The sequence below is a fragment of the Psammomys obesus genome, unplaced genomic scaffold (genome assembly GCF_907164565.1).
Source record: "Psammomys obesus unplaced genomic scaffold, mPsaObe1.curated_primary_1811, whole genome shotgun sequence".
NCBI lineage: Eukaryota > Metazoa > Chordata > Mammalia > Rodentia > Muridae > Psammomys > Psammomys obesus.
Genome location: NW_026596091.1, coordinates 12,299,720 through 12,370,732, shown reverse-complemented (window position 1 = coordinate 12,370,732; position 71,013 = coordinate 12,299,720). Strand labels below are relative to the sequence as shown.

Here is a 71,013-nt window from a genome sequence, read left to right as displayed (position 1 = left end):
TTACTGTGGCTTTCCAGACATTTTTTTTTTTTCTTGTAGCAAAATTTTCTTTGTGAACTACTGATAACTATTTTTTCGAAGCTCTTAGGAGTGATCAGCAAGGAGTGGTCTGGGTTTTTATACGTTAAATGCGAATGAGGAGTTGACATGTATTATGTTCATGGTTTCCTAGCTCCCGGGTCGCCCATGTGCGACCCCTTTTCGTGCTGGTTCTTCTGAGGCTTCTCTAGACCACCACCAGGGGGCTCTGCTTGCATTAGGAACCATCGTGATGTTGTTCCTGTGCTTATAGTGCATACATTTGCATATGTGGGGGATGGGGAGGTGGCTTGGCAGGTAAGAACTCTGGGGAGCTCAAGCATGAGGCCTGATCTCCAGCACCTAAGAAAAAGCCAGGTGTGGGCTTGTGCCTGTGACCCTGTGCTGAGAAGGGGGAGGGCGGAGACAGGAGCTCACCAGCCCCCAAATGGGAAGAAGCTTCAGGTTCACAGAGAGACCCTGTCTCAGAAGAATGAGATGGAGGCTATTCAGTAATGGGAGGGGAACATCCATGTAGTCCTCTGACCTCTACATGCACGCATGTACACACACAAACACATACTTACCAAGTTTTTGTTGTTGTGTTGACACAGGGGGTCTTGCGTTTTGGCTAGAATGGTCTCAAGCACGGAATCTTCTTGCCTCGACCTGTTAGTATTGGGATTACATGTGTGCTCACTCAGCTTGTATTTGTTTGTTTGTTTGTGTATTAATGTTTTGCCTGTATATATGTATGTGTGTGCCTGGTAGCCCCAGAGGCTGGAAAACGGCATTGGATCCCCTGGGACTGAATGGTTGTGAGCCGCTGTGCAGGTGCTGGTCCTCTGCAGGTGAAATAAGCACTTTAACTGGACATACTACCCCTCCAGCACTGTAGCTTTTTTTTTTTTTTTTGAATAAAAATAAGAACACCAAAAAACTCTGATAAGTTCCCGGCTGAGAGATATGTGCCAGAGGTTCCAGCACTCAGGAGGCAGTGGCAGGTGGCTAGATCCACGTGAGTTTAAGGCTAGCTTGGTCTACATTGACAGCTCCAGGCCAGCCAGGGATACATAGTGAGAGCTTGTCTTTAAAAAACAAAACAAAACAAAACAAAACATTGAGTGGCTAAAGAGAAGGCTCAGCAGTTAGAAGTTCATCCTGCTTTTGCAGAAGACCTGTGATAGACGGCTTATAACCAACCTTCTTTGTTTTCCTCTGAGGGCACCTGAACACAGGTCATATATGCACATACAAACCACACACATAAACAGAAATAGGAATAAAAAGATATATTATTTATTTATATATTATGTATACAGTGTTCTGCCTGCATGTACACCTGCATACCAGAAGAGGGCACCAGATCTCATTACAGATGGTTTTGAGCCACCATGTGGTTGCTGGGAATTGAACTCAGGACCTTTGGAAGAGCAGCCAGTGCTCTTAACCTCTGAGTCATCTCTCCAGCCCCCACAATATATATGTATCTATATTTAAAGAAAACCCATTAATGAATAATATGCTAACAAAAAGTTTTCAGCTCTTCAGCCCATTTTGGTGAGTTTTGATAGCTGGGTATACCTTCAAAACCATCAGCTCAGAACAAGATATGTTCCAGCAGCTCAGAAACTTCCGTTCTTCCTCTGTCTCATCGTTTATCCCCAGCCCTTCCCATCCAGCTACCACTTTTTGGCTTTTGTCACCCAAAGTTAGATATATCTATTTGTAGATTTCATGCCAATGAAGTCAAATTGAATGTACTAAGTCATTTGCCATCATCTTCTGAAGATTACTTTGTCCGGATCTGGAAGGGGGTCTTTGCCCAAAATTGCTGGGTAGAAATTTATATGACTTATGGCAACTTGGTTTATTCTCCCACTGCTGAACATTTGGGTTGGTTGTAGTAGGGGCTTTTTCAAGGTTCCTGTGACCATTCATGTTCAAGTCTTTTGTGGGCATCAACTTTCCTTTGTTTTGGGTAGATGAAAAGTGAGTGAAAGGTGCCAGGCCCTGCATCTTTCACCAGCTAGAGATGCGCTGTTCTGAAAACTCAAACTACTGCACGGCTCTCCTGACTTCTCTGGTTTCCCAGCATGCTTGTCTCTCCTTTAAACTCAGAACTTCAGCTCCAGCTGCGTGTTCCCTGCCTCTTCCTTCCCTCGTTCCTGTCAGCCACATCCCATCCTTCAGTTCCAGCCACCAGCACCCCGTTGATGTTCATATTCATGGCTGTGATCTCAGAGAGGCAGGGCTCTCTGCTGACATCCATGATGGTTTGTTTGTTTGTTTGTTTGTTTGTTTTGAGACAAGGTTTCTCTGTGTAGACTTGGCTGTCCTGGACTCGCTTTGTAGACCAGCTGGCCTCAAACTCACAGCAATCTGCCTGCCTCTGCTTCCTAGAGTGCTGGGATGAAAGGTGTGCACCACCATGCCTGGCTTAAAAATTATTTCTGAAATAATTTTTAATAAATAATAATATAATCTATAATAATTTAATAATAATTTTTAATAAATAAAGGCATAGTGGCATATGCCTTTAGTCATAGCACTTGGGAGCAGAGGCAGCTCTTTGTGAGTCTGAGGCCAATCTAGTCTACAAAGTGATTCGAAAACAGCCAAGGCTACATAGAGAAACTGTCTCGAAAAACGAAAAACCAAACCAAAACAAAATTTGTTTTTTTTTTTTAAGGTTATAATAAAATTATACCACCTCCCCATTCTCTTTCTTCCTTCCAAATTGTCTCCTATACCCTTCCTTACTCCCTTTCAAACTCATGGCCTTTAAAAAAACAAAACAAAACAAAACAAAACTAATGATTGGTGTGTATGTATGTATGTGTGTTCTCAAATACATAAATACAACTTGCTTAGTCGGTATAATATTACTTGTGTATGTATGTTTTCAGGGCTGACCATCAGGTATTGGATTTTTTTTAGATTTATTTTATCGATGGGTGTGTGTGTGAATGTTTGCCATATGAGTACTTATCTGTAGAGGCCAGCAGAGGGTGTCAAATCCCCTGGAGCTGAAGCTGCTGCTGGCTCAATGGTTAAAGTGTTTGCCATGCAGGCACAAGGAACTGAGTTCCAACCCTAGTGTCCGCATAAAAGCTGAGCATCACGGCACATGCCTATACCTCCAGTGCTAAGGCAGAGCCCCCTGGCTTGCTGGCCAGGCAGAGTGCTTGAATCATTGAGCTCCATGTTCAGGGAGAGAACTTGTTTCAAAAAACAAAGTGGAAAGAAGATATCATATGTTGACCTCTGGCCTCTACATGTATACACATGGGCATGGGCACGGAAGGGCAAGCAAAACCAACATGCATATTACATACATCACACCCAGCTGGTTTGCTGGGGCACTTTAGAGAGGTAGAAGGCCGACTAATGTACACGACGTACACAGTAGGACTTCAGATGAATGACCCTCCTGCATCTCACACATCATCGCAGGTTCTCCTCTTTGCGCCAGTCAAATCTCTTTTAGTCATCCGGGAAGGAATGTTTGTGTGCCCTCATGGTTCTCCCCACAGGTTAGATGTAGTCATGGGGGAAAGACCAGACAATCAGTTATACTTTGTGGGAATAAAAAAAAAAAGTTACAGCTTTGTGGGAGGAGAAAATCTCAATCTTAACACGTGTTGTCTGAGTCTGACCACTGTGTAAAGAAAATTCCTGCTGAACCAGCTCCTGATCCAAACATGACAGCAAGCCAATGCAGTCAGCAAATCCTCCGCCTTGAACTAGGCCAAGGAACTGTTTGTCTTCTTTGAGAACCGTGTACTGATAACGCTGTCAAGATTGACAAGCTGGGTTTCTTGGAAAATGCAAATTTTTTTCTGAGAATTGTTCCAGAAAAACAAACAAACAAAAAAACAAAGAAACAAAAACGAAAGCAGAAGAGAAAATACTATGCAATAAGGGACTGGGTAGATGGTTCTGTGGGTAAGAAAGCATGAGGATCTGAGTTCAAACCCCCACCACCCACATTAAAAAGTTGGGCATGGCCTTGCAGGTGTCTGTAAATTCAGTGCTATTGGCAACAGAGCAGGGATTGGGGTGGGAGGATTGCAGGGACTTGCCGGCTGCCCATACATAGTTCCAGGTAAAAGGTCCTGTTTCAAAGTAGTAGGCAGCTTGGGATAGAGCAGGACGTCTGATATGCCCTGGCCTTCACTGCCATGAAATGTGCAGACATTATGCATTTATATTACACACACACACACACACTCACACACACTCGGATGCACCATACAAAGGGGGGAGAAAAGCAGGGGGACACTTCACAATAAAATTTACTTCCATATTGAACAGCATCACCATGAGGTCTTTCACCATTTGACTGACCAGAGTGGGCCAGGATCTTGTTCTAACAAACAGGGCTGTTCAGAGATGTTTCAGTTATGTTCTCCCTCCCCAAATCCAAGCACAAACAGTAATGAAGATGATTGGTCTGGGGGCTGGAGATGGCTCAGTTGTTAAGAGGTTCCAGAGGACCCGCGTGAGATTCCCAGAATCTAAGTGGTGGCTCACAACCGTCTGGACCTCCACTCTGACAGGATCCAACGCTGCCTCTGGCCTCTGTGGGCACCAGGCACACATATACAAACAGGCAAAATACCCATACGCATAAGATAAACTAAGACATTTAAAAGATGATTAATCTAATGTTACTTTCACATAGCCCTGGTTTTCTCCCAGACAGTCTGCCTACCAGCTTGATCTTCTATCAAGCGCCCAAAGATATGGACATTCCTGCTTCTTTAGCTGAGAATGTGATTCCGATGAGAACGACAGTTGAGAAAGGACTGCGATGTTAAAGGAACCAACATTAATCTTTATCACTCCTCAAGTGCTTTGCCTTACTTCGGAAAATGGGGCTGTGTTTAAAATTCAGCAACTGCTTATAAAAAGAATAGAAGGTTCCTAGGTCTTATTCAGGGACGATACTAGGAAAGCATGTCAAAACTGATGATACACAGTAGAAAATCTGCCAAAGTATTTTTAAGGTCTTCAGACAGATTAGTACAGATAATGTGTGGAATGAGAATGGTCCCCATAGGCTCATAGGTTTGAATACTTAATTCCCAGTTAACGGAACTCTTGGGGAAGGATTAGGAGGCAAAGCTGCCTTCGTTGGAAGAGGTGTGTCTCAAGGGGAAAGGGATGAACTTTGAGGATTCAAAGCCTGCTGCCAATTCTCACTGTGCTCTCTGCCACCTCAGGGCAGTTTGAGATGTGAGATCTCAGTGGTTCCAACACTTTCACTCAGCCACTGTGGACTCTAACCTCCTGGATTCGCAATCCAAACTAAACTCTTCTTCTAGAAGTTACCTCAGAGTACTTTGTTAGAGCAACAGAAAGGTAACTAATACAGATAGCAATTCTATTCTTACACGTTTATTCTAAAGAATGAATAATAAATATAGACAAGGGTCTATAGTAGTCAGTCCTTGCTTATCACAGGGTGATATGTTCCAAGACCCCCAGTGTCACCTGAAACTACAGATAGTACCAAACCCTTATCCATCTATACCTACTATAGTTTGATTTATAAATGAGGCAAAATAAGATATTAACTACACTAACTAGAAATGCACAGAAATTATTGTCAGACACTGTAATAAAAGGTATTTCAAGCTTACAAATTATTTACTTCTAGAATTTCTCATTTAATATTTTTGGACTATGACAGGGAACCAAACACACAGAATTCAAACCATAGATAAGGGGATAACAGCAGCTTATCCAAACACCATCATTTCTACATTATTTACACAAAAGAGAAACTGGAAATAGATTTGATGTTTAACAAAATGAGAATGACACAATATATTCTGGGTACAGTTTACCATAAAATATTGTATTAAATTCAATGGTGGTAAAGATGATGTAACAATACAGAAAATATTCTAGTGAAAAACATACCAAACGCTATGGCACATGGCTGTAATCCCAGCCCTTGGGAGGCAGAAGCAGGAGGGTCTCTGTGAGTTCGAGGCCAGTCTGGTCTTCAAAATGAGTCCAGGAGAGCCAGGGCTACACAAAGAGAAACCCCGTCTCAGAAAACAAAAAGGGGGGGGGGAGCCGAGATTGTAGATAAGTATTTACTCAATAAATATATGAATGTATACACTTTATAATAAATGATTATTTAAAATGAGCAGGAGAGATTAGATGTGCCATCTCCCCTGCTGCAGGCTCTGCTTCTCTCTGAACACCTCAAAGAGCCAGGTGTCTACCCCGTAATGAGTTCTGTGATTGAAAACCTTCAGGGGGCCCATTGAGAGCCACTTTGCAGGAAGATGGAAATGGAAAGGAGTATTGTAGGAGTGCAGATATTCGATCTGGGGATCATCTGTGTTGACAAGACCATGAAACACTTTAATTCAATCAACAGAAAAAAAAAAAAATCCCAACAAATGTGCTTTCTCTCCTATTCATGAAAATCTGAAAACAGGCTGCGTTTCCTCAGCCAGAGTTGCCAGATGATTATCATTTGGGAGACATTTTCCCAGGACTACAGTGTATCTTCTTGGCAATGCAAAGGGAGTGACCACATCCAGACCCAGCTGGTTGAAACACTGTCTCCCTGCTGCAGCCTGCCCAGACCTGAACCAACATTTCAGTGCATACACGTCTCTTTTTCCTGTAAGGATGGACAGATTTCCACAGACAAGCAGGCTGGAAAGGGATGGGTTCTACCCCAACCCTAGCAGCTCTGTTACCTGAGCCTTGCACACTCTATCCCTAAGACCTACCCTTGTGCCCTCATTTTTCCTGGGGCATTGGCTGTGGCCACCATAAGAAAGCTCCAGATGGCTGGAAATCCTGGTATTTGAGGACCACAGGTTGAAAAACTTCTCCCAGTTCCAGATTAAAATATATATATATATATATATATATATATATATATATATATATATATATATAGCCAGAGCAATAAGAGTTAACATTTTAAAAAGGATCCTAAGTGGAGTGACACTTCTGGAAAGGCATTCTACAGAGGGGAAGGAGATAAAGACAACCACAGGAAACCCGGAAGTTGACCTTGAGTGTAGTTCATCACAGATACACTCTTTTTTGTTTTTGTTTTAGTTTTCTTGAGACAGGGTTTCTCAGTGTAACCCTGGCTGTCCTGGACTCACTCTGTAGACCAAGCTGGCCTCGAATTCACAGAGATCCACCTGCCTCTGTCTTACAGAGTGCTGGGATTAAAGGCGTGCACCCCAGCAACTGGCTTCAAAGAGGCGTCTGTTAATAATAGCTGTTGAGCGTTTGGGGGAGTGTTTTTTTATTTTTTAAAAATTTTTTTTTTTTTTTCTGAGAGGTTGGCTTCTTTTAAAGATTATAAACATTTCCGTCTTTCACTGTTTTGATTCGGGAGAACATTTCTACCTCATTAGCCTCAATTCAAAGACTCACTTGGGGCACCTGCTGCTTAAGCCTGGTTTCCTATTTTTAAGACCGAAATCTCAGGCATTCTTGAAAGGCATCTGCCTGCACATTCAGTTAGAAAGTAGCTCCTGGCCAATCTGTACTGCAGTGTCTGATTTAAATAGGAGATGCAATGGAACTATAGAAGCCTGCCCGGAGTGTGTGTGTGTGTCTATTTTTGTTTCTATTCCTCTGTCTCCCGCTCTCTCTGTCTCTTTCTTTCTCTCTCTCTCCCTCCCCTTATGTGTATATGTGTGTATGTGTGTCTGTTCCTCTCTCTGCCACCCTGTGTGTATGTGTTTCTGTTTCTCTGTCTCCCTGTGTGTGTTTGTGTAAAGACAGCAGGTTGAAAGCCATACTCTGAATCAAGAACTATACTTATCAAGTAGAATCTGGGGCTTATCTATAAATAGAATGTTAAACAGGTAGATCAGGATGGAACTGTGTGTGGAACTCCCAATATTGTGAAGGTTGGAGAAAGTGCTTGTCATTTTTGGAAACTCTCTTTAAGAAAATGACTGGGACTCAAGTGGGCTCGCAGAGATCAGGGCGCCTGTGTGGGTCTGACCTAGGTCCTCTGCACATATGTTACGGTTATATAGCTCAGTGTTATTATGGGATTCCTAACAGTGGGAGCGGGGTAGGGGGGCTGTCTCTGACTCTTTTGCCTACTTTTTCCTCCTACTGGTTGCCTTGATGTGAGAAAGTGTGCCTGGTCTTATTGTGGCTTGTTACGCCTTTGGTTGGTTGATGTCCCTGGAAGGCCTGCTCTTTTCTGATGGGAGGTGAAAGGGGGGGTGGGTCCCGGGAGAAAGGGAGGGTGCTGGGAGAGACTGAGGGGAGGGAAGGGGGTGGAACTGCAGTCGGGATGTGGTATATGAGAGAAGAATAAATAGGAAAAAAAAATAACCCAAAATGATTCATTCAGTTTTTGGATGTGGAACAAAAGCAAGAAGCCATGGAATGATTAATGAACAGAGTCTACACTAAATCAACTGCATAGTCTCAAGCAAACTTCCCCTTTGCTGGATCCCCAAATGTCAGGGGCCACCCCAAAGTCTTCTACCAATCAATACACCTGCCGAAACGCTACCTTTCCTCCTTTGAGAACTACTTTAGTTCTTAGTGTAGCTATAGCTCTTGCCGTTGCCTTTAGCATATTAGAAGCCATTTTGCCTACAACTCTCCATTTGATTTTAAGGTGAAATAGAGTTCAGGTTCTCAGGTCCTACATGCCTGAGGCCAAGATACAATTCAATAGTTCAATACTTGCCGCTTAGAATAAAACAACAGATGGTAAAGGGAGTTCTGCTTGAATTAAAAATAAATGTTCTATTAGAGTTAAGACTGCAACATCCTGCTGTCTTCCTTTCTCCCAGACCAGTAGGGAACTGGAAAGGTCCCAAGCCTATATCCTAACCATCAGCTTGAAAGGCTTTGTCTAGATATCTAGATACAATATACTTGGAACAGAATCGATTATGTTTAGCTGGTCAAAGTGATGTGAGGCTGCCCATCCCGCTCCTGCACCTGGTTACCTGGTTGTAACCTGGTTATGGTTTTTGTATAAAAAGTCTGCCGTAGAAGTGGACTGCCATCACAGACTGCCATCACAGTCTGCTTCCCAAGCCCAGGTTACGTCTCTGACCATCAGTCTTTGTTCAGCAGTCAAGAAAAATTCCATCAATCTGAGTCTGGTGTTCGAGTGGTCAATGTGAGGCTCTTCCTGAACCATAGCACACACTTTACACGAACACACAGAAACAGTCAAGGCATTTAAGTACACAGTGAGCAGTGCCTATGGGAGAGTTAGGACGGAGAAAGGGATTAAAGAAAGACATCACTTAGAGTGTCAGCTCCTCCTCACAAACACCTGAGGTGATCAGTTCATAAGAAGTAATTTCACTTTGCCTGGTAGTTTTGACTTAAAAGAAGTTTTCACATGTATTTATTTACTTAAGTGTGTTTGCGCATGTGAGTGCGTGTGTATGTGTGCACACGTGTCATAGTATACATACGGAGGTCAGAGAACAACTTTCAGGAGTTGGTTTTCTTCCTTCGCCACATGGGTCCTGGGACTCTGGACCCATGGCTCTGCGCTTCAGCCTTGGAAGCAAACACTTAGACTAGCAGCATCATCTCTCCAGCCCCAGCTCACAGTTTTGAAGGCTCGGTCCCTGCCATCATGGCCCCATTACACTGGGCCCAAGGTGAACCACATAAGAACACATAGTGGAACAAGACTGTGTAGGCCTTGGCCAGGCAGCCAGAGAGAAGGGAGGAAGCTTAGGCCCCGTACGACCTTCAAGGGCACGTCCCTAAGATCTATAAGACTGTCAGCTAGACAGTATGTAGGAGGTTGTCCTTCCCTCCTTCCTTCCTTCCTTCCTTCCTTCCTTCCTTCCTTCCTTCCTTCCTTCCTTCCCTCCTTCCTTCCCTCTTTCCTTCCTTCCTTCCTTCCTTCCTTCCTTCCTTCCTTCCTTCCTTCCTTCCTTCCTTCCTTCCTTCCTTCCTCTTTTAGACAGGGTTTTTCTGTATGGCCTTGGCTATCCTGAACTCGCTTTGTAGACCAGTCTGGCCTCACAGAGATCTGCCTGCCTGAATATTGGTAGTAAGTCGTGCACTGTCCAGCTTAGAATCATTTTTGGGACAAATCTCTAGGCATGTTTGTGAGGGATCATATAGACAAGTTTAGCTGAATGTGTTACATATATACATATGTATGTACATGTGTATGTATACACATATATACATGGCTATACACATATATACATAATGTATATGTGTATATGTATATATCAATATATTATATATGTATGTATACATTATATACATGTATACAACAAAATTCAAAATTCAAAGTGCAGTTTCTATTGAATGTTTGCACTATCATAAAAATTAAAAAAATTTTTTTTTGATACAGGGTTTCTCTGCACAGCCTTGGCTGTCCTGGACTCAGGCCATTGTAAGTTATGAACTCTGTGTAATAATAATGAAAAATTAAAAACTAAATGGGGGTGGCATTATTCCATTGGCTGGTGTCTTGCATTAGATGGAGGACGCTGGCTGACCACCAGGATTAATGGTTCTCTGCTTGCTGGCTGTGGACCAAGCATGACTAGCTGGCTCAGCCTCCTGCTTCCATGACTTGCCGCCACGGTGGGCACTATCCTCAAACTCTGAAGCCAAGACAAGCTCTTCTCTTAAGCTATTTCTTGTTGCTTTTGTGACAGTGTTGTGCCCAGATCTTAAGTTCCCCAAAGACCACCAGGAGCCAGACCACATATTCAAGAGCAAAGAGCTTTATTTGAGCTTAAGCTTGGTCTCTCCACCATCGTCAATGCGGTGGCTCAGAGAGGAGAGCCCCAAGCAGCTACAAGACAGGGTTTTTATTGGGGTTTGAGCAAGAACCAGGAATTTCCAGCTTAGCAGTTACACAACCGGATGACATTCAGCAAGGGCAAGCTTGTTACAAAGTGATTGGCTAACTAATATAACATTGAGTGATATGTCTACAGACCTCAGGAATGTTAAGTATTTTCTGTGCCATGAAATGTTCTACTATAAGGTTGGTGGGCTGCCCGGCACAGTTGTCCCACCCTGAGATAAGAGACCTTCCCATTCTTGTGATTATCCTCAGGCTGTTCCTGGGGTACGGGATTCTATGACTTTGTTTCTAGAATTGTTGACCCATGGCCTAGTTCCTGGTGACCTTGGGGTGGGGTCACTAGTTCCTGCTGACCTTTGGGAGTGTCAGGCCTGGTTCTCTCGACAGCAACAAGACAGGTAAATAATAACACCCACCTGATGACTTAAAAGACCTCCCACCAGGTCCTGTCTCTTAAAGGTTTCCCTCTTCCCAATGGTGCCACAGGCTGGGTGCCATGATCTAACATGGGGACTTGGGTAGACATGCAAGGTCCAATGACAACACTTTCTCACTCCATAATAAAACTCTATAGTAACAACCTAAAGAAAGCACCCCAAGAGCAATGAATAGACGTGTGTGTGTGTGTGTGTGTGTGTGTGTGTGTGTGTGTGTGTGTAATGGGAAAGCTCAGTAATGAGTTGTGTAGGAGCAGCTTGAAGTAGTAGTTCATTGTAGCTGCTTCCAATTTTTCATCATTATACATAGACTTCCTAATTTACAAGAGTTTGGCTGAAAAATTTAACTTTATGGTGGTACAAGTGCTATCGTTAACTAGAAACTGCACTTTGAATTTTGTTGTATATCATGCATGGAACTCATCCTGTATATTATGGGCTTGCCATTCCCAACTGTTGAACCAGTTCTTTAAAATAAATCTACTCTCCCTCCCTCCCTCCCTCCCTCCCTCCCTCCCTCTCTCTCTACACACACACACACACACACACACACACACACACACACAAACAAACACATCTCACTACACATATATCATATTGGTTTGCTGTCTCTGGAAAATTAATTTTTCATTGAGTTGAAGTGCTAAGTGTTAATTGGCTATATGATCTCTATCTCTCTCTTCTCTCTCTCTCTACACACACACACACACACACACACACACACACCTTTTGCCCCTCTGTCCTTTTGCCATCTGCACAATCTAGAGAGCTCCCAAAAGTCTCTGGCATATACTCCTTACTTTTCTGAGAGTAAGGAGTCTCTCTAATTATGGCCTTTAGCAGATTAAAGATGTTAAAGGCATAAAGCCGAGTTTTGGAAATATGCTTAATAGACCCGCTTCTTCTCTGTTATCAGTTAACAGCTGAATGCAGGATTTCCTCTTTCTTTTTCTTCCCTTTTCTATCTCCAAGAAATGGCAGAAGCTGTTCTGGGTGGCTGTGCTGCAATGGGGGTCCCGTGATAACACTGGGGTCACAAAAGCAGGCAAGGAAATGTGCTATCAGTGCTCATTACTGGATATTATGGTGCAAACCAAGTCTGAACTTTTTTGGAAAGTGGGTCTTGAGTGAAACTAGAGCAGTGTCCTTAATGTATTACCCCGTGAAACCCCATCCTCTATATGCTGGGAAGACGATGGCGTCAAGGTTCTCATGACCTGGGGAATGGAAAAGACAGTTTTACTTTGTGGACACATTTGTGAGTCATCTGCTCAAGTAGTAACTATCTTCATGCTAGATAGCCTGGCCAGTTTTCTTCTTCTTTTTTTTAAGAAATTATTTTTTTTTAAGATTTATTTATTATTTATACAACATTCTGCCTGCACACCAGATCTTACTATAGATGAATATGAGCCACCATGGGGGTCCCGGGGATTGAACTCAGGATCTTTGGAAGGACAGCCAGTGCTCTTAACCTCTGAACCATCTCTCCAGCCCATTTTTTTTCTTTTTCTTGTTTTTTTTTTAAAGAAATTATTTTTTTTAAGATTTATTTATTATTTATACAACCCTGGCCAGTTTTGAAGTCATCAAGATCTAACCAGAGGCAGCTTTGAAGCTCTCTGTTGGGATCCGTAAGCAGGCATCTCTACGGTCAGCCCCAAGGGACCTGACAAACTGGCTATCAGGCATCTGTGAAGCCATCTATGGACCACCTGAAACCACCTGCACATGCTCTGGGTCGCCTTATAAGAAAACTTGCAGCCCCCTAATATGTCTCTATCCTGCCCTTCCCAGAGACGGTCTCTGTGACCACTTCCCCCACCCTTAATAAGCCTCCCATGAGGAACCAGTCATGTGGCGTGATTTATGAACCCACCGCATAACTTTACTGCACAATCCATTTTCCATAACTCTCTCATGCCGTCCGCATCCCTTCACAGTGGAAACTGGAAGCATTAGCTTTCTTTGCCTGTCATAAGCGATCCTCACAAACTGGTTAACTTAGAAACATAGAAACTTACTCTCTTGCAGTTCTGAAGACCAAGAGTCTAGAAGGAGCCAGAAAGAGATCCATTCTCAGGTTCTGAGGGAGAACAATTGCCTGCCTCTCTCAGAGCATCTTCTGGTGGCTGCTGTAAGATTTGTGATCCAGGACTAAAGAACTTTCTCTTGGGGGTCAATAGACATAAAAACTAAGACTAAAGTATAAACTCTTAGGCAACATTTTATTTGGAAGGAAAGCGGGGATGAAGAAAAGGCCACGGAGGTTGTGGGACCGTTAAGCTGTCTGCAGGGAGAGAAGAGGCGATCTGGTTTCTGGAGCAGTGTGAGGGTTTGTTAGTCATGATGATGTTTTCCTTATGGTGTAAGGGGTTTTCCTGTGCTAGATACAGATCCTTGTTCAGTTTGTCCCTAAAGACCTCCTGGCACTATCTTGAATCTCCTGTGATAAGATAGAGGACCAAGAGGAAGCATGTTTCATACGTTGTTGACCAGGAGGAGCGGAACTCTTGGTGGGCAACAGGTTTCCTGGTTGACAGGCGTGAGAACCTATGTCTGTCTTTCCACAGAAGTCCCAATTTCGGTCTCCCTTCGCTGCAACATTCCATCTCCATCATCTCCGTGTCTTGTCTTCGTGTCCTCTTCTCTCCTTTCTTCTCCCCCACTTTCCCTGTCTTTTGACACTGTCATTGGGCTTAGGGATCAACCTAAGCCAGGGTGCTCTCATCTTAGCATAACCCTTAACTAATGGATGATGTCTTCCACGGTTCTTTTTCCAAATTACGTCACATTCACAGGTTCCAGGGACTGGAACATGGCCATATCTTTTAAGATATGCCATATCTTTTGAGATATGTCCATGAGATATGACTCAACCCACTACGTAAGACTTCATGATCATAGTTCTCTATAGTTCCCGGAGAGAAAAGTGAGGTGGATTTTTCCAGTGATGGCACATTGACTCCTTACAAGTTACTCTACTGATGGTTGCTGTGGGGAGAACTGTAAGCCTCCCATCCCCCCCTTTTTTGAAGATTTTACGTCTTTACAGAGGTGATTAGATTAAATGAAGTCATTGGGGTGGTTCCCTAACGAAATTTAACTGGTATCTTTATGAGAAGAGGAAATGAGGTCACAGGAAAAGATGGCTATCTGGAAGCCAAAGAGAAGTCTCAGGAGTAATCATCCTTGCTGGGAACCTGACCTCAGACTTCCAGCCTCCAAGACCATGACAACACAAATTGCTCTAGCTTTAGTCATTCAGTCTGTAGCGCTTTGTCATGACAGTCCTTCACATGAACACAAGTGCTACAAGCCCACTGTCTGCCACAATCCCATAACACAGAGGCACGTCTTGCCAGGCATCTGGAGATAGCTACCGTGTTAGAAGAGAAGGGCCCGAGTAAGACATCCTGTCTCTTCCTATGTAATGTATCAAGGAAAGAGTCCATTATTCTTTTTGGGGGGAGGGGTGTATTTTGAGACAGGGTCTCACCATGTAGCCTGGACTGACCTGTAATTCACTGTGTATGTAGGTCAGGTTGACCTCAAACTCATAGAGATCCTCCTGCTTCAGCCTCCCTAGAGTGGGATTAATGGCATGTCCACCATACCTGGTTTCATCTACTTTTTTTTTTTTTTATTAGCAGTATTGTTTCTTGGTGATCATAACATCATAGTGCTTCTTTTCATCAGAGGATTCTTAGGCATAATGAAATAAATGGCTTTCAATGTCCTAGAAGAGGATTGATTGCTTTAATGTAGGTGTTGGTCCCTGAGTTAATCTTTGATCCAAGAGCTGGGGTCATGTGATTATCACTATAGGAATGCACACTCATCCCTGTAGCCAGCAAATTAGGGTGTCACAACTGGAAATCCTGTTTGAACTACACGGAATAAGGAGGGCTAGTTGCTGCTGCAAACAGGAGCAATATTAAAGAGCACTCCTGCCAAAACCTGAAAGAGGTTTCAGGGAGGACAGCAGCGGATTCAGTTTAGACATGCTAAGTGTGAGGTGGATGGTAAGGTACTGTTTTGAGACCTCTTTCAATGGAGAGAATTAAACAAAAGCCTCCTTTTTGTTATAGAGTAACAATGACAAATCAAAGTACAATTTCATTGAAGTCCAACTTGGGAAACCAGAGAGTTTACTAGGTTTACTTATCAAGCACGGGTAGAGAGTTTCGGGAGCACTGGCAACCCCAAACCATCTGCAGCCCTAGACAGTCTCATGCCGGCATGGTTGGTGACTTCCTCATTGCTGTATGAATGGAGTCCCCCAAGCCTGTATACTCTGTTACACCCCCCCACACACACACACACCTTAAACCATGAAGCCAAGTGAGATTGCTTAACATTCCATCAAATGGCTAGGATCAGGTGAGGGTCCGATGACGGTTTCCTAATCCCCTCCTTCCATGAAGGACCATCAGTAGTCGACAAGCCTCTAGTGAGCAGCCATGGCTGTTCTGATGAAAATGACAGAGGTTATGCTCAGAGACTAGTGGCCTACCGCAGACAACTAACCAAGCTATGATATCTCCTGTCTGTGGAGTTTGGCAGGAGGCCTGTTTTTTTTTTTTTTTTTTTTTAAACATCTCTTCACTGCTGTGTCTGCATGTGTCTATGTGCCCATGTGTGTAGGTCAGAGGACAGCTTGTACTGTTGGTATTCTCCTTCTGGCCAGGAACAGAACTCAGGCTGTCAGGTTGATGACAAGCTCCTTACCCTCTGAGCCACTGCACCAGCCCTCAGCTTGTCACCTTTAACCTCAGCGAAAATGTTTGAGGTGGAGTGTGGAGTTGGAAGTCAACAGAGAGGAGATGAGGAATGAGTAGAAGTGAGGAACATTGTGGGAAAGGCAGTGATGCTCTTTCAGACTTCACAGCCCCTAAAGCAGGTATCTCAAACGATGGCAACCTGGCTCGGCAGCCACAGCACTGGAAATTTAGGAGACAAAAAACAAACAAACAAACAAAAACACAACAAAACATCTTGGGGGTGTGCTGGCTACTTTGTGTCAACTTGACACAGGCTAGAAACATCTGAAATGGAGACAATGTCTCCATAATGTTGGGCTATAGGCAAGTTTGCAGGGCATTTTCTGAATTAGTGATTGCTGGGGGAGGGCCTAGACCATTGTGGGCGGGGCAACCCCTAGAAAGCAGGGGAGCAAGCCAGTAAGCAGCACCCCTCCATCAACTCCTACTTCCAGGTTCCTGCTCTGTTTAAGTTCTTCTCCTGACTTCCTTCAATTACAGACTAGGATGTCTGTAAGCTAAATAAACCCTTTCTTTCCCAACTAGCTTTTGACCATAGTGTTTTATCACAGCAATAGTAATACTAATTAAGACAGGGGGCCTACCTAGTGTCCACTGAAACAAAAACTCTATAGTGGGGCCTTGCACTGGGTGTGTCTGTAGTGTGTGTGTGTGTGTGTGTGTGTGTGTGTGTGTGTGTGTTTGTATGTGTATGCAGGTGCATATCTGTTTGTGCACATATATGAAGAGGTCAAAAGTTGACATTAGGTGTCTTTTTTCTTCTCTCTCTCTCTCTCTCTCTCTCTTTTGAGACAGGATTTCTCTGTGTAGCTTTGGCTATCCTAGAACTTACTCTATAGACCAGGCTGGCCTCGAACTCACAGAGATTCGCCTGCCTCTGCCTCTCAATTGCGGGAGTTAAAGGCATGCATCACCACCACCCAACAGACAGTGGCGTGTTTCTTAATTCCTACCTTATTTTTTAAGACAGTGTCTCCCATTAAACCTGACGCTTATCAATTCTGCTAGACTTGGTGGCCATTAAACCCCAGGTATCTTCCTGCCTCTACCTCCCAGCTCTGCTCTTACAAGTATGTGCCACTCTACCTGGCTGTTTTTTGTTTTGTTTTGTTTCTACATGGGTACTGAGAACTGAACCCAGGTCGGCACACGTGTGTGGCAAACACTTTACTTACCAAGACACCTCCCCAGCCCCTGTCATCTTTATTTTAACAAGCCCTTTAGATGATTCAGATGCAGGCTGACATTTGAGAACCATGAGAGAGAGAAGCGATCTGGGCTGGGATACCGTCTGCCCCAGGGAGGCCTATGTGCATGCTGTTAACACGTTTCCTCCAGCTGAACCTGAGGGAAGGAAGCGGTCAGTCTGGGGTTGACAGGAGGGGCCAAAGGCATACATGTCTGCAAAGCAAGCCAAGGAGAAGAAGAAATTTGCTTCAGGGCAGCTTCTGCTGCCTGAGTGTCAGCCATTTGATGTCTTTCCACAACTCTGAACAACACAGAAGAGCACGTGTCTCTCAAAAGATGAACCTGCCCGCCCCCAAAACTGTCCCAAAGGGGCACTTCCCGTGGTATTTGCGGAGCCCCTGGGAAATGTTAACCAGAAATTGGGTTTTGCTTCTTGACTTGTGTTTTAACAGTTGAAAACCTTCTAAAATGGACCTGTCCCTTCACCGCTCACAGAGGAGGGGTAATCCTAAGGGGAGAGATCTCGGAAAGATTTATCATCATTATGAGTCACTCCAACCCAAATTCTGATTGGATGTCTTGAGAGACCAAGACTGGGAGGCGTGGAGTCCTCATCGACTCCTGGGATTTGCGTCACGATCACGGAGGGGCACATTTGTAGCGGACACGGGGGCAGCTGCAGGAAGCGTGGCGCGTTGCAGAAAGCACGGAGACGCAGCTGCTTAAACTGCCGTCGTGTCCCTAAAACCTGGAATGGTACCAGCGCGTGCTAAATGAGTGGGTGTGGGAGGGGGAGATCAGGTCATTCCAACAGCCTTGGCTTCTCCAGGAGCCTACGGCTCTCGGGTTCCTGTTCTGAGCATTAATTCTCTCCGTCAGGAACCACAAACATAGCTAGTGTGGGCGGCACTGATGACATGATTGGGAAAGGCAGAGCAAAATGAAAACGCAGGGTTCCCCGTGCAAAGGTTACACTGAGATGGTGAGAGGGGAGCACTGAAGCTGAGAGGCCTTGTGAGCTTGGAGACTAAAGCTTCTGGAGGAGTCTGACCTGTGAAGGCGGCTCAGCGCATAGCAGCGGGGACGAACTGTTTCTGATCCTGACACCTGCCAATAAACAGCTTTATTTTTTTTCTCAGAAACCCTAAGAATAATCTTTTTATATACTTATCTTCTTTCCCATCTGCACTACTCGGATGTCGTTGTTATAATGAAATACTTGAGACAGAGGCCTTACACAGAAAAAGAGGATTATTTAGCACCTGGTTTTAGAGGTTCAAGGGCGGGGCTCTGTACAATCTGGGTTCTGGTGAGGGTCCTTTTGCTGTGTCACAAGACTGCAGAGAGCAAAGGTGTGTAGCACTGCAAACAAGGAGTTGGGGGAGAGAGAGAGAGAGAGAGAGAGAGAGAGACTCTACTCTGGTTTTTTCTTTCTTTTCTTTACCTTTTTTTTTTTTCTTCCCGAGACAGGATTTCTCTGTGTAGCCCTGGCTGTCCTGGCACTCACTCTGTGGATCAGGCTAGCCTCCAACACACAGAAAATCGCCTGCCTCTACATCCCGCGTGCTTGGATTAAAGGTGTAAGCCACTACCTCCTAACCCGATCAGGTTTTTAAAACAACCTTCCCCAGATAATTCACCATGTTCTTGGAAGAAATACTTCAATTCCTTCCAAGTGCACACTTGCAACAGACCAAAGGCTCTCCCGCTAAACAGCACCTCTCCAAGGTCCTACCACCCAGTGCTGGCTGATCAAGTTTCCAATACACGGACCCCTGGAGGACAAACCAGTTCCTAACTATAATACTACGAAAGAGAAGACAGCATAAAGAGACAGGCATCTGTGCTATGATTAGCCCAGTCTCTTTCTCCTTAAACATGACTGGTCTGGGGCATGGTCCCCTGTGATGCATGGTCCTCTGTGATGCCTCCTTCTGGAGTTACTGGAGTGCGTTCCCCCATCCATGAGTGCTGGACAAGCTAGTAAGTCTCAGTAGAGGCGTGGTTGCACAGGCCTGTAATCCCAGCCCTCGGGAGGCAGAGGCAGGCAGATCTCTATGAGTCTGAGGCCAGCCTGGTCTACAAAGCAAGTTCTAGGACAGCTAGAGCTGCACAGAGAAACCTGTTTCAAAAAACCGAACACCAAAACCAAACCAAACAAAACAAAAAAGAAAACCAACCATACAAAAGACTTAAGCGAATAGCAGTGGACTTGACAGAGTCCTAATTCAGCCCATGCTGTTGGCCTGAGCTCTTGTGCTTCTGTTTCTTATGGTGAGAATGTCCTGCATTGCTGCAGGGTTAAGGAAAAACTGGAGAAATATGTGTAGACTGCACCTCAAGGAGGGCCCAGAACAGAGCTCTCCCAGCTGACCTGCATATCTCCGAGGGCAGAATGTGATGTCTTTGGTGAGTCACTGAGCTATTTCTTACACAGTGTGCTCAAAACAGAAAGCCAATGGAGAAGGCGTCCTTCGGGTGGCTCCTGGCTAGATGCTGAGAAATGAGAAGAGCCACTAGAAAAAGGCTAAATTAATGCTAAATGCTGATGGACAGTCCTGCTGCTCAAATCAAGACATCAGTTATTAAACAAACTCAGCACGAAAATTCTTAATCAGAATTCAAAATTGAAGCTGCCATGTCTTAAAGTTCTGCCCCTAATAAGCAGACACCATTGGAGCCTGTAAGCTATGACTGTTATATGCTAGCCTCTGGGTAAAACACTGTTTATGTTTTCTTTCAAACAGTCCTCTCCATAGCTTTATGTATTTACTTGCTAATAGTATTCCCATTTTCAGTCACAGAAAACTCAGAGAGGGTAATTCTCAGAAGCAGTGGAGGCAGGGTGATAATCCAGGTTCACATCTCATCCTTTGGTCCAGTTGGTAAAATGTTTGCCACACAAGCCTGAGGACCTGAATTTGGATGCCCACCACCCTCATAAAAGCCAGGTGTGGTGATGTGCCTGAAATCCTATCACCAAGGAGGCAGAGACAGAAGGGTGGAACATTCCAGCCAACCCCTCTTCCCCAAACAGGGTTCCAAACCCAGGGAGAGGTGCTGTCTTAAAAAACAAGTTGAAGGGCTGGTGAGATGGCTCAGAGGTTAAGAGCACTGGCTGTTCCTCCAAAGGTCCTGAGTTCAATTCCCAGCAACCACATGCTGGCTCACACCATCTGGTCTGATATGGCGCCCTCTTCTGGCGTGTAGGCACACATGTAGTCTGAATGCTGTATAAATAATAAATAAATCTTTTTTAAAAAACCAAGTTGATGGGGCTGGAGAGATGGCTCAGTGGTTAAGAGCACTGTCTGCTCTTCAAAGGACACGGGTTCAATTCCCAGCACCCACATGGCAGCTCACAACTGTCTGTTAATGCTGATTCCAAGCGCTCTGACTCCTTCACACTAATGCATAGAAAATAAAACCAAATAAATCATTAAAAAAACCAAGTTGAATAGTAACAAAGGAACATGTCTCGTATTGACTTCTGATCTCATAGGCACACACGTAAGTGTACACATATGAGCATGTGCACACATGGAAAAAAGCTGAGTAGAGGGAGAGGAAGAAGGAAAGAAAAAAAAAGAAGGGCTTCCTAAGGAAAGTGGGAGCTGCATAGTTTACCTCTGAACTTGACTTCTGTTCTTAATAATCAGCTTAAAAATACCCATTTTGGCCAGATGGGCTGGCTTAGCAGTAAAGGTTTTACTGAGTGCTTAGTCTGACAACCTTGATCTTCGGGAGCCTCGTGGTAGAAAGAGAGGACCAACTCCTGCATGTTCTCCTTTGGCTTCTGCGTACTCGTAATTGCGCATGCATGACCTCATCCCACACAGACACAACCAACCAAATTACCATTTCATTGTTTCTGCCGCCATTTCTTCCTTGAATTTGCTGCCCAACTGGATAGAGCTTCTAACTTCCAAGTCCCAAATTTCACTTTCCCTTGTGATGATTTGAATGAGAATGTCCCCCCACCCCAACAGGCTCATATATGTGAATGCTTGGTCCCAGTTGATGGAACTGTTTGGGAAGGACTAGGAGGTGTGGCCTTGCTGGAGAAGGTGTGTCACTGGGTATAGGGTTTTTTTTGTTTGTTTGTTTGTTTTTAACCTTAGGCTTGTAGACCAGATGTAAGCTCTCAGCTACTGCTCCAGCTCCATCCCTGCCTGCTGCTGTGCTCCCTAACATGATGGTCACGGCCCCTAACCCTCCGGAACTGTAAGCCCACAGATTAAATGCTGTCTTTTATAAATTGGTTATGATGTCTCTTCACACCAATAGAAGTAACTAAGACACCCTTCATAGAATGAGATGTGTGTGAGTGAGGAAAGACCCTACTATTTGTGTAGCCCAGAGATGTAGTTTCTGGGATGAAACTGTCACCCCAGCCCAAGAACTGAATCCACAGAAATCGTGAGTTAGATCCATGCTTCAAGGACATGGGAAGAGTTTGCCAATGAGCAATGCGGATTGTTACAGAATGCCGAGTAGGGGGTGCCTCTACCTTTCCAGAGTTGCCTGAATGCCTTGAAAATCCCTCAAACTCGGTAACTCTGTATATCCCCAAGGCCCTTACCACAGTGTAAATATATTAAAGTCAGTCATTTGTCATCTCCCATTATGTCTAGGTCAATACAGATAAGCAGGTCTCTCACAATGCCACATTTTGTCAAGAAAACAGCAGCTGTATAAAGAGTTTGAAGAGGATGTATTTAAACATGATTTTTCCTTTTTTATTTCTGGTACATACTCATTAAGTTGTAGTGTTAGATTTTATTTTATTTTATTTATTTATTTTTTTTAAGATTTCTTTAAATCTTTTCTAGAGCTGAGGACTGAACCCGGAGCCTTGCACTTGCTAGTCAAGTGCTCTAAGCTTGGCTAGCCACTGAGCTAAATCCCCAACTGGTGTTAGATTCTATAAAGACAATTTCCTTCAAATATAACAACAGTCATGCCTTTCATTCCTCCCCTTAGCTGCTCCTCCCCTCCTTTTCCCCTTCCCTGCTAGTCTCCTGTTTCCCCCATCTCCTTTCTGCTTCCATGTCATATATATATATATATATGTATGTATATATATGTATATATATGTATATGTATACATATGTATATGTATATATATATGTACATATATATATGTACATATATATACATACATATATATATATGTACGTGTGTGTGTGCTTTATATATCTGCAAAAAATAATCTAGGACCCACAAATACGAGCAAGTTTTGTTTTGTTTATTTTTTGAAAAGCTTTGTCATTTTTACAGAATATGTAAACTTTTGGCCAGATTGTAGTTTGTTTGCTGTTCACAAGGCTGCCAAGAGAAGGCTTCTTTTTGGGGGGGGGGCACTGCTAAAGATATTTTCTTTTATTTTTATTGTAATTTTTCTTTATTCTTGAGAATTTTATACATGTATACAATAAAATTTGATTGTAGCCAACCCCAGGAGACCTTATTTAGACTTTCCTTGGAGAAACAGCAGAGAAAGCCTGTACTTTAGTAAAGCTCATCTCATGTTTGGACGATGGGGGCACAGCAGCTGCCAGCAGGAAGGACAGTAACAAGCATTTACAACTGGAACTGAGGTGCTCTGAGCTGATGAGGAGAGGCCTTGTCCCTGTCCCTGCTCCTGCCTTAGCAGCTTGATTCCTGGAAATGGAACTCATCCTCATAAACTCTAGTCAAAATTATAAGTTCAACCTTTGGATCAAGGTTATTGAGTTACCTGCTAAAAAAGAAGAAAAGAAAAGAAAGAAAGGAAGGGAAAGGAAAGAAAGAAAGAAAAAAAGAATCTCAGATAGCTCAGGCTAGTCTCTGACAAGATATAGAGCCAAGGACAACCTTGGCCTGGTTATCCTCCTGCCTTTACCTCTCAAGTTCTGAGATTACAGACATCTACCACTGTACTCTCTGAGTTGATGTTCTGACCTAGAAATGATGTAAGAGTGGGAAAGGGAACCTCCCTGTGGGAAGCAGAGTAAAGGCCCCCAGATGACCCACGGAGATCTTTTCCCAATTACTGGAACCTATTTGAGAGTCACATAGCACAGGAGCAGAGATGCCGATTAACTTATCTTTTTTGTTATCTTTAACAAAATACATTTATTAGAAATGCATTTTTAAATGTACAAGGTAAAGAAAGATATTAAAAATCATTCACAAATACTTAGAAAAATCACAATACTTAGAAAGACCTTGTATTAATGTTTTGATGCATATTTTTCTGGTCATTTTTACTACTTCATATTATTTTTCCTAAAATAAATGAGTCATATTGTACACTTTATTTTGTAGCTTGCTTTCTAATATTTTTTCATGCTTGTAAACATAGATCCACACCCTCACTTGTACTAGCTACAAAATACTCTGTTATATATATATATATATATATATATATATAATTTAATTTACCGACTTAATCTTTTTAAAATTAATTTATTTTTTATTAAATACAGTTTATTCACTTGGTATTCCAGCTGTAGCCCCCTCCTAACTGATCTTAAAGTGAGAAGAGTGCCGGGCAGTGGTGGCACATGCCTTTAATCCCAGCTGTCAGTAAACAGGCAGATCTCTGACTTCAAGGCCTTTGTGGTCTATAGAGCAAGTTCCAGGACGTCCAGGGCTACACAGAGAAACCTTATCTTGAAACAAACAAACAAACAAACAAACACCTAAAACAAAATGAAATTTACAAAAAAACACTCAACAAACTAACAAAATGGGAAAAGTGTCCTGGACATCCAGGAGGCACAGCAGAGTCCCACGAATCTTTCAGAGTGGAAGGAAAGGGAAGGAATCAGCAGAGACAAGTGAATAAGAAAAGGCTAAGCCAGGATGTTGTCAGATTTGAAGGGAGGCTCCATAGCCAAGAAATATGGGAAGCTTCTAAAAGCTAAAGAGGGCAAGAAGAGACACTTCACACTAGGCTTCTAGAAGGCGCACAGCCCTGTTGACACCTTTATTTTAGCCTACTGAAGCCCAGTTTGGACTTGTGAGTTCCAGAAATGTAAGATTCTAAATCTGTGTTGTTTTGAGCCACTGATTTAATGGACATTTAACTGAAAACTGTAATACCCCCTAACAGAAAACCAGGATGTTCTTTCCAGAAAGAAAGAGGTACCAGATGGGGAAATAGTCTAGAGCCTTGCATTCTGTAGACCAGTCTCTGATCATTTTGTTAGGTATTTCCTGCAGAGAGAAGAAATCTGCTTTCAGTCATACCTGTAACCCATGTGCATTTGTGACCTCAATGCTCACAACACCCATCAGCAAGAGCGGAAAAGCCTGCGGGCCCTGCACAGCCTGGGCCCCCACTTCCTTCCTCCACTGTTGGTCTCCATGAACGAGTTACGAAATCTCTGCAGGCTTCAGTAAGATGATGATAATCATTTTACTGGACTTCTATGAAGATTAGAGAAGAACTCAGCCTTGCTGCTGGCACACAGAAAGGCTGCTAGCAATTTTTGTGGCCTTGGTAGTATAGTATAATTTCGGCCTTGGAGCCAGACTGCCTAGGTGTGAAACTCACCTTTGCCACTCGGAATGTATGTTGGGGGCAAGTGATTATCCATCTCTTAGCCCAGCTTTATTCTTATGCAAAATGCAAATGTTACGGGTATTAGTTCACAGAGTTGCAATGAGGAGCAGGGATAATCCACTTAAAGCACACCGGCTAGTGTTTTATTCATACATACATACATATATGTGTGTGTGTGTATATATATATAATACATGCTCTCTTTCACCATCATCCACCCCTCCCTCCCAGGGTCACCCTCACTCTGCATGGTTAGTAACTAAACAAGGAAAAGTCTGGTAGCATCTCCACGATCACCAAGACCTTTTCCAGGGGGAAGAGTCCTGGTTGCCACACTGTGGAGGAGCTATATTTACTTTCTTCCAGTCAAGAAGCAAGGCACAAGCTGCATACTTAGTACATGAGAAACAAGGATGGTAGGAAATTCATTATCCAAAACACACACCTCTGTGGGACCGGGATGCAGAGAGAGAGAGCTTAACTTCTTTTTTTTTTCCTACCCTATGGGAGTGTATGGCTGACCTGTTTTCATGCTCCGGAACCTGGTGAGAGCATGAGGTTAAGGAGCGGTGTGCTTCTCCTGTTGAGAACAATCCTTTCAACAACACTGAGAACTCTCACTTGATAGACAGCGACAGGAAATCAGACAGCCCATTTGTAAACAAGTGATTGATGACAACAGCTGATCTCATCAAAACATTGTGCCTGTCTCCCCCATGTGAACCCACGCAAAAGATGAACCAATCCAGAGGTGAAAAAATATTTGTTTAACTTCGCCACATTTTATTTACTCATAGGGACTGTTTAACTTGATTGGACAGAGCAGTTGGAAAGAGGGAAAATACCCCAGGCCTTCTATGTCTCTGACTACTAGCAGGAATGCCACAGTGGCCTGGCGGCATTTCCTTCTCAGCCTGTCCCTTACAGTTTCTCAAGTCCCTTGCTCTCATCCTCTGAGTCAGACATTTGGCCTGTTTCTGCACCAGGCTTTGGGGACAGCTGGACAGCTGATTTTAAAAAAATATAATACTCATTCTATAAAGTCTATTGAGAGATGTGTCTGTGCAGGGCATTCTCTGGGTAAGCTGCTGTCTGTAATGGGCTAGGTGTCACAGGAAAATGATGGTAAATTCGACACAGGTTAAATCCTAGGAAATTCCCAGTGTCATTAAGACCCACACCAGGGGTCTGGAGAGATGGCTCAGAGGTTAAGAACACTCAACGCTCTTCTACACGTCCTGAGTTCAATTCCCAGCAGCCACATAGTGGCTGGCAACCATCTAAATGAGACCTGATGTCCTCTTCTGGCCTGCAGGCAGAACACTGTATATAATAAACCAATAAATCTAAAAAAGACCCACACCAGACGCACAGATCCTCCTGGGGAGCAGAACATCCAGTGAGTCCATAAAGGAGCTCTTTTTGGAAGCTTTTGGACAAACCCCTATACTGAGGGCTGTCTCTCAGGGGAAAGTTTAAAGTCTGTGAGTGAAGCAGAAGAGAAAAATGAGGGCTGGCGGCGAGATGGCTCAGTGGGTAAAAGCGCTTCCGCCAGTACTGATGATCTGAGCTGGATCCCCAAACCCCACATGGTGGAAGGAGAGAAGCAGCTCCCTCAAGCTGTCCCCTGACCTCCACATGGGCAGTGTGGCACATGCATGCACAGCCCATGGCCCCTACAGAAATGAAGCCAACGTAAGAGCTCTTACTGTTTAAGGAGAGAACAGAGGAGAAGCTGAGCGAGAAGGTGGCGGCAGCTGCAGCTGATCTTTTCCGAGTTGGGGAGCATAAAAATATACCCAGTCCTCAGGCCCACAGCTGCTGACTCAAGCAGCCAAAGCTTGAAAGTACTCAAAACCAGAACCGCACCTGTACAGAACACGTTACACAAATGACACACTTTTAAAACAATTGTTTGTTAAAGTGCCTTGACAAGTATGTGTTGACTATAGGTGACACTGGTGTCATGATATTTTCATACATAAAGATGTATTTCAGTCATTTTCATCCTCCTGTTACCCCTCTTGTCAGCCCCCCCTTTCCCACAAATCCTGTCCTGCTTTCAATGCCTTTTTCCTCTTATGTGACCCAATGAGTTTCACTGGCGTTATTTAGAGGAGCCATTTACACGACCCTGTGTACCTCCCCAGGGTCTACACCACTGTAGAAAATGTTTCTCCCTCTCTCATCAACTCTTTTTGGTTTTTCGAGACAGGGTGTCTCTGTGTAACAGCCGTGGCTATCCTGGACTCACTTTTTAGACTAGGTTGGCCTCGAACTCACAGAGATCCGCCTGCCTCTGCCTCTAAGAGTGCTGGGATTAAAGGCATGTGCCACCATGCCTGGCCCTCATCAACTCTTCTGTGCGTGTAAATCCTCCTATGATGGGCTGCTGACAGGTCCAGTCTTGTAGAGAGCCTGTGCTGATAATATAATTGCTGTGAGTCCAACAGTGCCTCAGCCAAGTCCTGCCCACGAGCCCATGTTCCACACTGCTTCGCCATTTCCTCTGCTTCTTACAGTCTTCCTATCTCTTCCGTGATATCCCTTGGACCTTGGAAGGGGGCATAGATGTCCCACTCACGGTTGGACAGTCACTGCTAGCCTTTCTCATCACTCTGACCAGGTATGAGTCTCAAGGTGACTGCAAAGAGAAGCTTCTCTTCAGCTGGTGAAACAGCAGCTAAGTCTGATAACTGAGTTCCATCCCTGGGAGCCAGGTGAAGGTGGAAGGAAAAAATTGACTATTCAAAGTGTTTTTTTGTGACCTCTACTCATGTACGGTGGTTCCTAGACACACACACACACACACACACACACACACACACACACACACAGAGAGAGAGAGAGAGAGAGAGAGACAGAGAGACAGAGACAGAGACAGAGACAGAGAGAGAGAGAAAGTTCTGGTCCCTGGTCCCTAGGGAGGGAAAGGAGCTACACGCTGCATTCAATATTCAATGACTACTATAGTTTGGAATCTTAAATATGCCCCCCCCCAGCCATATGTTGACTTGATCCCAAGACTGTAGTATAAGCAGGTTGTAGAGCCTTTAAGAAGTGGGGCTTGCTGGAAGGAGATCCACACGCCAGCAGCTCCCCTTTCCCTTCTTTATTGACTTTCTGGTTGTCATCAGGTGAACAGTTTTCCTCTGTTCTGCAGTTGCCACAGCTCACAGCCATAGGGAACAAGTGACCATAGGCTGAAGGCTCTGAAAACGTGATGATTAAATCCATAATTTCTAGTATTTTGCTACAAGAACAGAGAGCTAACACAATGGCCAATGATCGATCAGTCATGTCTTTTAATAAATCTGCCACCAGCACCTCAGCAGGGTTTGAAGAGGCGAAGTGAAGGACACAGTCACCCTTCAGGAGGATAGCTCATCCCAAACCCGTAGAGCAGTGGTCCTCCATCTTCTTGATGCTGCGACCCTTTAATACAGCTCCTCATGTGTGGTGACCCCCCCAACCACTGCCATAGGGGCTCCTCACCTGGACTCCTTCCTCGTGTCCCCTCAGTTGGCTATTCACTTGCATATTGCACAATGAACTGCACAGTGTTAAGTAAAAATTGCAGGTCGTTGTGGACCAGGCTCCTGAGATACACTAACGTTCACTAGCCCAAAACTAAACTGGTGTCTGACTTCCCAAGAAATCAGGAGGAAGATAAGAGCTGGATTTCCCCACAGGCAGCTTCAGCTGCTGGGATAATGGTGCCCTTTTTGCTTTGAGCCTTATCCAAGATAGGTAATCTGAAGTGACCCAAATATTAATCATATTTGGGTCTTTCTAGTCTTGCATCTCTCAGCTTGATGCCTTGCCCGGAGAGCAGTCTGATACAAGAAATTTACTTTTGTTCTTTATTTTACCTATTTCAGATCTTTTAGCCTATAGGACAGTGGTTCTCAACCTGTGGGTCACCACACCTGGGGGCAAATGACTTGTACACATGGGTTAAAATGACCCTTTCAGAGGGTTGCCTAAAACCATCAGAAAACACAGATATTTACATTATGGCTTATAACAGTAGCAAAATTACAGTTATGAAGCAGCAACAAAAGTAGTTTTATGATTGGAGTCACCACAACATGAGGAACTGTATTAAAGGGTCGCAGCGTCAGGAAGGTTGAGAACTGCTGTTACATGATCGAGCCCCGCTGCTGAGCCTTATTAAAACACTTCTTCGGAATGAAGTGTTGCCTGATCCTAGGACTGAAAATTAACCTGCTGGGGCTGTAGCTCAGTCAGCAATTGTCTGGGATTCACAGAGCACTGGTTTTGACTCCTAGCACTTCAGAAAATCAGGCGTGGCTGTGTGCACTTGTGATTCCATTGTGTAGAGGTGGAGGTAGGAGACTGGAAGGTCAGGTTTATCCTGGCGAGGTGATTGATAGGCCCAATCTACAATTTTTGTCTCATTGAATGGCAATGTCAAACTGCATTCTAAATATTTCTGTTTATACCCATACATCCTTTCTTCCCTTAAGCTGCTTTTGGTTAGAGTTTTATCAAAGCAACAGAAAGGAAACAAGAATAGTGCATTGTTGAAGGAAAAGGAGACAGAGAAAGGGGAGCAGGAGTGAGGAGGGAATGAGGGAGGAGGAGGAGGAGGAGGAGGAGGAGGAGGAGAAATGAAGTTGGGGGGACACTGTAATGCACATTATATTGGGAATTTATCGTGTACTGTCTGAGCTCACTGAGAACCCAGCTCTGCACATGGGCCTATGCTCCCTGGCTGATTTCTGCTGGATGTTATGTGTGTCCAGGTAGAGGATGTTTTGCTAATTTTCTATATCATCTCTTCATGTATGTATGCATAAATCACTTAGATATCCATCCATATCTATCTATGTATCTATCAATCATCTATCTATCTATCTATCTATCTATCTATCTATCTATCTATCTATCTATAATTTACCTATTACTTACTCTTCATTCTTTTACTTAAAAAATAAGTTCACTCATTCAAAATCCCAAATATGATGATCATAGATCATTGTCTGGATCATTTGAAGAATTTCTTTTGTTTTGTTTTGTTTTTGCCTTTTGAGTTTTAGGGGTATTGGAGAAGGGAGAATAGGAGACAGATATAGTAAAAATGTATGAAATTCTCAAGGAATAGCGTGGGTTTTTTTTTATTTTTTAATGAAAGCACCTCTCTCAGCTAGGTGGTTGTGTATACCTTTAATCCCAGCACTTGGGAGGAAGGGGCAAGTAGATCTCTGTAAATTTAAGGTCAGCCTGTTCTACATAGTCAGTTTCAGGACAGCTGGAGCAACACAATGAGACCCTGTCTAGAAAAACAACAACAACAACAAAACAAAACCAAAAAAACTAATCAACTAAACCAAACTGAAAACCTAACACATTTTTTAAAAAGAAGAAAAGAAAAAGAAAAAAGAAAATGCCTCACTCACAAAGTTTTTGTCTCAGCTTGAGGCAAAAAATAAAAAAATAAAATACCCCCCCTCCTTTTTCAGAGATCACTTTTGTTTGGATGATTTTTAAAAAGAGGATGTGAAATTGGGGTCTAGAGGAAAGGGAGGGGGTGGAGGAGGTAGTGGGCGGATGCCATCCAAGGACATTGTATACATGCATAAAACTTTCAAATAATAAATAAAACAGTCCCAGCACTAATCATGCTGATTACCTGGCACGAGAGCCTTCAGAATCCAGGGCCCCAAAGCCCGTGATAAGTCTTTAGGTTCTAGGAAGGCTGGATATTTGTATAGAATTGCAATTGTACTAAGGGGCATGATGTAATGGGAATAGTGACGGAGGGGTGGGAATCCAGCCAGGCCTGTCTGTTCAGCTTCTTCTTGGCTTCTCTGTGTGACTTCCCTTTCTCCAGTGCACGGAACAGCATCTTCCTAAAAGAAAGGGTAGAACCTTGTGATCTACTACCACACAAGGTAGGCCAGAGAATTTCTTGGTGGCCAAGTCACTGAAGGTGAAGAACTTTGAATGACATGGGAGTCATGGGTGGCTTTGGGAGGAAAGGTTCTAGTTTCTGGAATTCATCTTGAAAAAGAAAGATATTTTCTTTATCTTGCCTTGGAGAAAAGGCATGGGGTAGGGGGCAAGAAAAATGAGGGAAGGAGGGCAGAGAGAGACTTGGTCTCAGATCTTTCCGTGTAACTTAGTTCAAAGTACCCAGCTTGCCAAAGTGTCATACTTAGGGGTTATTGTTTTCTCTAAAAATGGAGGCAGTTGTTCTTTCCCTGTGTGCTTGCGTGTGACCCAAAGGATGCCTGCATGGAGTGTATGTGTGTGTGTGTGTATGTGTGTCTGTAAGGATCAGCATTAGAAATGATGATTTTTTTTCCGTTATTATAGCTACCTTTGTTCAAGCTATTATATCCAATGCCTTTATCTATCTGGTAGTCCCTTCTCCTAAACTCTCTTCAACTCCAGTTGGAGAAGAAACTAGAGAAGTGTACAGGAAGGAGGCTAGTGGGCAGATAACAAGGTCAAAGCCAGTTACAGACAAAAGGCAAACCAGAAGCTACGGAAGGATGCCTTCATAGGCCCTAACACATTTAAAAGTCAGACCTTCCAAAATGGGTGCTGGAAAGAGAACGATAGTGACAGAAGTGAGCGGGTATGGACCACTGAACCCCATATTTTCCTGTAAACTGAGCCCCAGACTATAAAAGACATACAAACGTCTCTATGGCAGTGGTTTCTTAATCTATGGGTCAAGATCTAGTTGGGGGAGGGGTTGCCTAAGACCATCTGAAGACACAGATATTTACATTACAATTCGTAACACAATTACAGTTATGAAGTAGAAACAAAAGTAGCTTTGGGGGGGGGTCACCACAACATGAAGAGCTGTATTAAAGGGTCACAGCATCAGGAAGGTTGAGAAGCCCTGCTCCAGGGGATAGGAAGCTCCAGGTATTAGCAGAGAAGATGTGGCGGAGAAAATGGCACCCTGTTCTGTCCTTTCTGGACTGACTGGTAGGATGCCACTTTCCCTTCAGCATCTAGACCAGGGTGTAAGGTCCAAAAGCACAAGGCCACAGGACAGCTGGCTACAAAGGGCTGCCTGGTTTTCAAGAGGCTGTATACAACTATGTACAACGCAAGGTTACTTGGTTTCCGCTCCTTCAGGGCCATCTATTCTGTCCAATACAGAAATGTTCACTGCTCTCCCATTCTGTGTCAGGAGGGCCCTGAGGGAGAACAGGCCTGAGTTCTTGGTCCTCACTGGGGGTTTTCCCTGGCATTTAAAGATGCTGAGACCAGCCAGGTTGTGGTGGTGCACACCTTTAATCCCAGCTCTTCCAAGACAGAAGCAGGTGGGTCTCTGTGAGTTTAAGGCCATCCTGGTCTACAGAGTGAATTCCAGGACTGTCAAGGCTACACAGAGAAACCATGTTTAAAAACAAAAAACAAAAAAAACCCAACCGACCAAACAAACACAAAAGATGTTGATACCTGGGTCCCTCCCCAGGGGCGCTGGCTGAATTAATTCAAGATACATTCTAGGCATCAGGGCTTAAGGCATTCCACTCTGGGATCTGAGGTTAGAACTAGTGCTGCCTTGCTCACTCATGTTCTCTGAGGACCCTTTGCTAGGTGGCAGATGTATAGGGATGATTGCTCTCAGGAGCATTTCATCTCTTGATATTTGATTCCATTGTGATCCCCCAAATTGTGAACTGTAAATGTTGTTTCTTTGGTTTGGTTGAGCCTTATCGCACACCTTTAATCCAAGAGCTTTCTGTTTATCGTGAACAGGTGATTATGGTATGGTTCACTTAGCCCTAGCACACACCTTTAATCCAAAAGCTCTCTGTACACTGGGTCTAATAAATTAACCCTAGGTCAAGAGGTGGAGCTGGAAACCAGTTGACAGAGATTAAAGAATAGGAGGGACTTAGGTTGAGGGGTATTTTAGACAGTGTGGAGAAGAAAGGATGGTTAGCTCATGCTCTGGCTTTAGCTTAGGCTTCTGCTCCTCAGCTCCCTGGCTTTTTGGGCTTTGAGCTAGCAAGCCTTAGGCCTTGGTTTTTTTGGCCTTTTGTTCCTGGGGTGGCAGCTGAGCTAGTGAGCCTTTTGGGTTTTTTCCATCCAGATCTGAGCTGAGAAGGAAGGTCAGCTGGTTGCTTTCTCTGCCTCTCTGAGCCAGCAGGTTTTCACCCCGGCATCTGGCTCCTGAGATTTTCCTCATTGTTTATAACAACAGGGAGGGGTGGTTACTATAGAGTAAGGACAGAATCATGTCCTTCTCTCAGGTCAGCCTGAGAAGACTAATGGAGGGACTCTAGGTGCTGCTGCCTGGATGGAAACTAGCTACTGTATAGAACTGGTACCCTCCTGTTCACAGCGCTCAAACAGGAGCTCTGAGAGTGTTTCAACTCCGTATCTCCAGTCCTAAGCCTGATGTGGACTCAAGTTCATGAACATTTGCTTTCCCTGCCCTCTCTTCTCTGCCAAGCTGAGTTGCTATTCCAGGTACAACCTCCGATCAATTCTGCAAATATTATGGGAAATCTATTCTCTGATAAGCACCATACTAGGAACCTGGAGGCATGTGATAATTGTTCTGTTTATCAACATCATTCTTGGAATGTTAACACTGAACAAGTTATTGTTTCTCCAAAGTTCAGGCGCTCGGTTTGCAAAATGTGATCTTAACAAGGCCTGTGTGGAAAGACTGAAATGCCAGTGAGTCAAAACTGTTAGAATAGAGGTTCTCAACCTGTGGATCACAACCCCTTTGGGAGTTGAACAACCCTTTCACAGGGGTCTGCATATCAGATATTTACATTACGATTCATAACAGTAGCAAACTCACTGTTATGAAGTAGAAACAACAATAACTTTAAGGTTGGGGGTCAGCACAACATGAACTTTATTAGAGAGGTTGAGAACCACTGACTTAGAAGGATGCCGGGCCTGGTTAGGTGCTTAATAAATAATAGCCAAGATTGTTTTTAAAATTATTATTCACCCCAGTCTGAACATTTGTGTTCTCTTGCAGTTCACGACTCCCCAACAGAGGGACTTGGAGGTGATTAAGGTGAGATATTCATCTCCTCGTAGAGCAGTCCAAGGGAGCCTGTTTGCCCTTACTGTTGTGTGATGTCACAACTAGGAGGTGCTACCTCTGAAGTAGAGTGAGCCCTCAGCAGACGAGGAGTCTCACAGACACATTCATTCATCTTGTTTCCCCAGTGGCAGACTGTGAGCGATACATTTCTGTAGTTTCTAGACTACTCAGTGTAGAAGACTTTCTTTTCCAGCCCGAAAGGACTAAGGCATGATTATAATTCCTGCCACCACAGTAAACAAAACACCTGCAGCCTTCATGCTGATACTCTGATGGACAGAGGGACTGGGAAAACAAGCAGTTTGCATGGCATGGTACATATTAATCTATGTGGACCTGGATGCTGAGGCACCGTGGAAATATTTGGCTGTGGGGGCTGGCCAGGACTGGGAAGTGTGATAGTATGAGTGAGCATGGCCTCTGTAGGCTCACGTATTTGAATGCTTGGTTCCCAGTTGGTGGACTGTTGGGAAAGGTCAGAAGGTGTGGCTTGTTGGAGGAGGTGTGTCACGAGGGGTGGGCTTCGAGGTTTCAAAATCCCACACTAGGCCTAGTCTCTTCGTGAGTCTACTGCCTGTGGATCAGCACCATGCCTACCTGCCTGCCACCATGCTACCCACCATGATGATAAGGGACTAGTCCTCTAAAGCTGTAACCAAGCCCCCAGTTCAATGGTCTCCTCTATAAGTTGCCTTGATCATGATGTCTCTTCACAGCAACAGAACAGCAACTAAGACAAAGAAATAATGGCTTAGATGAGACCAAGAAATGTCTAATGCAATTATCAGATATGGGAGGAATTTGGAAGAGAGGCACAAACACTGTTTAGTTTAGGTGACAAAGGACCAGCCCTGGAGAGCAGAAAGGTGAAAAGGACAGAAAGACACAGGGCTGGGGTCATGGAAGCCATGAAACCGATTGTGGATTATTCTCTGACCCAGTGATACTATGCCTAATTCATAGGCAAGAATAATGGACATGTAAGTCCACAAAAAGACTTTTATATGAATACTCATACCTTTTTTTCATAATGGCTAACTACTAAAAACAAATATATGTTAACTAATAGAACCCATAAACAAATTATATGACATCCCAACCATCAAATTAAACCGTAAGCTATTCTAAAAAACACTATGCTAAATATAAACTATATAAAATGAATAAAAGACTGCATACTATACTATTCCATTTAAATAACATTTTGTAAGACAGATTAGACTTTCCTGGGAAATGGAGTATGTATGTGTATCACTGGGTCAGAGAATAAGTGTATCTTTATTGTGATAAGAAACTGCCAGGTGTTTTGTTTTTAGAAAGTTATGTAGAGTAGGTTGTTGCATAAAATAAAAAGGTCTAACAGATCTTATTATTAAATAGTCTATAATTATCATGGCGGTTTTACCTAACCCGCTATCATAATCAATAAAAGGCACAGACACCTGTTGTATTTTAGAACAAGCCTCATTTTACCTGGTGCTGGGCAGGTAGTTCTACCCCAACTATCTCGTTATCTCCCAGCCTCCATCCCATGCCATTTGCTTTAATCATTTCTATCTGAGCTACCTCCCATCCGTAATTCCATAAATACTTGTTTAATCTTCTCATCTGGGCTGCTCTCTCGCATCCCTGCTGATCCAGCCATGCGTTTCTCTCCAGCTAACCCACAGGGTCTTTCTCCTCCCTCCCTCTGGGATCTCTCTCTCTCTCCCACGTTCCTTCGGTCCGCAAAGCCTGTGAGCGTTGGCTCTGCCCCTTCCTTCTGCCCTGCCCATGTGCAGGCCTTTGATTTAGCCAATCGGGAAATACTTTCTCAAGCAAGGTTATAAATGTCATTTTGGGGTACATAAGTGTCAGCAAGCAGACCTCAGGGAGCAATATAGTTAACAATCAAATACAAAGCACCGGGCCATGCTGTTACAGTAGGTATTATTTCTTTCCTAGGTGAAGGTTGCGTTCCAGTTTCCTGATTAGGTGCTCTCCGGCTTATTTTGTGAGACAGGGTCTCTCACCATGATGGTCTGAATGGTAATGGCACCCATAGGCTTTGGACACTTGGTTGTAGTAATGTCTAGTGCAGTGGTGCAGACATTGGAAGATGTATGCCACTGGGGACGGTTTTGAGGGTTTGTAGCCTCACCCGTTTACTTTTGCTTTCTGTTTTGTGTTTACAGTTGAAGATGAGATTTCTTAGCTTCCTATTTGGGTCTTTTGATGACGTTTTTCCCCGACTCTGGAACTGGAACCCCTAAATAAATTCTTCCTTAAGTTACGGTGTTCATGGTGTTTTTTCACAGCAACAAAAAAGTAACTTTGCCGGCCCACGTGGCCAGCATGGTCCAGTGAGGCCTCTTTTCCTGCATCTCTCCTTTGCCCCAGTGCTGCCCTGTGGGTGCTGGCATACAGACTCAGGTGCTCAGGCTTGCCTGGCAACAACTGTCCTGAGTCACTGCCCTGCTCCTTACGCCATTCTTATCCTTGTCAATTCTGCAGCTGGAACCCACGGAGTACAATATAATTAATCTATTTGACAGTAAGTGCGTGGCCGGGAAAAGCTTGGGAGTTGTAGCACTGCAGAAGGCATTGTAGACTGCGGGCTTAAAATATTTTGTTGAGAATGACAAATTTTTTAATGGGAGGGAGGAAGAGAAAGAGTTGTTCAGAGGGACTTGTGATAAAAATTTTCCCAGAAAGTATTGGAAATGCCAAAGGAAAAGGCAGAATTTATGACCATGGTGTCTAGAGAGCTATTTGCAAAGATTTATTTTAATTTTGTGTGAGCGCATGTGTGTATGCGCGTGCACAGGAGCCCACTGAGGGCAAAAGAGGGTGTTAAATACCTCGGAGCTGGAGCTACAGGTAGCTGTGAGCCATCCTACATGGGTCCTGGGAGCCAAATTCTGAAGAGATGTGTATGCACTACGTGTATGTTTCACAAGGAACAAGACTTCAATGTTTGCCTCAGAATTTTTGGCATACAGATACTCACGTACTTCTTGTCTGGGAGCATATTAAACTAAAACAGGAAAGGTCTGGTTTCCTCCAAGAATATTCTTACAGGCCTAAGTCACAACACTTGGCTTCCTCAGCTGCTCCTGTAAAGACCTGGGTTCAGTCCCCAGCGCCTCCTGGGTGGCACACACCCATTTGTTACTCCAGAGGATCGGATCCATCATGTGACTCCTGTAGGCACTAGGCCTCATGCTGTTTACACACATACATGCGGATAAAACACTCATGCACATAAAATAAATAAGTCTTTAAAACGTTTGGGCTAGCACTCGCAATTTGAATGACCTATTTTAAGAGCAACTTTCTCTCCCACCTTCTTCCCCATGTAAAATGTTACCTTTGAACACACTACCGTTAGGAGACCAGTCTGCTGACAAGTACAGAACCACCTGATTAGTGAACGTTAGCTTCGTTTTGCTTACATGTGAGGCAGGTGTTTTTTGTTTTTTTCCCCCAACAATCATCAAAGGGTGGTTACAGAGACAGGTAGATAGACGATAATGTGTTGGTGGAGAGAGAGTGCAGCCATCATGTAAAGGACAGATAGGTGTTTTAAGACTACCTCTCCTTATGGTGAAGCAGGGGCTGTGTCACCTTACCACGCTAAGATATCAGAAAAGCCCACACTCATAAGTGGTCATTTGGCTTTCCTTTTGAGAAGACATGTGCAGCTTACCCTGCGGTGTGTGGAGGTGATAGCGGTTTGTGTGACCTGCTCTTTTGGCTCTGCCTCATGTTTTCAACTAAAGTTAGTCTCATCTGTGATTGGTTGATGTGGTTCGGTCGCTTCTCAGAATTCCATGACTAAACTAGGAACGGCATTTGTTGTTGATTGATACGCATTTCAGCATCACAGCAGACTTTGGTCTTTGTGAACGTGTCTGGAAAGTCAAATATATCTAGAGGCCTACGGGCTAATGACACCATCAACTGGAGGTTATGGAACAGAAGTTGGAGGTAATTCAAATGAGAAGAAAACTAGGCTGTGTGTGTGTCTTTGTGTGTGTGTCAGTGTCTCTGTGTATGAACTTACGTGCATGCCAGTTCAAGCGTGTGGAGCCGGAGGACAACCTCTGGTATCATTCCTTGAACACTGTCAATTTTGTCATGTTTTTAAATTTTTTATTTTATTTTTATTAATTACAGTTTATTCACTTTGTATCCCAACTGTAGCCCCCTATGCCATCCCCTCCCAATCCCACACTCCCTCTCTCTTCTTCTCCCATGCCCCTCCCCCAGTCCAATGATAGGGGAGGTCCTCCTCCCTTTCCATCTGACCCTAGCCTATCAGGTCTCATCAGGACTGGCTGCAATGTCCTCCTCTGTGGCCTGGTAAGGCCTGCAATGTCCTCAGGGGGAGCTGATCAAAGAGCCAGCCCATGAGTTCATGTCAGAGATGGTCCCTGTTCCTATTACTGGGGAACCCTCTTGGACACTGAGTTGCCATGGGCTACATCTGTGCAGGGGTTCTAGGTTATCTCCATGCATGGACCTTGTCTGGAGTATCAATCTCAGAAAAGACCCCTGTGCCCAGATTTTTTGGTTCTGTTGCTCTCCTTGTAGAGCTTCTATTCCTTCCAGGTCTTTCTATCTCCTCCTTCTTTCATAAGATTCCCTGCACTCTGCCCAAAGTTTGGCTATGAATCTCAGCATATGTTTTGATACCCTGCAGGCAGAGTCTTTCAGAGGCCCTCTGTGATAGGCTCCTGTCCTGTTTCCTGTTTTTTCCTTCTTCCAATGTCCGTCTGATTTGCCTTTCTGAATGAAGACTGAGCATCTTGCCCAGGGTCTTTTTTGATAAACTTCCTTAGGTGTACAGATTTTAGTATGACTATCCTACATTATATGTCTAATACTCACCTTATACCCATCAGAATGGCTAAGATCAAAAATTCAAGTGACAACACATGCTGGAGAGAATATGGCAAACCTTGTCATTTTGAGACAGGGATTCTCATGGGCATGGGGCTTGCCAGTTAGGCTAGTCTGGGTGGCCAGTGAGCTCCGAGGATGCCCTTGTCTTTGCCTCCCAGTACTGCAATTGCTGTGGGTGCTACCGTGCCTTTTTTTTTTTTTTTTTAAATGTGCTCTGAGGATCAGACCCAGGTTCTAGAGCTTACAAGGCAAACACTTTACTAACTGAACAACTTTTCCAGCCTGGGAAGGAGGAAGCTTAATAGCTCATTCAAGCCCTCTCCCACCTTTTCATGATACTAACGAGAAAAGAAAAGTTTGGAAAAAATTTCGTGAGATGGCTAAAACCCTTACTGGGTAAAACCCTTGCTGTATAAACTGACAAGCAGGGTTTGATCCCTGGAACCCACATAAAGGTGGAATGAGGGAGCTGACTCCTCTGACATCCAATCTCGCACCATGAAATGTGCACTGATGTCCCTTTAAACAACAACAAAACGAACTCTTAATATCTACTGAGGGTCTTGACCAAAGTCCCCTCTTCCGTGAAGCTGGCTGAGATCCTCCAACGTGGTTCAAATGATGCCGCCCAGGTGTCTGCAAAACTTCACCCCCTGTTGGAATTGTCCATAGAGGGAGCCCCTCGCACTGCCCTGACACCTTCTTAAGCAGTGAACCTAAGAGCCCGGGACACTGGAAGGGCTCACATGCGTTTGTGGATCAGGTGACCCTTGTTCATGCTCTTTATTAGATACTATTTTTAGGGTGTCTGACTCACAGGGTATTGAGGAAAAACTTCATGAAGGCCAGGTTCTTCTTGGTCACAGGCCCAAGAGTGAGGCGAATCAGAAGAGTCGGGCAAGAAGCACATCAAAGCATAAGATGAAAAAGTTAAAGGGACCCAAGCCAGAAAGAGGGTAATAAAAAGGTCTCAGTTTCCTTATTTAATGATGCATTTCATCCATTCTGGTTGTTCATTTTCCCATTTTGTGCATTCTGCTGGGTGCCTGCTATGGCCAGGGGCTGTTCAGAGTACTAGGGATATAGTAGTGAGATCACAGACCAATTTTCTACCTTAATGTTCCCATGGGGACAAAGACAGGCAACACAACTAATGAACAATGGTAATACCATTGTAATCGGCAAATGTATAGCTAACCAGGTAAAGCCAGAAAAAGAAAACATTGTCCACAGGACTAAAAAGTGGGGGAGAAGACCTTTCTGACCAAAGGCTGGAGTTCAATAATGCCTTACGGACACAGGCGAAGGAGCACTTCAGAAGGAACAGTGGCCCCAGGCTGAGTGTATTGAGAAAAAAAAGGAGACGAGAGGTTAGAACATAGTGGGGAGGAAAAGGAGATAAAAACTGTCTTGCACTGGTGAAAACGGCTTGATTGATGAGTGCACAGTACAGTCCTGTAACCGAGTCTCTGCATCGCTGAAGGCAACCTCCAGTTCTCAGAAGTGTATAAATAGAGCCATTCTGCACAGCCTGGTAATCAGCGTCCTCACCTGAGGCTAACAGGCCTGGGGATTCACAGTGAACCTTAAAGAGATTTTTTTTTAAAACAAGGTCTCATTAGATGATCCTAGCTAGCCCTGAACTGTAGAGCAGGTTGGCTTCAAACTCATGGAGATCTACCTGCCACTGTCCCCTGAGTGCTAGGATTGAAGGTTGTGCCCAGCAGAATTTTATTTTCTTTTTTTCAGAGACAATGTTAATTGTGGCCTGCACCCAAAAGCTTATAAGACTAGACTAGGCAGGAACAGAGAAGAATGAAATAAATCAGCCATGAGAACCCAGTCCCCCCCCCTTTTTTTTTGAGACACGGTTTCTCTGTGTAGCCTTGGCCATCCTGGACTTGCTTTGTAGAACAGGCTGGCCTTGAACTCACAGAGCTCCACCTGCCTCTGCCTCTGGAGTGCTGAGATTACAGGCATGTGTCTCCATGCCCAGTTGAGAACCCAATCTCTTAAACATAGAGAAGTACTTCACTTCCACTGACAAATATGCTTCCTCCTACTTGCCATGATACAATCAGTCCCTTAAAATATCTTTAAAATTACATTTATTTATTTTTGGGGGGGGGAGCATACACACACACACATACACACTTTTGGGTGTTGATCCTCTCTCCACTATGTGAGACTCAGGGATAGAACTCAGTTATCAGGCTCTCAGGCTCCATGACAAGTGCCTTCACCCACTGAGTTCTCTCACTGGTTTTATAGTCAATCTTTTGGGGCCTCTCTCTTATACGGCTAGACACTTAGGTATAGAGAATTATTTCTCCACTGTAAAATAAAACCACAAGGGTTTTCCACAAAAAGCAATTCATCTGGAGTGCTGGAGGTCACAGGATGGATGAGGATGGTCAATGGAGGGCCATGTCCTGACCAAAGAAGTCAGCCACTACCCTGCTTCTGCTGATCTTGTCTTGAGGAAATGGAACCTCACACTGACACTTGGGAGTTAATCTGGATATATGGGGGGGGGGGGAGAATGACATCTATGAGGTTTAATCTCTTCCTGTTTTTGAATGCTGGCACGCCAACCAACCAACCCACAGGCAGGTGCTTTGTGGTTTCTACATTTATGAGAATCTCTGAGAGAGCTACGATTTAAAAGTATCAACAGCCCCACCCATCAGCATACACTTTTATGGGGAAAATCTGAGGGCCTGGCCACCTGCAATGTTCTTGGGTCTCAGGAGTCTGGAGGACAGGTTGCTTCTCTCTGCCTCACTTCTCCTGAGTTCCGACCTTGACCCAGGGCTCTGATTCCAGTGACGCCATCCTCTTTCCCCTTCATGTCCACCAGTGAGCCCTGTCTTACGGGGCTGGTACAGGTAGGATGCTGTGAACAGGCCATGGTATTAAGAAGCCTCTGAGAAAAAAGTGGGAGATGCTTCTTAGCACAGAGATATCTCCTTCCTGCCTTTTCTCAGGACTCTACTCTGCTCCTGCTAAATCCCCTCCACACTCAGGCCAGCCACAGCATGAAGATGCCTTGGCTTACAGTTACAGAAACCCAAATCAACCCAGATCAGAGAAAAGTAAATCCATCTGCTCCCACACCCAAGATACCCAAGGGAGGTACAGCTTCGTACTGGTTGGATTCCAATGCTATGGAATCTTCCTCAGCCCCTCCAGCATTAACTTTCTTTTCCTGTTGTCTTCATTCTTTGATGTGGCCAGAAACAAGTTGACCTACTTGGTCATTATTGTTGTTTCTCCTGAAGCATTTCTACTCAGACAAGGATCTAGCTGCCTGAGGGGGTTGTGATACTAGACAAGGCCTTGTGTTCCAGGGCATGGGTCACTGCTATGGAGACAGCCGGCTTCCATGTGCTCTAGAAGAGTGAGTGAATGGTCCAGAGAGCGCTGAGGGTACTCTGTGTGGTGGTTATATAGCTGTGGGATGTGGCACATTTGGAGAGGAGGGGTAATGGACAGTTAAACACATACTTTCTGTCTACATGTACACTAGACTCATGTCAGACTTCGTTGCCAAAGAGCATCCATTGTTCACCCAACTTCTGTAAAGTGGTAGATGCTTGTCAGTTCCAGTATTAGCATATTGTCATTGTAGAACAAACATGTCCAGTTTGGTACACTTTGAAGGGGTGTTTAAGACCAGGCTATTTCTCAATGCAGGCAATGAAAGGAGCTCTCTAGTTTTTGAACAACACTCCCATTCCCTCCTTGTGTAGAAGCACAGTGGAGATCTTGCCATAGCTGGTATCTTGTCCAACTGAACAGACATGTTCTTAAGCATCTGATAGCAGAGTGGTATCACCTTTCCATCTCCTTCATATTTTATGAATTTAAAATTATATTTATTTTTTATGCGTGGGGTCTTTTGCCTGTCTGTGCATTGTGTTCATGCCTACTGCCCTCAGAGGCCAGAAGAAGGCATTGGATCCCCTAAAGCAGGTTACAAATGGTTGTAAGCTGCCTTGTGGGTGCTGAGAACTGAACCTAGGTCCTCTGGAAGAGCAGCTAAACCAAGCCAGTGTTCTTAGCCACTGAGCTACCTCAGTAGCTGCAATACCCTACATTTTAAAGTTGAACCAGATCTCCAGGGAATCAAATTTCATGAAGTTCTTGTGCAGTCACACATGGAAGTTTGTGGTGAGAATGGGAGCAAACATTTCATTTAATATAGGCAAAAGTAGGACAATCTGTCCATACGGAGAACAATCCAAACTCACTGAAGGTAGGAGGATGAAAAGGGAGGTAACAACTAGTCCTTAGGGCACATTGGGGCTGGAGAGATGGCTCAGGGGTTAAGAGCACCAGATGCTCTTCCGAGGACCTGGCCAAAACCCACACCTACATGGCAGCTCACAACTGTCTGTGACTCCAGTTCCAGGGGATCTGACACCCTTACACAGACACATGCTGGCAAAACACAAATATACCTAAAATAAAAGTAAACAAATAATTTAAAAAGTGTGTTAAGCACCCAACTCTACATGGATTATTTCAATTGTTACAACATCTTGTGGGGCAGGATGTTGGCAGCATGTTTGTTCAGTGGGTCACCAGGTAAACACCCCTGTATGGGAGGCTTTATTACTGTCTCTCTGAGAGGCTAATCTGCCAAAGATCACATATGTAACAGATTGAGGTTTACACCTGGGAAGTGCAACCGTAAAGCCATGTTGACAATGCACTCATTCATAGCTTCCCTGATGGGTGATGTCCAATGCCTCCTACATATTGAGTTTGAACCTAGGTGCTCAAACAGTAACCACAGCTGTGAGCGATGGAAGGAAAAAATACATGACTCTCACATTCTAGAAGAGAAGAAATCCAGTAAGCTGGAAAGGTACATAAAATGTTATTTAAGTTGGGTGAGGTGGCTCACATTTTCAATGCCTGTACTTGGGAAGCTGAGGCAGGAGGATTTGCTTGAGTGTGTGGTCAGCTTGGGCTACAGACTGAAACCTTGTTCCAAAAGCACCTTATCCTCCCCAAAGGCCTAGAAGAGGTGTGTGTGTGTATGTGTGTGTGTGTGTGTGTGTGTGTGTGTGTGTACAATTCTGAATTAAGTGGTCAGTCTTGCTAAGAAAGGGATATTAAATAAATATCTAAGACACTTGGGAGCAAACCATACAGATATCTGAAAAAGCACAAGAAGTAGAGAAGACAACGATTGGACCTGAAGAAGGAGTGAGAGAAGTGTTCTAGGAACATCATGGATTCCAGTATCACTGAAGCTGAGTCTGACTGGGGTAGGAGTGTGACTGGGGCTCAAAGCTCTAGGAAACAGGGCCTAAAAAGGAAGTGGGACAGGTCTTGTTAAGACCTTGGAAATGGCAGGGCTTGGTCTTTTACTTGGGTACAATGTAGTGATTCGGGCTGGGCCAGAAGAAAAATTCTGTCGAGAAGAGGCTGCAAAGGGCAAGGAAGCCTTTTAAGAGACACTGCAGTGACCCAGGCAGAGGTTTGGGTAGTTTGTCCTGGTGCGCACTAGAGACGTGGCAAGCACTTAAGTCTAAGTTTATTGTGAAACCAGAGTGGAAAGATTGGCCAACAGGTGTGTACGGAAGCAACCAGTTGAGTGATGCTCTGTGTCTTTTGGCCTAAGCCACTAACACTGGAAATCGGTGACATGAGAGGCAGTCAGGGGTCCACAGGAACGGTATGATTTTGTTTTGTTTTGTTTTTCATTGTGAAAAAGTCTTTAAGAAAAAATTTTTTAACAAGTTTAACTTAGCAAAAATACATATCCAAAAGGAAATCACCGTACAAAGAAAGCTTGAAGTCAAGGCCTCACCAATTTCTACAGTGTTAGAATTGTGTCTCAATCCTCAAAACTAACTTTTAAAAAGCTTAAACTTAACCTAAAGATATTAAATGGAAATACAAACTAGACTGAACATGAGAAATGCTTCTCTTTTCACCTTTGAGTTGTCCAAACAAGTACACATCCTCAGCGTGTCCACTGTGGTGGGTTTAAAGACCCACTCAACATACTTAAAACTACTTACCTCAGATGACATCACTCTTAAGTATACTACCAAAAATGCTGAGAAGAGCAGAATGAAGTAATTTTAGTTTACTTGGTATTCCATGCTAGAAGAAAAGTTTTTATGAGAAACCCTGAAGAGCTATTTTTTTTTTTTAATCCAGATTTCACAAACTCATGGTGAAAAGTGGGTCCTTCAGCTTTTTTAGAGTTATAAATTGCTCTTGCCTGCTGTATGGGCTACCTGTGACATTTTTTGACTGGAACATGTTCCAACAATAAAAATCATATCCACCCATGTTGTTCTGAGCACCGTAGCTGGCCCTGTGACAGCCATTCACTGACTGGCTTTCCAGGTCACTGGAAGTTGCCTAGGCAAGTGCCCCTCCCTTGGCCTGTATTACATGTATTGCCCGGCTGCTATCAGCCCCATTGCTTGCCCCTGTCATTGAATTCAGGGAGAGTTCTGTGTATCTGTGCTGCATGTTGGCCCTGCCCTTCTACACAGCTGCCACTGCTTCTTCATGGGTGGGAGACTCAACATCAGCTTCTCCCGCCATTCTTCCATCAGGGCCAACCTCAATATGAACTCTCACAGGGCTGAGTGGAGAGAAGTTGTAAATGTTGTTCTCCGTTGCTTTGTAGGACAGCCCTCTCATGTGGTCACAGTGGCTGGTGGCACTCTGCACTGTGAACTTGCTGTCTCCATATCTGTTGTCATAGATTCATGAGAGACAGTAGCTGAGGTCTCTCCCGAACAGTGGTGAAGCCATAGCCATCACTGAGGCCACTGTATTCTTCAGAGCCCCCGTAGCCTGCACAACAGGCACCTATCCTATCCAGGATCTCATCCTATCTAGGCTTGCCTGTTTCACAATGCCAGTGTATCTCCAGGCTGTGCCAGGCCGGTCATAGGGCCCCGGCCTCTGCATAGACAGAAACTTCAGAGGTTGTTCTGAGTATGAGCCAACTTCTTCCTGACAGGTCTTGAACATTTCAATATACCTGTGCCCTCTTCTCTCCTTTTGCTTCCCTAGCACTTTCTCAGCTAACTCTTGTGAGGCAAACTGAATGAAGGCCTTGCCTGTAATCTTGCCCTCTGGGTTCACAGGTAATGGGATCCTGTTTGGCACAATTTCCATCCCTAAGAAGAACTGAATGATTTCTTCCTTTATGCATCCACATGGGAGTCCCCGAAGCCTCACGAAGCCATCATTGGCACAGTCAGTGCTGTTTGGACCACTGTGCTCTAACACCCAATCCATCTCAGTTCTGTGTGACTTGAACACCTCAATACAGTGGTGTCTCATGCTTTCCCTGTCTTTTTTTTTTTTTTCAGAGCCAGTTTTACAATGTCATCATCTGACCCAAGTTCAACAAAAGCCTTGCCACTCTGCCTGCCTTCTCTTGTATAAATGAAGTGAACACTTGAGACCTGGTCATGAACATGTGCAGTCAGAGAGGAAGTTTTGTATGTCCTCTTTTGAGCAGTATGGGGGTAGGCCATGGAGTTTGACCATGTAGCCTTTACCTCCCCTAGGACCCGGCATCATGGACAGTTGACAGAGCTGATGTCACAGCAATTTTTTGTAGCTTAAAGAAGCACCACAGATGCCTTCTGTAGCAAACACTTATGAAGGTAACAAGTGCAACACAGGAGGAAGGCAGAAGTAACTTCTATTTTCAATAAGGGATGTGGCTTACGAGCCCCAACTCTACCCAATGCCTTAAAAATGAAGAGGGCTCAGGAGAAAGTCCAGGTGCATCTTCCTTTTATCCTCAGCCTTCAGGAAGACAAGGCACAGTCCTCCTTCCATGACGGAGCCAGAAGCGTGTGCTTTTGTTTTTAAGTGGGAAGGGTCATGAAGGCTCAGTTTAGAATGTTTAATTAGAGATACCTATTAGACCTCTTTGTAGGTGGATATAGCTACTTTGTAGGTTCTTCTTTCTTCCACCCTTCTCCATCCCCCTTTTGTCTTCCCTTTCAACCCCTTAACACTAGATATGAGAGAAAAAAGGATAAAGAGGAAAGGAAAGAGATCCCTGAATAAAGTCAGGGGTCAGAGAGAGGGTGTCATTATTGTTAGGCTAATTAACAAACTCTAGCCAACATCAATCAATGAGCAACCAATGGCAACCCACACACCTTTCTCAGGAGCCCAGCATTTATACAACTTCTGAAAAGTCCCAAGAATTCCAAATGTCACAAAAATCACAGAAACTATCTGCAGCTGGCAAAATCACACCACTGTCAGAGCACGAGGCAAATCATAGTCAGCTGCTTCAAAGCACCTGCATATCCCCACACCTAGAGTTAAAATGAGAACATATTCTTATAACATTTCTGTGTTTTTAAGAAAACCAAAATTCTTACTACATACCTCCAAAGGTGATGCTGATGGACAGGCTGAGAGTTCAGAAGAGAGGTCCTTCAATGCTGAAGTTCACAGTCAAGCAGATATACTCTACTTCAGGACAACTGAAGACATCAAGGCACATGTGACTTTGGGAAAATGATGACAAAAAATATACTAGGTTTAAAAAGTGTCAGATTTAAATTTTTATCCTTATTCTGCTACCCCCTTCTTACTTTTCCTTTCTCCATATATCCTCCTGGCTTTTTACCCACATGCACAGATAATTGCATAATGTTCTACCCTGTTTGCTTGCCAGGAACACACTACTATTTCCTACATGTTTCCTACAGTGTTTTTAGAGGATTTAAAAGGCTGACAAAATGCTGGGCACAAACTAGGCTGGAAACACAAAGTTGGAAAATCCTGCATAGCTTGGTGACCCACGGTAAGCTACAAGCCTACCATAATCTTTGGGGGCATGTTCAGAAGACTGAACTACCATGTGAATGGCGGCACAGCAGGGAGAGACATTCTAGAAACAGGGATCTGTGAAAAGGCTCTAGGAGGCAAAGAAAAGCACACGCTATGGTAAAATGAAAAAAAAAAAAAATGCCCCTCCCCGAAAGGGTTATCTGTTTGAACATTGCTTCCTAACTGGCAGCGCTAATTTGGAAGGTTGGAAAGCCTTCAGGTCACCAGTTCTCAACCCGTGGGTCGTGACCCCCTTGGCAAACCTCTGTCTCCAAAACTATTTACATCACGGTCCACAACAGCAGCAACATCACAGTTATAAAATGCATGAAAATAATTTTATGGCTGGGGTGACCATGGCATGAGGAACTGTACTAAAGGGCTGAAGCAGAAGGAAGGTTGAGAACCACTGCTTTAGGAGGTGGCGTAGCTGAAGGAAGTGGGTTGCTGGAGTAGAGAGGTAAAAGTTAAGTATGCCTGTTTCCTGCCCCTCTTCCCCAGCCACCTGCGCCACTATCTCCTGCCTCTGTGGATGAAGGCCTCCAGGCCTCAGGCCTTCCCCTACAGGTCTACTGTGACCTGTAGACCATGAGCCAAAATCAACCCTTCCTCCTTTAAATTGCCTCTGCCAGGTGTTTGATCACAGTAATCAGCGAAGTTAAACAGCTGGGCCATCTATTACAACTGACAATTAAATAGGAATTAACTTATTCAATCTCTGCACACACACAAATACACAAAAACCCTTTAGATGTGCAGAAGCACAAGTAGAGCCTTTCTCTGAGATTCTGCACCAAAAAGGGATCATCCATACAGAAAATGTTGATCTTAGTGCAGCCCAAACATTTCAGTGGTTTAAAAAGAGTTTAATTTGGGCCTCCGAGTACACAAAAACTCCGTCGGGATCTGATTTAACCTCTCACCGACACAGCGTGCTTTTAATTTTACAGAAAAGGTTAGGGCTGTCAAGAAGGCAGGCACCTGGTCATTTAGTCACCTGCTTTGCTTTCTAAAACTTGAGTAAGAATCATCCTTCCCTTCAAAGATGCCAGAAAAACAGCCCCTTGCACACGAGCACCCGTCGCTGACAACGCCTCCGTAAGCTGGCTTATATTTCCTCTCTCATTCACCATTCTGTAGGTGCAAAGAATTATTTATGAGGGGGAAAAAAAAGTACTGCGGATAAAAATTGGTCCAGGGCTCCCGGCTTTGGATCTGGATGGTTGTGTTTCCTTCTAGGACCGGCAGGAGGAGCACCAGGCAAGGCTTGGAGACAGCGCCTCCCCCACAGTCTCCTAGCCTCTCTTGCCCAACTTCCCCCTAGCCACAGCTTCAACTAAAAGTGGCCATTGACCTTTCAAGTTTTTGAGCAGTGATGCAACAGAATAGTATTTCAAAGAAAAATGGTTATCGAAATTTTGAATCCGGTTTTCCCATGAGCGTTAATTGCTTGTTTTCCTAGTTTTTTGTGTTTTTAAAGTAGGTCACATTTAAAATGGGTCACGTTTCAGGGGCTAGTGTGCCTGAATGAAGGCTCAGAGGCCATGTGGCCTCCTAGAGTGCAAGGTGAGTGTCCCAATAAGAAGTGCCTGGGATCCATCCGTACTCAGGGTCCCCGGCTTTGCAGGGCATCACAGAGACAAACGCACAGGGCTCCATCACCCCGCACCCCAACAGGGCACAGGTAAGGGCGCCCCCCTGCAGGCCAAGCAGGTGGGCCGAGTGGGCCTCTCGGGGCCTCCGGAAGGATGCATTGGAGTTGAGCAGCGGAGGAAGGGAGGAGCTGGGCAAGGCTGGTGCGGGGGATGACCGGCCGGAGCTCCAAGGGGAGGGACTGAGAGCAGTGCGCGCTGCTTTAAGGAGACGCTCGTCCCCTCTCTGCCTTCTAGGACGCTGGCGGAGGGGACGGCCCCTAGTTCGCCTCCTGAGGTCCCCGGGAATGGTCGGGGACTTGGGCAGTGGCCTGCTTGCTCCGGCTCTGCGTGTCTGAGAGAGGGAGGGACCGATTTCTGGGCCCCGCCCTCTCCCTTCCCCTCCCATCCCCTCCCCTCCCGCCGGTCTTGCACCCTGCGCTGAGGAGGGTCGCGTCTGGCAGCCGCACGGTGGTGTGGATGGAGTCCCCCCCCATCTCCGGCGGGCCGGACCGAGGGGCTGCTGCTCTTCGCGGGCCTCAGCTGGGGCGGACGGGGGCAGGCACCGGCCGCCTAACGGGCACTGCCTGGGGACTCGTACCTCTTGCCCCCGAGCGCCCCGGGGTGCAGGGTCAGGAGGAGGGCGGAGTCCCAGGCTCGCACCCCGCAGCCGCCGGCACCCGCACCGGCTCTCGGGCCGGCTCCCTTGAAGCCTGCGCATTAGCGCCCGAGCCTCTTTAAAGCGCTGGCGGGGGCTGCGGTCACGTGAGGCGGATTCCTGGAAAGTTCCTGGAAAGCGGCCTCCGCAGCGGCCGGGCGGGGCGCGCGGGAGGCGGGAGGCGGGCAGCGAGGGAGGCGCGTCCGGCTGGGAAGTCGCGCGCACCCTCGGCTCCGGGGACAGACGGTTAACTCTTGCCAAGTCTAGCCGCCCGCCGCCGCCGCGGCTCGCGGGCCTTGGGCTTCCCCCTGAAGCATGAGCCTTTCGGCCCGCAGCCGCCAACGCCGCTCGGGTCGCGGACGGTGCGCGCCGGGGCGCCGGGCGCGTGGCCTCAGCAGCCCCTGCGCCCCGAGCCCGGAAGCTTGCGGCAGGTACCGCTCGCGAACGCCCGGAGGTCCCGCCGGGGGAGGGGGGGCAGGGGCCGGGGAGGGCCGCGGGGTGCGAGCGCGGGAGCGGCGGAGCGCCTGGGCTCCCGCCGTGCACGGCGCTCGGGGAGAGTTCAAGTCCGAGCTCTGCTCCATCCGGACTCCGCTGCCTCCTCTCCCGGGTCGCTCCCCGGCCTCGGGAAGGCTTCGGATCACCCCGCCCCCGGACAACTGCTCTCCAAATTTATAATCCCAATAACCTGATCTCGCGCTCCTCCCCGCCAGCCTCCGCCCTGGCTCCCCCCACCCCCACGCCTTCTCTCTCGCCCATCTCCTCCGCCGCGGCTGGAGGGAAACCCGGCACTCGGGAGTAGGGGTGTCTGCCTGGGGCGCGGGGGCGGCGAGGCGACGGTCCCCGGGATTTCTGTCTGCCTTGGGCGCAGAAAAAAGAAAAAGTCCGGCCGCTGCTTCTCCCGGGCTCATAGCCGGTTGCATCCCCGGGGCATCACGGTCCGCGCAGAATAAACGTCAGCCGGGGAGCTCAGACAGACAGCCCGGCTCCCCCGCCCCATGTCCGCTGGGGAGGCTGTCTGCCGGCCGAGGCGGCGGAGGTAAGACCTCGGGGTCGGCGGATGGCGCGTCCCGCCGCGGCGGGCTCGGCCCGGGCCTCGGCTGGAGCCCCGGCGGGGGCCGCGCGCTCCGGCCGATTCCTCGACAGCGCCCGTGGCTGCCGGAGCCGCGGTCCGCCTTTCGGGACGCCCGCCGCTGCGCCCCCCGGAGCTCCGGGGCTCGCCCTCCGCCGAGCGGCGGGCTCAGCGCAGCACCCTCGGCTGGCGACCCGGGAGCCCTGCGGCGCTTTGGGGCGTGGAACCGGGTTTTGCCGGATGCATCCTCCCGAGGGCCCTGGGGCTGTTGAAAGTGTAGGATGGAAACGCCGTGCGCAGGGAACTGCCGTGTTCTTCGCGTTTATTGTGGGTTTTGTTTTGTTTTGTTTTTTTTTTTTCACCACTTGCCCCCACAGAGGCCTATCCCGACCCGCAGGTGACTGTTTCCTAGGCTGCCTGTGTGTGGTTCCTGCGAGCGGTTCTTGGGCGGGAAAACACCTTGTTTCCCCTCCCCCTGCCTCGCCCCTCACCCCTCCACCCGGGCGGCTCGGGTGTTTTGGATCTCTGCTCTTCTCCCCCGTCTTTCCCCCCCGGAGCCGGGCAGGGCGTTGACTGGATGCCTGGGGTTAAATGGTACAGAAGCACGCAGGCGGAGGAGTCCCTGGGATTTTCCACGTGTCTTTTCTTCCCCGCCCCCACTTCGGCCTTAGGGGTCCAGTGCAGACTGACCCAATCTCTGCCCCATTGTTTCTTCCCAGGGGATCTGTGGGTGACGGTGTCTGCGAGAGACTTTGCCACACCATTCTGCCGGGATTTGGAGAGAGAGACCCAGCGGCTTCCAGTCCCCTCCCCCTCCGCCACCATTTCGGACACCCCGCACGGACTCGTCCTGGGGTACCCCGTGACTTCCAGGAAGGGCGAGAGGTACTCCGGCCCCAGCTCGGGCGACCACCTGTCTCTGACGTGTTGACTCATCTCCCATGACCCTGCGGTGCCTGGAGACGTCCAGGAATGGCTCGGACAGGACGCGGAGCCACTGGGGGACCGCAGGGCCGGCCGAGGAACCGTCCCCAGAGGCGGCACGGCTGGCGAAGGCCCTGCGCGAGCTGAGCCAGACAGGTAGGGAGCGGGCGGCTGGCAGGGGTGTGAGATGGGGCGCCCCCCCCCAGGCGGCGGTGGAGAGGACGGCTGGGACGCGGGCGGGGGGGGGGCACCGGGATAACTGCGTCTCCTCGCGTCCGGGAGCGCAGGGAGGGGTGCCCGCCGCCTCGGCTTAGGTGCCGACCGCAGCCAAGCGGAGGGGCGCCGAGGCTCAGGCTCCTGGGGAAGCGGTGTCCCCGGGCGGTGGACCCTACGCTGCTTGCGGCCGGGGCTCCGGGGCCAGCGCCGCAGTTCGAGCCCGCGTGGGGGAAAAGCAGCCGGTGCCTCCCGAGGGCCGCGCCGCCTCCGGTCTGGGCTGCGAGCGCCCCGGGTGCCCCCGCCGCCGCCGCGGCAGCCCGGGCCGACTCCCGAGAGTCCCAGACAGCGGGACAGCCCGGCCCGGCGCAGCCCGCGAGGCTCCTGCCCGGACGGCCTCCAGGTACCGCCTGGGTCAGGCCCGCCCTGCGCATTGCGGCAGTGGTTCCCTGCAGCCGAAGGAAAAGGGGGATATATACATACATATATATATATATATATATATATATTCCCATTTATATATATATGTATAATTTTTCTCCCAATAGCTCGAAAACAATTTGCGTTTTAAAGTCTAGCTTCTGAAAGCTTACCTTTGAGGCAAGACAACTTTTGGTAGCCGTAGATCTTGGGAGAGGAAAAAAAGTTCGAGTCTTTCCTTTGGCCCTCAGCTTTCCTTCCTCGGGGAAGTTTCTCTGTGATTTGGGGGGGGGGGGGAGTCGGCCGAAATAGAGGGACACATTGTTTAAACTTATTAAACCGAGTGTCTTGAGTCACTTTTGTAAGTGACCTGCAGAACATGGGCCAAGACAATCAAACGGAGATTTCAGAGAACAGGGTTGTAATACGGTTTGAACCGGGGCAAAGTCCGGAATAATACAGTGGAGGTTATAAACGTAGTATGCCGGATGTCTAAGCGCGCCCCCCCCCCCCCGCCGAAACTTAGCTAGCTGTAATCAAAGCAGTGGTGCTTTCTAGGGCTCTTGACAGAGGCTACATATTACAGGTGCCCAGGGAGCAGCTCTGGGAGCTACCAGCCATTTGAAAAAGTTGCTTTTGTTAGAATTTCTGGAGATGAGTTTTCCACTTTCCCCCCTAAATGTTTAATATTTATCATTTACTTAGGTTTTTGTTTCAATTAAACTGCGTTGAATCTTTTCGGGGGTGGGAAGCCAACATTTCTATCATATTGCAAAAGTTCTTTCTTTTGGCTCATTAGAAGAAAATCTTAACATAGTTTAAAGAAGAGCTACAAAAAATCTCTTTTAAAAGAAAAACTTTGGTTTACTTAATGGACTTAAGTTTTTATTAAATGTCTACCAAAAGATTTGTAGTGGGCCCTGGTAAACTTTTACTCACAAGCATTTTTTAAAAATAGGTATAACAAGAAAAATTAGTTGAGCATGGTGGTGCAGGCGTGTAAATCCCAGGACTTGGAAGGTGAATGCAGAAAAGCCAGAAGTTCAAGGTTATCCCTGGTTACAAAGTAAAATTGAGGCCAGCCTATGCTACATGAGGCCCTGCCTCAAAACAAAACAACCAGAAAAATTACTGCCAAGTGCAGCCCATAGGCTAAAAATTCCTCTAATAACGATTTCACTTTCTTTTCTTTTTCTTTTTGAACCAAAACCCCCAGGATGGTACTGGGGAAGTATGACTGTTAATGAAGCCAAAGAGAAATTAAAAGAGGCGCCAGAAGGAACTTTCTTGATTAGAGATAGCTCACATTCAGACTACCTACTAACCATATCTGTAAAGACGTCAGCTGGACCGACTAACCTGCGGATTGAGTACCAAGATGGGAAATTCAGATTGGATTCTATCATATGTGTCAAGTCCAAGCTAAAACAGTTTGACAGCGTGGTTCATCTGATTGACTACTATGTTCAGATGTGCAAGGATAAACGGACAGGCCCGGAAGCCCCTCGAAATGGGACTGTTCACCTGTATCTGACCAAACCCCTGTACACATCAGCACCAACTCTGCAGCATTTCTGTCGACTCACCATTAACAAATGTACCGGTACCATCTGGGGACTGCCTTTACCAACGAGACTAAAAGATTACTTGGAAGAGTATAAATTCCAGGTATAAGTACTTCTCTTTTTAAAACACATGCCTCATATAGAGTATCTCCGAATGCAGCTATGTAAAAGAGAACCCGGAGGCCCTCCTCCTCCGGATAACAGCGCAGAATCTTTTCTTAAGGACACGTGAGCTCAAATCTAATTTAAAGGTTTGAAGATGTAACTAGGTATTTTAAAGTTCCCCCCTAGCTAGTTTCAGCTGAACGACGCTTCCTTTCCTATGGCTGATCAAGACCAAATGGCCCTTTTAAGTTAAAAAACAAAATGTCCCAAGGAAAGGCGAGGAAATATTCCTATCAGAATGACTTGCCTTTTTTGGGTTCCTATGCACTGGGTCAGAAGTCCAAGCTCCATAGGAGAGAAAGAGTCCCGTGTGGGTTGCTGAAGGAAGAAAAGACCCTGGCTGTCCCAGGCTTAGCTACACTTCTAGATGCCTGGCGATTAGTCTGTGTTAGAACATGATATATTTTGCATTCTGATGTATCTAGTAGGAGTTTTGTTAAACTGATCATGCTCGTATTTAATCCCTCATTTTATGCAATTAACCAAATCAACCAAAACAAAAAAAGTCACCGTGAGATCCTGTATTTGTCTTTTTACTACATGTATGAACTTCCCCGTGAATAGTACTGTAGTAATCCATTTCAAGGCAGCCTTACTTCAGAAATATTTCACACTGGTGCAAACAGAAAAGACTTCATTCTTTTCCTTTAAGGCTAAAGACAAGAATGTCATGCTATACAGGTGCAACTCAATCCTCGATAATAAAAACCGAGGTAGATGGACACATTTGACCCCTTGACGCAGCTGTGAGTCCTAACCTCTTGCCATTGACTTTTTTGAAAATGGCTTCAGAAGTTTCCTAGTTGTCCTTGAATTGTCTGACCACGGGCATCAACAGCTGTCTCCCTTCTACCATGTAGAATACTACGACTTACTTTTCTTCCAGACATAGGGGGGTACTTGCCTGTTTTTCAAAGTGTTTATTTACTGCTGTTACTATTTGATTAGAATGTATTAAATAATAATAAAAACCTCTGACTTTTACAAGTTGCACTTATTACTTAAGTTGTAGCTTTCCATGGTAATAAAAGGTCGTCATAAAAACTTATATCAAGTGAAATAAACTAAGCAATCAGCACAGGGTAGAACATTAACTCTTGCCTCCAAATAAGGCTGCACCTGCCCCTTCCTGCTTTAGAAAGCATAGTTTACAAACTAGGTATTGTCAGCCTGGTCATGTGCAAGTTGGATGAGCACAATCCAAAATGCCTTCCAGGTTTTGAAAAGAAATGGTTTAGAAATGATAAATGTCACGGTCTGATCTTTAACAAGTTGAACAGACACAATACTAAATAAAAATTAGAAGCTTTATGGCCACACAGTCTCATGACTGCGCCATCCTTCCTGAGTCTAGACACCATTCTTGTCACCTTTTACATTTTTCCTGCCAGGCCATAAACCACAGGGACTCAGGTGAAAGGTGAACCTGGGGTATCATGTGTACTCTGAACGAGTAGAAAACTATAAAGTACAGAATAATAGAATATGCTTCTCACATGTCTTACTTTGTAGTTTTCGAAGTCCTCAGTTTTGCCACCGGAAGGAGATATTACGCCTATCCAAATGCAAAGGATTGCTGGGTATAGCTTAAGGAGAGCCTAATGTTTTAAGAAGAACTAGTTCCGGTCAGTGGCGGGGCAATCACCTTTTCATTAGGAAATTTAGATGCTGTTTTTCACTTCTCCCTTTCACACACTGATATTTTTCCCTGGTAGAAGGCTTGATTCCCAGTAAAACTCACGTGATGGACAGCAAGGGGCTTGGTGGAATCCCCTCTCAGGTGTGCTGTCATTTCTCGGACACTGGGAGTGAGGAGGCAGGCATGAGTGCTTGTGGAGCTACGACAAGTTCCACATTACTGCACCAAGTGACCTGCAGTTGGGGACAGCCCAGGCGTCCACACTGGGCTGTGAAACTGATTGTCATATCTTTCCAATCCTCTTGATTCCAAGGAAGTTGATAAGCATCGGGACTGGGTTTTTGCTTTACAGTTTCTAATATTTATTGAGTTCCTTGTGTGCCAGCTTCGTACTTGGTACCTTATCCGTATTATCTCACTTGATCCTCACAAGGACTGAAAGATCAAAGTACAGTGCTTACAGGAGGTGAATATTTCTACCCGATCCAGCTAACAAGTTAGAGCAGGCTATAATAGCAACCCTCAGCCTTTTTACTGTTGTCTCAACCAGACTAGCGCAGCTATCTTAATTAGTGTTGTGCGCTCTCTGTGGGGAGAGCTCGATAGTCGGTTTTTTAGAAATTATTTATTTGTGCATGTGGGTATGTGTACATGTGTGCCACGTCATGTATGTGGAAGGTAGAGGACAGCCTGGAGGACGTTCTCTCCTTTCACCGTGTGTCCCGAGGATCGAACTCAGGTTCCCAGGCTTGCCGGCAAGAACCTTGCCCACTGAGACATCTTGCCAGTCCTCCAGTGAGTCTTTTTCCTTGAACACCTTGAAAGGGGAGCTTATAGTGAGTGGTGAAGGAGTAAGAGGGGAGGAAGTTTACCCCTTTCCTGGGTGTCTGCTAGACGATGTGCGTTACCATTGATTGCCCCATTTTACAACAGAAGCAAAGATGCATTCAACTAAATTATCCTCAACAGAGGCTGGAAAATTTTTTCAGTGTTGTCTTTCTTTGTGGGCAGATGTGTAGCGTAAGTAAGGAGATTATTATTGGTGTTTTAATGGTTGCTGTTATTATGGAGTGTCCTGGGTAGGATTTGTCTATTCCTTCAGGTTTAAATGGCCGCTGTGAGTTTCTGTTTGGGGTGAGCAGAGGGTAGGAGTGCATGTCATTCCTCTTAACAGTGGCCATGACAGCTGCTTTGTAGGGATGGGGCTCTGGCTTGTATGAGCTTGGAGGTCTTCGCTTACTGTTGTCAGCATGAAAGGTTGACCTCATCGTAATTACACAATCTGAATAGGTGACAGAAAAGGGACTGTTGGTTGTTCCACGCTGTTTATTTTCTTGGGAAGAGTTTCCCTTGCTTTTAGAAAATTGTACCCTGCTTGGCGGAGGATAGGAGACAGAGACGTCATCAAGTCCAAGGGATGGAATGTCCTGAGAGCAGACTGTGCCCTTCTGGTTGTGGGTTTGGGCCCAGGGCAGGAGGGGGTGAGTGGCTGTGGATCTAACAGCTGGGCTGAAGCCTCACTCCCAGTCGTCCTGTCCATCTTCTGGTCCTTTCCACCCTCCCAGTGAAAGAATGTGGCTCTGGGCCTGTCATTCCCTCAGAGGCCTGTATTCTTCTCGTCCAGTTGTTAACTCCCTAGAATCCTGGAGTTTGGAACACACTATTTGTATCACGTAGTTTAGGTCCTTTATGTTTACAAGAACTTTCAGATTCAGGGGTTACACTTCTGCCTGTGCCATAGCCAGCAAACAGGCAGCATCCAGACATAGACCTTAGGTTCCATATCCACAAAAGTGCCACGCTTCTGCCCTTGTTAAAAACTGCCTCTGCTCTTCTTTGCTGCAGTTAACATAATGTTCTCCCTCTGACATGCAACATCAGGCTTTGGAATAACATCGCAGTGGGGATTGCTTTCAGTTCTTGGCTCCTTCAGCCCCATGCTCAAGGATTAGCTCCTCTGCTTGGTTTCAGCATGTCTTGATCCACTGTAGAGTTCTGCATTAATTTGCATTCCTCTGTCTTTTTTTTTTTTTTTTTTTTTTTTTTTTTTTTTTTTTTTTTTTTTTTAGTTTTGGAGAATGAACACAGGGCTTTCCTCAAGCATGCTTGGCAAGTGTTCTGTGAGTCCATCTCGATGCTTCTAATCTGTCTGCTGCTTTACAACCACATCCTTGCTGTCTGGTGATCTCATGATACCTCTGCCAGATGTAACCCACACATGCCCAGGTGACTGTCCACACCTCTGGGTCCACCAGTAGATAGACTCTGTTTTGGCTTTTGACCCCTCTTGGACAGTTAACTTGACTGTCTTGTTTTCTTATCACAATGCCGTCCTTTTAGCCTATTAGATAAATACTTGGTGGCTGTATTATGGGCCGTGAAGGCGGGAAACAGCAGTCTACTTGAATTAAGTAATTGACAGATTTAGGGTCCTTAGGGTTAAATCTGTCTCCGTTTCTCTTTAGCTCCCTCCAGGATTTAAAATCAAAGCCAGTCTGTGACACCACACGACACACTTTTTTTTTTCCTTTTACTTGTTTACTTAAAGAATCAGAGGCTCCTTTTCCACTAGCTTGTGCTATGTTGGGAAGGAAGAAAGGTTTGTTGCCTAGAGCGATCCTTCTAGTTTGGTTTGCATCTTCTCATCTTCACCTGCCTTTTAAGATTTTCTCCAGTTTTTCCTCTTAGTGGCTTCAGTCTAAGTCATCTAACCTCACACTAAGCCTAAGTGACAGCTGTTGCTAGCATCAGCCCCTAACCGCGTCCCTGTCATCCCAAATGCTTGGCTAGTAGGTCAGCTAAAAGCAGAAGTGCGATGTCTTCCTACCCCTTCCCCAGCTCTGTCCACAAGGGAGGTCAGACCTGCAAGGGGACTCGCTTCAATAAACATTTACTGAGCCATAAAAATAAAACCGCTTTTATAGACAACTCTCACTTTGAACTCCATTCTTCACTTAGAGAAAACAGGGTTGCCCTAGAGCAGGAGCCCAGTTTGTAATGGATTACAGCGCTTCTGTGGCCTTGTCCCAGCGAGGAACAGAGGGAAGGCCAGGCCAAGCCAAGAGTCTTGGTGAGAGCTAAGAAAACAACGCCAGCTGCCTCCCTCTTCTGTCTAGGCGTGAGTCCCTCTCAGGGAGCCCCTTTGCACCAGAGAAATGAGACATTTGCTGGCTAATGAACGCATCAGAGGACTTCATAGACTTTCCTAGACTGTCCCAGTTTCCAGTCATGTTAAGATAAAAAGATAGCCTTTTTGCCAAATGGTTTTCCCCTTCTGTTCTTTCAGCAGCCCTTTTCCTGTTTAGATTCTGATCTTGTGTCGCTGTGATCTTTCTTCATCTTTCAGGAAAACCCTCCTCTCCATGTCATTTCTGCCCAGGGAAGCTGTTTTCCCGACTTGACTTTGCTACCTGAATGAACTGTGCTCCAGTTGGCTTCCCGCAGAACGTCTTTTCTCTGTATCTCAAAGTAGCAGGCGTTAATTCTGGATTTGGTCAGAAGCTGTGTTTGTGTTTTGCATTCTTTATTTACTTACCTGTTCTATGGTAATAAAGAACAGAGAAAGGGGGATAAGATAAACCCATGAAACTGGCCAGTCAGTAGTTTTCAAGTTTCTGCTTCCTCTCCATTCATTCTCATTTACTGAAACCACTGAGAAACAGCTTCTTATTCTTTTGGCCCTTCATATTTAAGGAAAAATTAAATTGGAAAAAATAAAGGGACAATGCCTCACTGACATGATGAGGGGCTCTCCTGAGTCCGTCTGTCATTAGGTACCATGTCAGCTCTCACAAGTCTATGGCCATCTTATTTCTAGCTTCCTTTATCCCAATCCTATTTCTTAAAGTGCGGTAGGCATGAGCAATTTTAGGAGGAAAATAAATTCTTCTGAGACAGGATCTTAGGTATCCTAGGCTCAAACTTCCTGTATAACTAAGGGTGTACCGAACTGCTCCTCCTGCCTGCACTGGTCGGTTGCTTGGGTCACAGGTGTGTGCCAGCAAGCCTGGTTAAACGCAGCGCTGGGGAGAGAAGCCAGGGCTTGGGGCACTGCAGGCAAGTACCCTACCAACTTTCCCAGAAGTGGGAATTATTTTACTAAAGCGGTGCTCCACTTTTACATTGGGGAAGGTTGTCTCTTACCAGTAGAGCAGGGACATTCAGATTCAGCATCTTTCCCTTATCAGTTCAGTGTTATCTGTAGGGTTTGGAGTTGGGGTGAATGAACAGCCTTCCTGTCTTTGTTTTTTTTTTTTTGTTTTTTTTTTTTTGTCTTTGTTTATTTTTTAAAGATGTATTTTATTTTTACTTATATGTATATGTGTGTGTTTATCTCTGTGTGTGTGGATTCCCAAGAAAGGCCAGAAGAGTATGTTGGGTTATAGTTGTGAGCTACCGTATGTGGGTGCTGAACTCAGGTCCTCTGGAAGAGCAGCAGATACTCATGACATCTGAGCCATCTCTTCAGCCTTCATCTGAAAAGTCTTGGGACCAGTTTTTTTTTTTTTTCTTAATATTTGTATTTATTACAATTTATTCACTTTGTATCCCAGTTGTGGCCCCCTTCCTCACCCCCTCCCAATCCTGCCCTCCCTCCCTCTTTTCCTCCCATGCCCCTCCCCCAGTCCACTGATAGGGGAGGTCCTCCTCCCCTTCCATCTGGTCTATCAGGTCTCATCAGGACTGGCTGAATTGTTTTCCTCTGCAGTCTGGTAAGGATTCTCCCCGCCCCCCACTCAGGGGGAGGTGATCAAAGAGCTAGCCACTGAGTTCGTGTTGGAGACAGTCCCTGTTCCTCCTACTAGTGAACTCACTTGGAGACTGAGCTGCCATGGCTTCATCTGAGCAGGGGTTCTAGGTTATCTCCTTGCATGGTCCTTTATTGGAGTATCAGTTTCAGAAAAGACCCCTGGGCCCGGATTTTTTGGTTCTTTTGTTTTCTTTGTGGCGCTCCTGTTGGGACCAGTTTTTTTATACCCACCCAGGTCTACCAAATCAGGATTTTAACTTATGCTCTTATTTATATTCATTTATTTCCCCTCCCCCTCCCCACACCTGTATTCTTCCTGCCCTCTCTCCTTCCTAGCAGTGTTTTATTTATTCATAGGGAATCCAAAGAGGAGTAATCCTCTATGTTAAGGGAGCCCCTTCTTACCTTATGGGAAGAGATGGAGAAGGCTGGATTTGCATTTATTCAAGAGTGTGATCTGTGTCATGCCCTGTGGTGCCATTCCGTTTAATCTCTACTACAGCCAGGGACATTACATACTCATTTTGTTGAAAATAAAACAGAATCTTGAAGATGGAAAATGTAATGCCCAGGAATTCTGTGCAGAGATTCTACCATATGACTAGGAGTTGTACCTGTATGGACAGTATGTTGCAGAATGCTTAAGCTTCTTCTCCTCTTCCTCCTCTTCCCTCTCCTCCTCCTCCGGCTCAGACTGTTCCAGTAGGATTTCCTTAATAGTAGTAGGTACACATTGTACACAGTAAGGGGTTCACTGTGATGTTTTAATCCATGTATATAATATTCTTGGCGATATTCACCCCTTTTCCCTCCGAGTCTGAGGAAACGCTTCTGACATGAGAGAACAGCTGGTTTTGGCGTGTGCTTTTTGTACTGTCCTTCTGGAGTCCCTGGGTGGTGGGTCTTGGAAACAGGAGTGAATGCAGAGAGAGTGATGGGTAGGTGGCAGGAAGGAAGCAGGTGCCTGTGAGGAGTGGAGAGGCAGACAGTGATCCTCCTGTCGTCAGGCTCAGGTTTGTCCCAGAGATTGGAGCTTTGTTCAGGTCTGGCAGCTTCCATTTGATGCCTGTCCACTCTGGATGAGTTGGGCTAACCCTGCATTCTCAGGAAAGCAGGGAACCGTGGCACGGCAGGTGCCATGCTGGACTGGGAATGGAAAGACCGGGAGACTATTTCTAGTTGTTTGTCTTGGACCAAACATTGAGCTCCTTAGGTCTCAGTTACTACATTTGTGAGATGTAGAGTGTGGGTCCTGAAGCTCTGCAGTCAGTCCCTTTCAGGAAGTGACCTCGCCTTGCACACACCATAGGGCAGGAGGGGACAGGAGCGGCAAACTCCATATTTTGTTGGGGACTCAGGTTGACTAATTTTTAGCTACACCCTGGTTTATTTGGGGGAAAGAAATTCTCTCTAATTGTTTTTTTTCTTTCACAGTTGGAGTCAGTAGACCCTGTTTTTCGTGTTGAGGAGAATTTTATGTTTTTCTTTGAGCGGTGGTTCTTTGAGCTCTGGCCTGTATTCAGAGTTTAGACTTGGCGTTTTAGATCTTGGTTGTGGTGGAGGAGGTTCTGATGTATACCTGCCATTAACCTGACAACCCTTGGAATGAGTTTCCATCACCAGGGAGCTCCCAGCAGCCTTTGCTGCTCTCTGGCCTTTTGGGAAAACGTGGGCAAAGGATAATTTCTCCGAATATTGATTACTCTAATTTTTGATTAGTGGTCATTGAGCTCTGTATTCACTTGTCAAGCAATTTGTTGTGAAAGTTACAAATTGTTCCAGAAGTTACAACTTGTTACAAAATACCACTACCTTCCTAGCTAGGTGTGAAGGAGAGTCCTTAGATTGTTGCATTAAAAACTAAAACAATTTGTTTTCCTTGTCTCAAACCCTTTGTTCATACTAAGCAAGTGTTTTACCATAGAGCCATGCCCCCAGCCTCCACACAGAAAACAGCTTTGAACATGAGCCCTCATGCTCCTATCAATCCATCTTTTTTTTTTAAGTTTTGTTTTATTTGTATGCATATGTATATGAGTGAGTGTGTGTGTGTGTGTGTGAGAGAGAGAGAGAGAGAGAGAGAGAGAGAGAGAGAGAGAGAGAGAGACTGTATGGGCACATGTGTGTGGGGCCAGAAGAAAAGGCTTCATTTTGCTTGGGACTGGAGTTACAAGTGATTATGGGAACCAAACTCTGGCCCCTGGTCCTCTGCAAAGAGAGCAGCAAGTGTTCTCCGCCACCCAGCCATCTCTCGAGCCCCTAGCCATTTTTGTATTTGACCTATTCCTGGGCTTGATCAATAGAAGCTTTGGCCGAGGCCTCCTGCATAGTTGGGACTGTGGGTATCCATCATCATGCATGATTCCTCCTGAATCCGTCTTAAAGCAGGGTATTCACGTCTGCCCTTGACGACCACCGTGGCTTAGATACTCTTTGTTCCCAGCAAGAGTCGGGTTGGGATTTACTTGCCAATATGATGGGACTGAAAGGTGGTAGAGCCTCTGGGCTTTTCTCATGAAATACATTTTTGCCTCGTAGCAGGATGTTAGTCACAGAGAAAGGGAGTTGTAAGTTTGGCTTTCTCTGTGGCCTCCCCTCATTTCTTCATAACTCACCCACACTCAGGTCATCTGTCATGGAGGGGATGGAGGTGTGTGGGCATGAGATCACTGAGCCTGGCAGGAGCTGAGAGCTGCCACAGAACCCCAGGGTGAAGCTGTGTTGAGTGTGTCACGGAACCGGGGTGAAGCTGCGTCGAGTGAGTCACAGAACTGGGGTGAAGCTGTGTCGAGTGGGTCACGGAACGATTTAGTGACACCAGGCATTGTCCCTGCTGCTCACCACACATGACCTCTCCAAGGCCACACAACAAGCTGCTGAGCCGACCTCAGAGACAAGGAGGCTGAAGTTTAGTGAGGTTAGATTGTTAAAACAGAGAGCCAGGATCTGAGTTCAAAACTTTCAAAACTGTCCGACTAAAAGAAAAATCTAGAACTTTATTCACGCTTCCTGTTTGCTTCGTGAGCTTACTCTGCCTTTGCTCGACACTGTATGACAGAGAGATGGAGTTAAGACTTAGCATGCAATTAAATTTTAAAAGGCCATGATTCTACCAGATGTCTAAATACAGTATTATTAATACTTTACAGAATCTGCTCAAATCCCAAGCATGGACCCTGGAAGACTCTTTTATCTAAATTTATGGCTCCCCCATCCCTGCATTCTTTTCCTTTCTAGCCAGTGTCACCACATCCCATCATCTCTTTCTGGTCATCCCTTTGTTTCCTTTGAAGGTAAATTCTGTGAAGGATGCTGTCTTAGTCACTGTCCCAGCGCTGTGAAGAGACACCATGACCAAGGCAACTCTCCTAAAGGAAAGCATTTAATTGGAGGCTGGCTTACAGGTTCAGAGGTTTGGTCCATCATCATCATAGTGGGGAGCACACAGGCAGGCAGGCTTGGCCCTGGAACTGAGGGCTTTATCTCCTGATCCACAGGCAGTGGGGAGAGGTGGGGACACCTCAAAGCCCACTCCCAGCCACACAGTCCCTCCAACAAGGCCATACCACTCAGTTCTTCCCAACAGGCTAACTGGGGACCGAGCTTGCAAATAAATGTGTCTGTGGGGGCCATTCTCATCCAGACTACCACTGTGCATCCGCCATACTAGGCTGGGTACTGCTGCAAAGCAAACAGCCCAAGATGCTTGATGGCTCAAAACGGCAGAGGTTTATATCCTAAAAATCACAGGGAGTCCTGAGTCCGAGTCTGACAGGCCAACAGCGAGGAGCTTCTTAGTCGCTAGTCTGATGACGCAGCCGTCCCTTGGATGATTCTGGAATGCTGAGCCAATGGGAGAGGAAAACCCAAAACATCTACCAGCATTCACACTTACCAATACCTCAACTACTCTTAGCACATGGGCTGGAATGTATCAAATGGCTCCTCTCCCCTCCCCCCATAAGAGGCAGGCAGTGTAACCCTCCCTTGTCTCCAAGGGGAAAACAAATGCTTGGTGAATGAATGGTCTTAACCACCTCAGATCCCATGCCACATACTGGATGCCCTTCTTTTCTCTCCCACATAGCTTAAATTGGCCCCAGAGCTTTGCGGGACACATATGGATTCTTGAGTTGTGTCCCTAACTTCCCTTTGGCCTTTCAAAGTCTTTGCAAGTAGTGGAAGCTCCCTTCTTTTCTGAGTCATCTGTGAGCAAAAGGGAAAGGTCCGGAGCCTTGAGGTTGAGCCGTGCATTATGAAGAACTGAACTCTTCAGTAATGTCTTGTTTCTTACAAGTTTTCTTTCTTTTTAGATATCGTTCCCTGTGGCACAGGCTGACCTTGAACTTGCTCCGTAGCTGAGGCTGGCCTTGAACTCCTGATCTTCCTGTCTTTACCTCCCCAGTGCCAGGGTTATTTATAGGCATCCTTTACCATGCCCAACTTTTTATTTTTCAATCAATTTTCAACCATACATGAAGCTTCCTTAGGCACATTACAAATGAAATGAACTTTTATATGCTGAATTGATACCTAATCACTGATCTTAAGTTGCTCTTGTGAGGACTGTAGTCTAATTTCCAGCAACTAAATTCCATACTCTATTTTGGAGTACAAGTAGTTTGGGTCTTTTTCTACAGAAAGCAGCTGTATAATCAGAATAACATGCTATGTCTCAACAGACAGCGATCCTCTGCTGAATTCTTGTATTTCTGGGTCTCACAAGATCCATGTGAGTCAGTGCATGGAGATGCACTTACTTTAAAGCTTTCCGAACAGAATTCAGGTTTTCTTCAATGCTATATGTCAGTTTTTCAGTACTAACCTGGACTGGAAACGTTTGCACTATTGGCTTCTCCCTCTTCACTTTTATCTCTTTGGTTTGTTTTATTTAGTTATTTCATCCATCTTCACGCAGTCAGCCCACAAATATTTACTAAACATCCACTGGATCATGTGTGAGACAGGGTCCTGGGAAAGTTAAAAGAGCACTGTCTGTTCTTAAGCAAATCACAATACCAAAATTACAGGATAGGGGCCTGCCCCCTCTTTAAGCAGTGAGCTTCAAGACTCCAGGGCAGTGGATCTCAGCCTTCCTACCTCCGTGACCCTGCTGGTCCTCATGCTGTGGTGACCCCAACCGCACAATTATCTCGGGGCTGTTTCAACACTGTGATTTCGCTTCTGTTACGAATCGTAATGTGAATGCATGATATGCCGGGTACCTGAGAGGCAAGCACCTTGGAAGGGTTATTCAAGCCCAGGGTTTGAGAGCCACAGGCTGAGAACCACTGCTCCAGCGGATGCTTGAAGTCAGGGATGGTATGTGCTGTGTTTCACACACACACACACACACACACACACACACACACACACACACACCTATAGGAATAGACACAGTATAAAACTGACAACAGCTAATAATAAAAAGAATAATTATAACAGCATAGCAGAAGAAAAGCTGTTTAAGACAGAGCAGCAGGGGTGGGGTGCACGCCTTCAATCCCAGCACTCAGGACACGGGAAGGCAGATCCTTGCAAGGTCGATCTACAAAACAAGTCCCAGGCCAGTAAGGGTTACATAGTGAGACCCTATGTTGAAAATAATTAAGTAACTAAATAGGTAATAATAAAACTGTAGCAGAATATTTACTTGTCTACCTTGGGCAAGGCCCTGGTCCATTCCCACCGTGACAACAGCCAACCCCCAAACAAGACAAACCCAGGAAACAGGTGCACGGGGTGGTTTCCTTGTCATTGTCTCCTGGACAACGCAACAGCTGTTTGATATAACTGTGTGCCAGCGTAAGTGATCCAGAGATGATTCCAAGTCTGACCTTGAGTTATATGCAAATGCTCTGCCATTTGCATGGGGGTGTGTACATCTGAGGCTTGGGGTATCTTGAACAAGGTCCTGGAGCCAACTTTCCTCTGATACACAAAGATACTTGTACATTAGAAGAGCAGTGCACCCTAGGAGGGAATGTCTAGATTTGAGGAAATCAAGGAAGACTTCCGGGAGGAGGCAACTTCCGGCCTGAGACTTAGAAGATGAGGTGGCCTGCCTGACAGACTGGAGCACAGATAAGCAGGAAGGGCTCTGCCCGCCTTTCAGGATTGTTAAATGTTTACTGGGGAAATGAAAACAGTCAAGGCCTTTTGAGTACAGAGTGAGAGCCTCAGGCATGGGATCCAAGCCCTTCAGCCCCATAAGTAGATTCGCAAGGGACCCAAAGCTAGACTGCTTGGGGTCCTGAGCTTGACTAGAAAAAGCCCACCGTCAGGATCTTCTAAAGGAGAAGCAGCCGTCCTTCAAATTCAAGCCTAGCAACAGCTGAGGTGGAATTCACAGCCGGTGTGAGATTATTACCCATGGAAACCTGGGATTTTGAAATGGGATCATGGTTATCGCTTACACCGCAAAATACCTTTCATACTTTAAAAAGACAAACCGAATTTAATATGGATATTAGAACTACCGCAGTTATCCTGTTATTTAAGGAGTCAACAAGAAGCCCGTATAGCATCATCGTGTCACAACTTATAAAAAGATTTCACGTTTACATTTTGATCTCATTCGCTCATCTGTTGTGTGTGTGTGACTTCAGTACGTTTTTCTGAGAAGGTCCCATGGCTTTCCCGGTGCTTCCCAGACACCCGAACTCTCGCCAGCAGGGTTTGTGGAAGGCGGGAGACAGTGAGTTTACTGACAGGTCAGGGATGCCCAGAAGAACTTCTCTGTGCCCCTCAAGCGTCTGGTGGGGGTAACGTTCTTTGTGTTTTAAAAATATTTCTTTTCCTTTTAGAGATTATAATATAATTACATCATCTTCTGCTTGCTACCCCTCCCCTCAGGTCCTCCCATGCAGTCCTCCTCCCTCTCAAAGACGGTTCTCGTTTCAAGGTCACTGTATCATTTATCAATTCTCAACATCAGTTTCAGAAGCTGCAGTTGCAAATAAAAACCACATTTACACAAGTTTCTGTGTTGTTTTCTGTGCAACGAATTAAAGAATGTGTTTAATGTAATCTCAAACCAGAAATAGAGAAGGTGGGTTAGAAATGCCCCATCCATTTCTCTTTCCTTTTTTTTTTTTTTTTTTTTTTTTTTTTTGACTTGGGCTTGGCTTGCCTTTGCTGCCGTGAGCTCCGGGCAGCAGTGGGTCATGGCTGGAGACTGCAGTTACCACAGCAGCGGGATCCTGGGTCGTTTGCCTACGGTTCCTTGCCATGCTTCATGTGAGGTCCAGGAATGTATAGTTTCGCGGTCTGATCTATTTTGATGGCTGCCAGATAAAATCGATGTCTGGCACTTTTTTCTAGGCGAAACACATTTAGACGTTTCCAAGCTGATTTGTAGGACTTCGTGTCATTAGAGCGTTGTGGCAAAACTTTTTCCTCAAATGGCTGAAAAAATAAAGGAACTTCAGTCTGGAGGGCTGTTCATAGCACTTCCTGTGAGTGCCGGAGCTGAAAGGTTGACAAAGTCCTGGGTTGTTTAGACGGCCTTTCTTCGAAAAATAACTTGAGTATTTGGACGTTTTCCAATAAGGAAAATAACAGCTTCAGCTACCGCCAGATTAGTCCCACAACTTAGAAAAACAGGCACCTTTTCCTCTCTGTTTCCTAATAACATTTCTCAGTCTGGCAGAGGCCACTCGCGTTAGTTAGTCTTGAAGGGTCTGACTGCTGTCTGCTGCTCTTGCTCTTTTTTTTTTTTTTTTTTGGCAAGGAGAGCTGGGTTTGGGAGAAACGGGCTAGTGAAAAGTCAGCCTCCCAGTCCAGGCATCCAGGCATGCAGATCCCAGGCTTTCTCTTCGATTGTATCGCAAGCATTTGAAGAGCTGGTTAAGAAATGAGAGAAGTACCTGGTGATACAGGAGTTACTTTCTTTAAACTCCTCGGCTTCTTCCTAACTCCGGCGGATGGATAACAAGTCTCCACTTGTTGGCAGTGCACTTAAGCCTCAGAATACTCTTGGAACAAAAAATGACGAATGAAAACAACAACAAAAAAAAGGCAGCTTCGTGAGATACGCTTCAGCTTGGGAACGGGGAGGACATATTTTAGATTTGGAAGAAGTTAAAAAAAAAAAAAGGTACATATCTTCCGAAAGACTTGGCATTTAGTTAATAGGTTAATGACGCCTGGGGAGAGAAAACTCGGTCTGTTAAAAGCAGCTACAAAACAAACCGGCTCTGCTAGAGCTTGGAAGCAACTCGACCTTGATTTCCAAACACAGAACCAAGGACCAGGCCGGCGTTAGCTATTTCGAGGAACTGGATGAGGGGGAAGGATCGAGACAGCAGCAGGGAGAAAGGTGTGTGTGACCTCCAGAGGGGGCATCTCTACGGCTCCCATTCTTTCTGCGGGGGCTGACGCTGTCCCGGGCTCACCCTTGGGGGAAGACTGGCAAGGGCCGAGGTGCCACCCGGTGACGCAGCCGCGTTCTTTGTCTGCTGCCATCCGGGAGTGCAGTGCGGAGCCCAGCGGGTCTGCAGCGTGGCAGCTCCTGCTGTCGCCCCGGCACCCCGCGGGTCTCTCGGGAGTGGGGGTGGGGGGTGGCATAAGGGAGCTTATGTAAGTAAGGCCACAGCTACAGAAGAGACGTCACCAAGCGCGCATGGCACTGAGCGCACCGCTGACTGATGCGTTTTCCTCTACAGAGAATGGGTTAACGCCTTTCCCTAGCCCCAGTTATCCTCCTACCAAAGGTGTTCTGTCCGGGAACGTGGCTGCCACTGTCTCCTAACAGAGCCCGCCTGGCTCCTGTTAGTCTAGGGTAAACAGAAACGTTTATTAACTACTTTCTCAATTGTTCTAAAGCAACAAACTCGGCTAAAAAATCTAGCTAGTTCATCAGGGCACTACGGCAGGGAAACTGAATTGCCCACCGCCTTCCACACCCAAGTTCTCCAGGGTACTGTAATATATTAAAAAAAAAAAAAAAATACTTCCAAAAGTTCAAATGCCATAGGAGCATCTATTTTTAACCAGTTTTTAAAAGCGCGGGCCAACAGTACCATGCATACATTCTGCTCTGTAATTTGCTTCTCAGGTTTGATATTTGGGGTCTGGATACCTTTTCATGTTCTAGGTAGCTGCAAGCTCTTCGTCATTCTTCTTAACAGCAGCTGTGACACATTGCAGCCCATGAAGGCACTGTTGTTGACAGCAGAAGACAGTTAAGTTGTCTTCCACTTTCTGCCCTCACAAACAACAGTGTCTCAAAGTCTCTGAGCTCAGGAATGCCCTGTGTGCTTACCGGAGTATACATATATAAACATGGAGTAAACCTCCTACAACTGGTATTTCAGACTCAAGTAAGTTACCATCTTTCATATCTCCAGCACTTATGAGGCTTTAAAAAAAAAAAAAAGTCTGTTACTATTTATTTAAATGACACATTGGTACTGAGAGCAAATAATCTTGCATTTAGTTGCTTAATTAAATGTCTTTAATGTTAAATCCCTAGTCCCAAGCAGAGCTCTCCGGAGTCTGCAGTGCTCTGCCAGGGCCTTTCGAGAGCAAGAAGCCAGCCTCGACAAACTCAACCCACTCTCCAGGGCATCAGGGACATCCAGGGCTGCCGCCTGTGTACCAGCAAACCGGGTGCTTTGAGGAGCTCTAGGGTAGCATTGCTTCGTGTGTGAGAGTGTCCTGTCCAATTAGTTCAGTTCAAAATGCCGACCAAAGACAACCCTAGCGACAGTTTCTCCTCCCCCGCCTCTCCACACCAGCCTCCTGCTACCAGATGGGAGACAAGCTCTAGGAACCACAAAATTAATTTCCTGCCACTGAAAGGTGATCCAGCAGGGGGGTTAGCTTTGCCCAAGGTTGGCACTCCAGTTGCCTACGCTATCTCTACATCTTGCCCCCAAAGGGATATTTGGCCTCCTCATGAATTTGAGGCTTGGAGCATCCCACCTGTGCGAAAACCCTTTGCTTTATTCCTCACTTGAGTTTTATAGGTAGAAACATTGCAGAGGCAACCAGATTCCAGCGTGTAAGTCACGTTTTAGAACTGGAGATTCGAGCTGCTACTAAATTGCCTTATAAATGATCCCAGTAGTACCCTCAGTCGTCTTCTAGATTATAGTCAACTTTGTGTGTGTGTGGGTGGAGTACAGAATGTTGACAGTTGTTTTATTTCCCAAACTACTCACTTGATTTAAAAAAAAAAAAAAAAAAAAAAGGCTGTTTCAAACCAAACTCCCTCACTCTCAAAACTCATATTCAACCAAGACACAGTCACATTGGGACAGGGGCTCTGGGTGTCAGCCAAAAGGAAAACAAACAACAACTAAACTCAAACCAAACCAAATAAAGTGAAAATAAACTTGCCATTCTAGGTCTGAATCTGTGGCTCCCAGG

The 71,013-nt window shown here is 45.6% G+C and overlaps 2 protein-coding genes, 1 long non-coding RNA gene and 1 pseudogene across 5 annotated transcripts; 2 read left to right on the top strand and 2 right to left on the bottom strand.

The window, feature by feature from the left end:
* Window positions 1-33,260: 33,260 nt before the first annotated feature.
* On the top strand, window positions 33,261-35,859 carry LOC129691749 (uncharacterized). Its single transcript, XR_008722543.1, has 3 exons — window positions 33,261-33,276; window positions 33,806-33,844; window positions 35,819-35,859. It is a non-coding gene; the product is annotated as an uncharacterized LOC129691749 (long non-coding RNA).
* A 7,317-nt stretch (window positions 35,860-43,176) lies between these two features.
* LOC129691645 (protein VASP homolog) lies at window positions 43,177-50,802 on the bottom strand. The gene is made up of 4 exons (XM_055627794.1): window positions 50,647-50,802; window positions 49,838-50,524; window positions 47,159-47,280; window positions 43,177-43,224 (listed from the first exon to the last, which is right to left on the bottom strand). The coding sequence occupies exons 1-3, from the start codon at window positions 50,800-50,802 to the stop codon at window positions 47,266-47,268; spliced, it is 858 nt and encodes a 285-aa protein (XP_055483769.1). The 3' UTR covers window positions 43,177-43,224; window positions 47,159-47,265.
* Window positions 44,945-46,330, bottom strand: LOC129691646 (heterogeneous nuclear ribonucleoprotein F-like; annotated as a pseudogene).
* On the top strand, window positions 50,182-55,237 carry Socs2 (suppressor of cytokine signaling 2). 3 transcript variants are annotated; one of them, XM_055627938.1, is made up of 3 exons: window positions 50,182-50,325; window positions 51,683-52,043; window positions 53,737-55,237. In XM_055627938.1, exons 2-3 carry the CDS (start codon window positions 51,905-51,907, stop codon window positions 54,192-54,194), a joined length of 597 nt encoding a protein of 198 aa, XP_055483913.1. In that variant the 5' UTR covers window positions 50,182-50,325; window positions 51,683-51,904; the 3' UTR covers window positions 54,195-55,237. The 3 variants fall into 3 exon arrangements, with proteins under 3 accessions (XP_055483913.1, XP_055483914.1, XP_055483915.1); XM_055627939.1 differs by lacking the exon at window positions 50,182-50,325 and adding an exon at window positions 50,436-50,930; XM_055627940.1 differs by lacking the exon at window positions 50,182-50,325 and adding an exon at window positions 50,958-51,290.
* Window positions 55,238-71,013: the final 15,776 nt, after the last annotated feature.

Bases quoted from the DNA above. Each gene is read 5' to 3' on its own strand.
- LOC129691645 (XM_055627794.1), bottom strand. From the start codon at position 50,802: ATGAGCCCGGGAGAAGCAGCGGCCGGACTTTTTCTTTTTTCTGCGCCC. The intron at 50,525-50,646 runs GCGAGAGAGAAG...GGTGATCCGAAG, and splicing joins AGCCGCGGCGGAGGAGATGG to CCTTCCCGAGGCCGGGGAGC.
- Socs2 (XM_055627938.1), top strand. From the start codon at position 51,905: ATGACCCTGCGGTGCCTGGAGACGTCCAGGAATGGCTCGGACAGGACG. The intron at 52,044-53,736 runs GTAGGGAGCGGG...CAAAACCCCCAG, and splicing joins GCGCGAGCTGAGCCAGACAG to GATGGTACTGGGGAAGTATG.